The 72,089-nt window shown below is 34.0% G+C and overlaps 4 protein-coding genes and 2 pseudogenes across 4 annotated transcripts; 4 read left to right on the forward strand and 2 right to left on the reverse strand.

Annotated features, from left to right (window-relative positions):
* The first annotated feature begins 25,403 nt into the window (after nucleotides 1-25,403).
* On the forward strand, nucleotides 25,404-30,271 carry LOC105801213 (germin-like protein subfamily 1 member 19; annotated as a pseudogene).
* Nucleotides 30,272-30,444: 173 nt separating this feature from the next.
* LOC128034654 (uncharacterized) lies at nucleotides 30,445-31,566 on the forward strand. Its single transcript, XM_052623384.1, has 3 exons — nucleotides 30,445-31,003; nucleotides 31,083-31,184; nucleotides 31,306-31,566. The coding sequence occupies exons 1-3, from the start codon at nucleotides 30,482-30,484 to the stop codon at nucleotides 31,444-31,446; spliced, it is 765 nt and encodes a 254-aa protein (XP_052479344.1). The 5' UTR covers nucleotides 30,445-30,481; the 3' UTR covers nucleotides 31,447-31,566.
* An 8-nt stretch (nucleotides 31,567-31,574) lies between these two features.
* On the reverse strand, nucleotides 31,575-32,799 carry LOC128034655 (germin-like protein subfamily 1 member 11). The gene is made up of 2 exons (XM_052623385.1): nucleotides 32,551-32,799; nucleotides 31,575-32,429 (listed from the first exon to the last, which is right to left on the reverse strand). Exons 1-2 carry the CDS (start codon nucleotides 32,672-32,674, stop codon nucleotides 31,891-31,893), a joined length of 663 nt encoding a protein of 220 aa, XP_052479345.1. The 5' UTR covers nucleotides 32,675-32,799; the 3' UTR covers nucleotides 31,575-31,890.
* A 766-nt stretch (nucleotides 32,800-33,565) lies between these two features.
* LOC105804554 (hypothetical protein) lies at nucleotides 33,566-34,739 on the forward strand. The gene is given in 4 exon segments (XM_012637224.2): nucleotides 33,566-34,124; nucleotides 34,204-34,264; nucleotides 34,266-34,303; nucleotides 34,425-34,739. Coding segments are annotated over 4 exon segments (762 nt in total). The 5' UTR covers nucleotides 33,566-33,602; the 3' UTR covers nucleotides 34,566-34,739.
* Nucleotides 34,740-34,771: 32 nt separating this feature from the next.
* Nucleotides 34,772-35,790, reverse strand: LOC105804555 (germin-like protein subfamily 1 member 11; annotated as a pseudogene).
* Nucleotides 35,791-57,792: 22,002 nt separating this feature from the next.
* On the forward strand, nucleotides 57,793-58,804 carry LOC105804556 (germin-like protein subfamily 1 member 13). Its single transcript, XM_012637225.2, has 2 exons — nucleotides 57,793-57,963; nucleotides 58,098-58,804. The coding sequence occupies exons 1-2, from the start codon at nucleotides 57,834-57,836 to the stop codon at nucleotides 58,649-58,651; spliced, it is 684 nt and encodes a 227-aa protein (XP_012492679.1). The 5' UTR covers nucleotides 57,793-57,833; the 3' UTR covers nucleotides 58,652-58,804.
* Nucleotides 58,805-72,089: the final 13,285 nt, after the last annotated feature.

Raw genomic sequence — 72,089 nt, forward strand, 5'->3', positions numbered from 1 at the left:
AAGAGAGGGGACCAAAATGAAAAATACCCCAAATCCCCAAAACACAGTGTTAAAAAGGATCAAATTGAAGCAAAAACAAAATTATGGGGTTAAATCAAAAATAAAAGAAAATAACGAAAAGGGGCTAAATTGTAATGCGCTGAAAAATAGGAGGGATCAGCGTAAATACCCCTTTTAAGAAAACACGGATCCTCCCCTCGGTCGGGTCACCATGGTCGAGGCAAAAGCAGGCGTCGTTTGGCACGACCCTAAGGGTAAAACGGCGTCGTTTTGATCTGGGTATTTAAACCCCACTTTTCTGAAAAAATTCATTTTAACAGACCCTTTAGAAAAAAATTTCAAAAACCCTACATTTTCCTCTCAACAGCTCAGCTTTCAGGGTTCCAAAGCCCCAATCACGCCGTGAGTCGGCCTCTGCATACCACCGTCATGCCCGCCACCGCGTGATCCAAAAAGGTAAAATTTTTATTTTATTTTTTAATATTTTCGCAAATATAAACTGTTTATAATAAAAAAAGTATATGTATAAAAATAAAAACAGGTATAAAAAGAAAAGAGATGCGAAATGAAAAAAGAAAAAAAAAAAACCTTGGAGTAAATTTGTTTTTGTTTTTTTTATTTCTTTGCTAATGTTCTTTTTCTTTACAAAAAACGGAAGGGAGCCCCTGTTACAAGAATGAAGTTCGCCCCCATTTTGATTTTTTCAATCGGCCTTATATAGCCAAAATACAAAATAAAAAATCTCCTTTTGCTATCCGTATTTGCTGTTGCTTGTTGGTGTTTGTTGCAGGTACTGGCAGAGCAGTTGGAGCAAGTGAGTCGGTGGCAAGAGGGCGTGGTGACGGGACGTAAGCGGCGGCTAGCAGAGCTAGGGGGCAGAGGGCTGCGGCGCTAGGGTTTCTTTTCTGAAACCCTAGCTTGACTTTTAGGGAATTGGGCTCCGAATTTGGACCTCGGGTTTGGGTTAGACTAGTTGGGTTGGTATTTTGGGTATTGGGGTTTAATTGTTTTTGTTTAGTTTAGGGTTGATTGGGTTTTGGGCTAAAAATTGGGCTTGTACACACACCCAATTTTATAAGGTTTAGCAAATTATCTACACCTTCAAATACCAACAACTAATGAAAACCTTTAACTAAAAGATTCCAAAAATATACGTAAGTATATTAATAAGAGAAAACAAGTTTTTAGATGCTTTTGATAGAAAGCCCAAGGCCTTAATACATAGAGATGGAGAGCTAGCACAAAACTATCCCTTATTTTAAGGAGTCAAAAATTAACAGTGTACCAGACCATCAAACCAGCAGAAAGACCAATTCAAACTCCTAGAATCGACCCTCATATCATAGGCAAGAAGGGTAAACACAATAATTATTTGCTCCTATTAAATCCTACAATAATCAGCATTTGACTAAACTCGCATCCTATACAAGGTTCTTCGAGATTTCGCCAAAAGATAAACAAAAACCCCGAAAACATAACTAGAATATTTACTCATCCCTAGCAACCGGTGAAGAGAGCTTGGTTTGTCGTTTAGCTCATTATCATACACAATCTCAACGCCAAACTCCAGCACAGATAAATCTGAAACAACCCAAAGACTAATTGATCATCAGCTTCTAGTTCATCTCCCATAAAATTTCAACTTTTCATCCAGTACAAGGTGTTCTCCATTTCAGGAATTCCCATGAAATGTTTAGAATAGGTCCATTTTGTACCTTTGGTCACGTTCACAATTTCAAGGCATGGTAAATATTCAAATGTGGAATCATTTTTGGCAGAAAGAACGATAATCGAATTTAGCAAGCAGCTAATCCTTCGGCTCGAGTTTGGGAACACTATAATTGAAACCTCAAGACTTGCCAGCCTCAAGGCCAAAGCAATGGCCAAAATAATCAAATGGCACTGGATCAATCGTTGTAATTATGTCATTATCATATAACACCTGTAGCATTCAACGATAGAATAAGTAATTAGAAAATATACAGCACTTATTACATATAAATATTTCTAAAACATGGAAACTGAAAAGGGAACCTGTGGAGAAGCCACCACTTTTGATTCTTCTAAATAATTGCAGATTTCCACTTTAACATTTTCCGAAGAGCCCTGACTGAGTAGGCCTTTATTTATAAGATCCATATCCATTTTTGATGTTGCACCTTCATCCCTAGAAGAAGAAGAAGAAGGTGTTATTTATCAATTTTAATGATCATCAACATGAATTAGATCAATCAATACTGGCATTTACCTGAAAATTTGATCCAATTAATTTAAATCATAGTTCGATTCAATATAATTTTATTTAAAAAGTCATCAACTGAAATCTACTCAATACCAAAAATATCAAGACTCAAAACTACAAGAACTCAAAATAACTCGAATAAGTAATTCAAAATTACCCAAGTCTCAAATCCGAATATCAAAACTTAAAATGACCCAACTAAAAACCCAACTAAAAGAATCTTAATATGAAATCAACTCGAATCTAAATTAACTTGAACTAAAATGACTCAAACTTGAAATATATCTAAACCCAAAAATTAAAAAGTTATAACCTAAATTAATTAACCTATCAAAACCAATTTAACCTATCCAAGTGAAAATTCTAACACCTATCGTATATTATACACTCATATTAAAATATCATAGTACTAATATCATTATCACTAAAGTTTGTTATTAGACTAATTGTACTAAGAAATAATCAGATTATATCTTTATTTTCTTATTTTTATACAAAATGTGAATTTTCTTGTGAATAAAAATGTGAATCTTGTTTTCTGAAAAAAATTGTATACTTTAAAAATATTAAAATGATTAATAACACTTACATAATTTCATCAAAAAAATACTACTGACATAATTTTCATTAGTGATTTTAGTTTTACTATCATAAATATTATTGGATAAATCATTTATCAAACAATTAAGTTATTTTAATTAGACTCCAATTGGAACATAACATTTTAATTACCGTTTTATTATTTTACCATATTGAAGTTTAAGGATTATAATTGTGAGATTAATTGACCTAAGAAAATTGAAAAGAATTAACTTTTAAAAAGTTAAGGCATAATAACATATTGGGCCCTTCAAGTTTACAAAAAATTCATTTTAGTCCTTTATTTAAAATTTTTTTAATTTTTTCCATAAACTTGCACTATTTATCAATATCATCCCAAAATGGATGGAATAGTTAACGTCCATGTGGATGCCATGTCAGCAAATAAATATTTTAAAAAATTAAAAAGTATTAAAAATATAAAAATAATTTTAAATTTTTAAATTTTAATTAATTGCTGATGTGACATACACATGGACTGTCATGTGGTTCTGTATGTCACGTCAGCAAAGTTAACAAACATTAACATTTCCATCCATTTTGGATGATTTAACAAATAGTGCAAGTTCAATGGGTAAAAAGACAAAAAATTAAATGGATAACTAAAATAATTTTTTTTATAAAATTGGATGACCAAATAAATCATTGTGCCAAAAATAAATTATATAGTCTAACAAAATATGAAATGAACTATTAATTTTTAAATATATACATATGAAATGAAGTATTATTTTATTAAATTAGGATAAAAAAGATAGTTGTTATACATTAAAAGCCGTTGCTCTGCTAATCTTGTGGATTAAACCATTACTAGTGTATGGTATAATCGTCCATAAATATAATCAATTATAGCTATACTCGTACCTGGAAATGAGCGTGTAAAGTCGTATTGATATCTAATGTTGTCTTCGAATTTGTAAGTAATACCAAAATTTCTTATGGTAAGATGAACAGGCTCTACCATGCAACTCACAAGGGCACCACCTTCTAGCTGAAAATCCATTGCTGGCCAATGGATTAACCATAGCAATGTGTTATCCTTAGTCTTAGGAATTCCCATGAAACATGAGCGATGATTCCACATGATCCTTTTTGTCTCATTAAAAATCCTCGCACTTGGTGCAAATTCCATTATTTGATCACTAAGAATAGAAAAAACGATGCAGAAGTTGAAGTAATGGATCTTTTCTTCTGGATGAGATGGTGGTGGCAAAGAAAAAGATATCTGATGCTCGTTAATGCAATGCTTAAACCCAATTGGAACTTCACTTCCTACAACAAAGGTGCTAGTTATACGACATTCCTGCAACACCTGATCCGTAAAAATTGTTAGATAATTACGGATGTTTTGATTAAATAAAATAAGCGAAAAAATGGACATAAACTTTAACTTATATTGGACCTGTGGGGTATAAAGCATTGTTCTGTCTGTTAGAAAGTTATAAACTTGAGCTTGATTTCTGTCAATAGTGCCCACGTTGAATAATCGTTTAATCTCTTCAGCTTCAAAGTTTTCAATTGGTTCCAACTTGAATATACTTTGAACTTCAGTCAATCTTTCACATCCAAAAATAACACAACATTTGGAATTAAAAAAACAATGCAGAATATTTGAACGATGAACTATTGTGTTGCTCTTTGTTGACACAAACGTCTTAGCAAAATTTAACAACACTGGAAGCTTTGGAATCATTTGGAGTGAGTGCAAGAAGTCAGTAGAAGTTCATCAAGTTTTTCAAGGTCTTTTATACTTCTAGGCAAGCAATGTGTCGAAACCATATTTTTTTTTTTAAAGAAAGGGGTCGACTTTTATTTTGAAAACGAAAATGAAAAAATGGGAGTCGCCACCGATATTTTTTTTGAGGTGTGATCGGATCACCTTGCAATTTAATCGTTTTAATGAAACGTTTCGATTTTACTAAAACAATTATTTTGGTCTACGAAAATCAAGAAAAACGGGTTCGGGAGTCTATTACGTATGAGGAAGGATTAACACCCTCGTAACGCCCAAAAATTGGTACCTAGTTGATTAATAAGTGTCCTAATATCGAAAATTTACAAAGATTTTAAAATACGATCCTTTTATTTAAAAAAGACACTTGTATAAATCAAATTACATGCTAAGACCCTCTTATTTCGAAGAGATAAAGTGTCACCCCCAATGAGTTAGGATATGATGTTTCTCATACTCAAAAATGAGCTTGTCCTTTGATTTTTAAAACTCATGCAGTGAAGTTTAAAAAGGATATTCAATTGTTTAAGTCAGACGAAAAATCGAAGTCCAGTAAGTTAGTGCACAATTTCTCAAAATTCTAAACATAGAATATTGCCTTTATTTAAAAAAAATCCTGGTATCGAAAGAACAAAATATCATATCCAATAAGTTAGGACACAACGTATCGAATCCCCGAGAATGAGCTTTTTATTTATAGGTTTTGATTAAAAAAATACTTGATTACTTAGATTCAACTAGGAAAATTGAAACCCAGTAAGTTAGGGCACAATCTTCTCGAAGACCCTAAATACCGATAATTACGTTTATTATTATTTTTAAATTTAATGCAATATTTAAAAGGATATAAGTTTAGTTTATTTAATTATGGTAAAAACGGCTAAAACGTAAAAATGTCATGCTTAATGAATAAGGATAATAAGACGTAATTTGTAGTAATACAATAAAACATAACAAATAATAATAACGATAGATCATGATGCCAATATATATAATAGGGCAGTAATAACAATGAAAATAGTAACTGTGATTATAATAATGCTAATAATAATAATAACATCTAAATTCAGAAATATTAAAAGTAACAAATAAATAAAAGAATAGATAAGAGACAGAATAAAAGAAAATGAATAAAAAAGAAGCCGATTATAAAAATAAAATAAAAGAAATGTTAAGTAGATAAATGAATACGTGAACATCGATAAGACATTTGATTAAAAATTTGAAACTAAATAAATAAATAAATAAAATAAATGATACAGTTCTTAAGAAAAGAAAAAAAGGTTAAAGGAGCAATTTGTGAATAAATACATAATAATAATAATAATAATAATAATAATAATAATAATAATAATAATAAAAGAAGATAGAAAACGAAATAGATAAAATATGTTTACATAATGTTAAGTTTAAATATTTTAAGAGTAAAAATAAATAAATAGATAAAATAATACCTAATATTAAATTTAAATATTTTGAAAGTAAGAGAATGATAAATAAATAAATCAATTGATAAATCAAATAGAAATAATCAAATTAATCAAATAGGAATTAACTTGAAATCAAAACAGAATTTAAGGGGAAAAAACGAAATAAAATAAAGCAAAAGATCAAAACATAACGCGCGAATGATATGGGGACCAAATGGGAAATATTCCCTTCCATCCAAAATGCATCGTTCCAAAAGGACCAAGTTGAAGCAAAAATAAAATGCATGGCGAAATTAAAAAAGAATAAAAAGTGAATAGGACTGATTTGAAGTGCGCTGTAAAAGCGGAAGGGCTATTCGCGAAAATAACCCAATGGTAAAAAACGCGGATCCTCCCCCTAGGTCGGGTCGACGCGCGGGCTGAATGGGGATTAAGGGGACCAAAACGGCATCGTTTTAGGTGTTAGAATCCAAACACAAAACGACGTCGTTTTGGAGTGTTGATATAAGTTAAAAAAATCATTTGTAACCTCTTTTTTTTTTTAAAAAAACTTATCTTCTCTCTCAACTCTCTCTCAGCACTCCCTCTAAAATCCGGCCATGGCTCCGGCACCGGACCACCGTGGCAGCCGTCGGTCGCCGATCGCCGGTGATGACACCGCTATCAGCGGTGGCTAAAAAATCGAAAAAGCCAATTTTTTGGGGTTTTTTGACTCCACGACCCAAAAAATGTTGTTTTTCATCAGAAACGAAAAACCTCGGCCTCACGAGAAAAAGGTGAGTTTTTCATTTTTTATTGATACGAGCCAAGGAGGTGACACTCAAGGTGTTGTTTTTCCTAGTGGTCCAATCACTCGAAGCAAGGCACGACAATTAAAATCAAAGATGAATGCTTTTGTCCAAGACTTTGTTGCTACAAATTTAATTCATCATGTTCGTGACATTGACAAATACGGGAATGCAATTCACTGTACCAATCTTGGAATAGTGAAAGCCCATAAATTGGTGGATTAATCTTTTATGTATCTTATTATTATTTACTTAATTCTCATTGGTTGGGACACATCATTTATGAGTTAAGTAATTTTATTGGTTAGGTTATTTATTTATTTATTTTCTTAGATAATTTTAAAGAGTTTTATTAGTATTCAATTACTCTTTAAAGAGTTTTTATTAGGATTCAATTACTCTTGTAATTTGCCTATAAATAGGCTTGTTTTCTACACATTGGGGAGATATAAAAAGGAGTATTTATTTTCTTTCAAATTTGTGTGAGGCAAATTTTTGAGAGTAGAGTGATTCTTCTCTTGCTATTAGTTTGGAGTTTGTTATTTTCGAGGGTATTTCGGAGTTACAATTATTCAAATTTCTTTCCCGTTCATCGGTGTTTCTAGAGGTTCTTCTTCTAGGGGTTTAGTAGGGAGCCGCTCAATCATTGGCATTTTTGGGTACAAGTTAACCAAGGGTTCCATAGGGCAAATCTATCCTTTTTTTATTATTATTTAACTAATTTTATTTATTCTCATTTTTATTTCTAATTTGTGTTTCTCTTGTGTCTAGATTCGGGATTTCCGCATCAGTTGGTATCAGTTTCAGGCCAGTCAGTGTTATTTTTGAAGCTAAAATCAAATTTGAAACGAGTCAAAATACCAAAAACATTTTTCATCGGTTTCGTCGATTTTTTTTTTTGAAGTTTGTGTTTATTCTCCACTTATTCTTTAAAAAAATAGCAAAAAGAAAAAGAAAAAGAAAGAAGCAAAAACCGCAAAAAAAACCGCAAAAAAAATCCGCAAAAAAAAAGTTGCCTACCTTTCATACGTAGGTTTCTTCTTTTCCTATTATTGTTATTATTTTTTATTTTTGCCAAAATTGAATTTCTTTTCCTTCATCTTTTCTTGACTCAAGTATAATTAAAACTTCAATTTTTTCTTTTTGAAAATCTTAAGACACCGAACGTTTCTGATTTTTGTTTTTTTTTTAATTGGGTAGAGTTTTCTTAAGTTTTCTTCTTATTAAAGCTTTTCTTTGACTCTAGAGTTAGGGATCGTAGCAGGTCTACGTTTTTTGTTTCTCTTACGCTTTCTAACACTTTGTTTCTTCTTGTGTTAGCAGATATTAAAGGCACGCACAATTCCTTCATCCGTGTAGCCTCCATTACAAATTGCCTTGTCAAGTTTATTGGCCTCTTAAAGAAATTAGGATCTTCATTGTTTCTTTGAAGTTTGCACCTCCGTTATTTGATCTTGATTAGTAACCCTCTCCAAACATATTTACAAGTTTTGAATCATTCAGAGAGTTATTCTTTTGAGAGCTAACGAGTGAGGTTATTATTATTTTTTCTTTCTTGTTCCTGTTTGTGTGATTTTTTCACAGATACCATGCCGATCACTAGATCCCAAACTAGTAAAATTGAAGAGGATGAGCAAAAAAGAGATAATGATCCTTTGGTCGAGTTGTTACAAAAAGAGATGAAAAAGTTGCAAACTCAATTCGAACATCGCATGACCCAGATGTTACAAGAGCAAAGGGAGTATCTTGATACAAAACTTACAACTCAAGAGAGATACATTGCCGATAATTACAAGAAGTTGAACGAAGACTTTATAAGCCGATCAAATTCGCGAGATCGAACTTTTAAACGAAGGGAGGACCATGTTTTTGGTGATGACTTTGAGTACAAGTATGTACCTATAGAAAGATTGGAGCGAAACAATGACACCCCCAAACCAAAATTTCCTTCTTTTTCAGGGAAGAATGATCCTGATGCTTACCTTGATTAGGAGGAAAAGATGGAAGCAGTCTTTGCTTGTTACAATTACTCTGATGAGAAAAAGGTAACATACGCTGTCGCTAAGTTCATTAATTATGCACTAACATGGTGGAATCAATTATGTAAAAGCATGATTCTTTATAGAGAGCAACTTGTTACTACTTGGGTTGAAATAAAGCGCATCTTGCGAAAATGGTTTGTTCCACCATACTATTATCGAGAACTCCATCAAAGACTCCAACATCTTGTTCAAGGAGATAGATCTGTGGATGACTACTACAAAGAGATGGAGACTATTCAGATTAGAGCTAATCTTGTTGAAGAGGCTGAGGTGACTATGGCTAGATTCCTTGCCGGCCTAAAGCCTGAGATTGCAAATCGAGTTGAGTTACAACACTACATGGACGTTGAAGAGATGCTTCAAACCGCACTCACCATTGAAAAGCAATTACGAAAGAAAGGGACACCGAGGGGTGCTAGTTCAGTTTCTAATCCTGCTTGGAGAGGAAATTGGCAAAAATAAGATGATAGATTGTGGAATGGGAGAGATGCACGGTTCAAGCCAAATGAGCCTAGAACTTACTCCAAAGATAGAGGTATGCCTAATTCATTTAAAGGTTCTACTTCTACTAATCGAGCTCCTTCTTCTTTTTCTACTTCTCTTAGTGCCATTAAGCAACCAAAAGATATTACCTACTTCAAATGCTAAGGAAGGGGTCACTATGCTCGAGAATGCCCTAATAAAAAGTCATTGGTGATTCGAGAAGATGGCGAGGTTGATTGAGTCGATAACGAAGATGAGATGCCTCCTTTGGAATATGCTGATGATGTGTATACTCATGATGAGTATGAAGAATACTTGGAGTATGGTAAGAAAGCACTTATTGCTCGAAGGGCTTTAAATGTCCAGTTTAAAGAGTAAGGGCGCGAACAAAGAGATAACATTTTCCACACGAGATGTTTGATTGGTGGACAACCTAGTCCATTGATCATCGATAGTGGAAGTTGCACCAATGTGGTAAGTTCTTCCCTTGTTGAGAAACTTGGTCTACCTTGTGTGAAGCATCCAAGGCCATACCGCTTGCAATGGCTGAATGATAGTGGGGAGGTAAAAGTATCTAAACAATGCTTAGTTTCATTTTCCATTGGTAGATACCCTGATAAAGTTTTGTGTGATGTTGTTCCAATACAAGCTGGGCACATATTACTTGGACGGCCATGGCAGTTTGATCGATGGGTAAATCATGATGGTTTCCTTAACCAATATACCTTTGTGTTCCTTGGAAAGAATTTTACTTTGGCTCCACTTCCTCCTCAAGAAGTCTACAATGATCAACTCAAACTTGCTAGTGAGATGGGTAAGGGAAGTGAGGTCAAATCATTGAAAAAGGATGAGAGTAAAGAGACCCTTAGTGTTAAAAGCCAACTTAAAGGACCAACATTGGTGAGTGATTGCACACACAAGTCACGAGATGAGAGAGTGAGTTTATTCGCTAGGTTTCGAGATATCAAATTTGCTCTTTGTACAAAACAAACATTTGTATTTATTAGGTTTAGGGAAAACTTTGTTTTGACTAACCCTAATACACATTTGCCTAGTTGTTTTGTTGATCTTTTGCAGGATTTTGAGGATGTATTTCCTTCTGAAATGCCTAAGGGATTACCTCCTTTACGAGGGATTGAACATTAAATTGACTTTGTGCCTAGGTCCAATATTCCGAATAGACCAGTCTATCAAAGCAATCCTGAAGAAACTAAGGAGTTCCAAAGGCAAGTTAAAGATCTCTTAGAGAAAGGGTTGATCCGTGAGAGTCTAAGTCCTTGTGCGGTTCCTGTACTTCTCGTCCCAAAAAAAGATGGTTCTTGGAGAATGTGTGTTGATTGTCGTGCTGTCAACAAGATTATGGTAAAGTATCGATATCCAATTCCTCGATTAGATGATATGTTGGATGAGCTTAATGGTGCATGCATTTTCTCTAAAATTGACTTAAAAAGTGGTTACCATCAAATAAGAATGAAACAAGGTGATGAATGGAAAACTTCTTTTAAGACTAAGTATGGCCTGTATGAGTGGTTAGTCATGCCATTTGGCTTAACTAATGCTCCTAGCACATTCATGAGATTAATGAACCACATACTTAGACCTTTTTTAGGAAAATTTGTCGTTGTGTATTTTGATGACATCTTGATTTATAGCAAAACTTTGAATGATCATGTTGGGCATGTTAAATTAGTCTTGGATGTGTTAAGGCATGAACGACTCTTTGCTAATCTTGAAAAATGCACCTTTTGTATGGATAAGCTTGTTTTTTGGGTTTTGTGATAAGTTCTACAGAATCCATGTGGATGAGGAGAAGGTAAAGGCAATTAAAGAATGGCCTATCCTAAAAGCTGTTTACGAGGTAAGGTCTTTCCTTGGGTTAGCGGTTTCTACCGAGTTTGTTCGTAACTTTTCCACAATTGTTTCGCCTTTGATGCACTTATTAAAAGGATGTATCTTTTCATTGGACGGATAAGCAAGAATTAGCATTTAATGAACTTAAAGATAAATTGTGTACTGCTCCTATTCTTGTTTTACCTAATTTTGAAAAGGCCTTTGAGATTGAATGTGATGCTTCTGGTGTAGGTATAGGTGCCGTCCTCATGCAAGATAATAAACCACTAGCCTACTTTAGTGAGAAACTTGGTGGAGCACATTTGAACTATTCGACCTATGATAAAGAGTTGTATGCCTTGGTAAGGGCATTAGAAGTTTGGCAACATTACCTTTTACCAAAGGAGTTTGTGATTCACACAGACCAGGAATCACTTAAGCACTTAAAGGGACAAGGTAAGTTGAACAAGTGACATGCGAGGTGGGTTGAATTCATTGAATCTTTTCCTTATGTGATAAGGTATAAGAAAGGTAAAGATAATATTGTGGCTGATGCTCTATCAAGGAGGTACAATTTACTTAGTACTTTGCATACTAAGTTATTAGGTTTTGAGTATCTCAAAGATTTATATGCCACTGATTCTGATTTTGCAAGCATTTATGACGCATGTGAACATGGTGCATTTCACAAATTTTATAAGCATGATGGCTATCTTTTTCGAAATAATAGACTATGCTTACCAAAGTGTTCAATGCGAGAATTGTTGGTTCTAGAGGCTCATAGTGGTGGTCTTATGGGTCATTTTGGAGTCACTAAGACTTATGATGTTTTACATGAGCATTTTTATTGGCCTAACATGCGAAAACTTGTTGAGAAAATTTTCTCTACTTGCATTACTTGTAAACAAGCTAAATCCACTGTGATGCCTCATGGTCTATATACTCCTCTTCCTATTCCTAGTTCACCTTGGACTGACATTTTAATGGATTTTGTAATAGGTTTACCAAGGACAAAGCATGGAAGAGATAACATCTTTGTGGTTGTGGATCGATTTTCTAAAATGGCTCATTTCATTCCATTCCATAAGACTGATGATGCAACCCATGTTGCCGATCTATTTTTCCATGAAGTTGTGAGATTACATGGAATCCCAAGGACTATCATTTCCGATAGAGATGCAAAATTTCTTAGTCACTTTTGGAAGGTGTTATGGGGTAAGTTAGGTACTAAACTACTTTACTCTACTACATGCCACCCTCAAACTGATGGTCAAATCGAGGTGGTAAATCAAGTTTTGGGATCTTTGCTTAGAGCCATAATAGGTAAGAATGTTAAATCTTGGGAAGAATGGATACCCTATGTTGAGTTTGCTTATAATCGTTCTATTCATTCTTCCACAAGTTTTACTCCTTTTGAGATTGTATATAGCTTTAATCCACTTACTATTTTAGATTTGCTTCCTTTACCTTTGAATGACATGCTAATTTAGATGGTGAAAGGAAAGTTGATTTAGTGAAAGAGATCCATGAGAAGGCTCGTAAAGCCATTGAGAAAAAGAATGAGTCCAATGCACATCGAGCTAATAAAGGGCGAAAGCAAGTCTTGTTTGAACCTGGAGATTGGGTATGGGTGCATATGAATGATTTCCTTCTAAGAGAAAGAATAAACTTGATGCACAAGGAGATGGACCATTCTAAGTACTCGAGAAAATAAATGACAATGCTTATCGCATTGATCTTCCTAGTGAGTATAGTGTTAGTGCTACTTTCAATGTTTCTGATCTTTCTCCTTTTGAATTTGATGTAGGTTCAGATTCGAGGACGAGTCTTCTTGAAGAGGGGGAGAATGATACGAGCCAAGGAGGTGACACTCAAGGGGTTGTTTTTCCTAGTGGTCCAATCACTCGAAGCAAGGCACGACAATTAAAATCAAAGATGAATGCTTTTGTCCAAGACTTTGTTGCTACAAATTTAATTCATCATGTTCGTGACATTGACAAATACGAGAATGCAATTCACTGGACCAATATTGGAATAGTGAAAGCCCATGAATTGGTGGATTAATCTTTTATGTATCTTATTATTATTATTTACTTAATTCTCATTGGTTGGGACACATCATTTATGAGTTAAGTAATTTTATTGGTTAGGTTATTTATTTATTTATTTATTTATTTTCTTAGATAATTTTAAAGAGTTTTATTAGGAGTCAATTACTCTTTAAAGAGTTTTTATTAGGATTCAATTACTCTTGTAATTTGCCTATAAATAGGCTTGTTTTCTACACATTGGGGAGATATAAAAATGAGTATTTGTTTTATTCCAAATTTGTGTGAGGCAAATTTTTGAGAGTACAGTGATTCTTCTCTTACTATTAGTTTGGAGTTTGTTACTTTCGAGGGTATTTCGGAGTTACAATTATTCAAATTTCTTTCCCGTTCATCGGTGTTTCTAGAGGTTCTTCTTCTAGTGGTTTCGTAGGGAGCCACTCAATCATTGGCCTTTTTGGGTACAAGTTAACCAAGGGTTCCATAGGGAAAATCTATCCTTTTTATTATTATTATTTAACTAATTTTATTTATTCTCGTTTTTATTTATAATTTGTGTTTCTCTTGTGTCTAGATCCAGGATTTCCGCATCATTTATTTTCTTCTTTTTCTTTTAAAAAAATGAAATCAAACAAAAAAAATAAGCGAAATCAAAAAATACCTTTGAAAAGTTTACTGTTTTTTTATTTTCTTATTAATCCTATTTGTGAAAAAAGGGTTTCATTACATCGTTCTGTTCGAGCTCTTTATAGCCAAAAAAAATACACAATGCTCTCATCTTTTTCTCTGTCTGTTGTTTGTTTTCCAGGTACGGAAGCCGTACACTCCGTACCTCTGACGTGGCGGGCATGCTAACTTGGAGGAGCGACAGCGACTAGTTTGCTGGAGGCTAGGGTTTCTGCCTTTTTTTCTTTTGTTGAATGTGTTTAGTTTTTGGGCCATATTGGGCCACTAGGGATTTTGTATTTGGGCTAATTGGGTTTGGTAATTTGGGCTGTTTGTAAATGGACATTTGGACTTTTAATTGTTTTTATTTTGGTTTTAAAATTTGCATTTGGGCCGAGGAAAAATAGGCCCGTTACACAATGAATTGGGTTTATACTTAAATTTAATGACTTCAAGGAAGCTAAGTTCCAAAGATCATCGGGAATGACATCTTTAGATAATATGCAACTTTCAAGACTTAATTTTACCAAAGAGCCCGGTAAAAATGCCCAAGAGAAACCCAATTCTTTGCTTCTTTTTGATAAAGCCAAGGAAGCCACAATCTAGCTTGATATATGGCAGTTTCATCTAAATTAAGCACCTTCAATGATTTCATATTACGCAGCTCCTGGGAACATCATCAAGTCTTGAACAACCAGATAAATTAAGCTCTTCAATTGATATTAATGAACCATTTGTCCTAGGAAGTTTCCTAAGACTTTTACAATCTTTAAGTTTCAAGAAAGTAAGCATCTTTAGCTCACCAATGAACTAGTCAACCTTCACCAATTTTATGCTGTCTTTGAGCATCAACTTCTCAAGACTAAGGAGTCCTGAAAAGTTTGGGGTTTTGATAAGGCTATGTGAATGGTTGAGATTAAGTATCTTTAAATTTGGGAGACACTGCAAAAAAGAGGAAAAGTTCTTTTACAAAATGTATTATGGTTTCAAACCCAAAAAAAAGGGGAAATTAGTAGGTAACATACCTCTTTATCCTTCCAAACCTGTTTACAGTTATTGTTCCGTATATCGAGAACAACTAGTCTTTTGATATCAAAATTTACTGGAAGAGATTGCTTAAAAAATCCATGCCAACATATCCATATTAAGCTTTTCGGAAAGTCTCTTCAAAATCCAACTGAAGGAATTTAAGTCTCTTCATCTTTGCAAATGATTGAATTTCCATACCATCATCGAGAAACTGATTTTTAGAATGCTTTGGAAAATGTAGACTTGTAGTTGTCCTTTTAGACTTGCCTTCTAGCGATCCTCGTAAGTTGAGGGTAAGGCACTTGATTATTTTTGAACCCTGCATTAGAAACAGTAACAGTTTAATAAAATTTAGATACATATAAACAAGAAAAAAATAAAGTAAACGAAGTTTCTTATTGTTTTTTCTCTTATTACATCAAATGCGTCCTTATGCCACAACCTAATTCATTTTCCAATATCAGGAGATTCTTGACGAATAATTTCTCATCCTATATCTCTAATCATTTGATGCATCATTAGCTTGTTTTTTTCATTAATAGTTAGGAGAGGCCTACCTATTAGATTTTCAATCCCGATTGTTGTATAAAAATCATAACCATCTAGAATTGTAGTCGTGTAATTTCTATCATTCCTAATGAATAAACAAGCTATGTCAAGGAATAAATTTTTGTCATGATCGTCTTCCAAAGAATCATAAAATCTTTTGAATTTTGCTATTAGGCATTACTTTTAATTTCTCCAATGCACTTTTCCATAAGCTCATACTTGTGTTGTACAGTGAAGAGCCCAAAACTTGAAGAGCTAATGGAAGCCCACCATAGTGTTTCACTAAATTTATTGCATACTCTATAAAACTTTCAGGTATAGAGTAGCAACCAAAGGCATGCCAATTAAAAAGTTGAAGTGATTCACTTGAAGCTAATTCTTTCACTTCAAATAACTCGATTAAGTCTCCATAACTGAATGATGCTTCCAAATGAAACACTTGGCTTATGAAATGTGCATTCAGTAAACATCGGTGCCTGCTAGTTATGATTATTTTACTTCTGGGATGAAAAGGAATTTGGGTCCCTATCAGTTTTCTTATTTTTTCCACATCATCAACATCGTCAAGAACAAGAAAAACCGTATTGTATATTTTGTGTATTTTACCTTTAAGGATATCTGAAATAAATTGTCATTGCAAACGAACTAAACCGTCACACTCTTGACCCGCTTCTCTAACATCAGTAAGGAAACTATAACCTTCAAACCTTTGGATGTTTTGATTGTAAACGACTTCGGCAATGGCCGTCTTCCCCATCCCTCCAATTCCACAAATTGTTGCAGTACCAACTTTGTTTGCTCCCTCTTGTTTTAACCACCAATTAATGCGTATCACCAAAGAATCTATTCCAACTAAATAAGGAGGGACATATATGTAACAGGTCAATTTTGACCTGGGTCTAAAGACCCAAAACCAATAAAAATAAAGTCTATTACAATGCCAGCCCAAACCACATGGCCCAAATCAAACCTAAACTGACCCAAATTGAAACCTAGCCTAACAAGCCCAAAAACACCTAAAACATTTCAACAAAAAATCCTAATCCTCAACCCTAGGGCGTCGCATCCTTTGCTGCTCCCATGTGCTGTCGTCGCCTCCTCTGCCATCGCTTGTCAGTCTTGCACCAAAACAGCAAGTTGACCTCGCCCCATAACCTACAAGAAGGAAAAAAATAGCAGCCAAAAACAGTAGACGCAGCGTAATAACAATGAAAAATAAAAGAAAAACATTTTGTATTTCAGCTTTATAAGCCCAAAAATCAAACAATGTAAGCGAGGACGGATATTCAAAAATTAATAGAAAATTTTTAAGGTTTATATCTATTTCTGCTTTACTCTTTTACGTCCTTTTTAGTCTACTGTTATTCTTTATTTCTTACCCTATTTACATATACAAAAATAAAACAAAAAGGAAAAGGGATCTTGCCTAGTACATTGCCGGTGCCGTCGTCGTCAGCCTTTTCCACCGAAACAGGGGCCTTATTGGTGAAGGGTGAAAACTTTCGGTTTCCTTTCCATCGGTCAAGCGTCGGCCAGTTTTTCAAAGATTTAAATCCTAGATCTGGGTTTAATTTGAAGAGGGGGCTGAAATGGGTTCTTTTGGGCTTTCCGGCCACCCTGGACGACAGTGCCTTCTCTGGCGACCGGTGGCCGTCACAGTGGACCGACGACCGAACCCACAGCTGGGGATTGGGCCGAATGAGAGAGGGAATTTGTGGAGAATCCTCTCTATTTTTTTTGAAACAAGAAGAAAATGAGCTTATTTTGGAAAATTTTGGCTTTTATACTGTTATTAAAACGGCACCGTTTCGTTCAAAGGCAACTAAACCCAAAACGGTGCCGTTTTGAGTGACCGTGTACGACCCGACCCATTTACCTGGAGGATCCGCGTGTTTTGTGACTAGGGTATAATTGCTACCCTAGTCCTTCTACTTTTCTTTGTGTTTTCAATTAGGTACCCTTTACTTTTTTCAATTTTATCCCACAACTCTTCGCGCTTGCAGTTTAGTCCCTATTTGAAGGGCGCCATTTTGGAGGGGAAGGGAAAATTTCCCTTTTAATCCCTCTATGTTATGTGCACGTTCAGAAAGATTCCCCCCTTTATTTTATTTGCGGATTCCCCCCAAAGTTCTGTTTTAAGTTCAAATTAGTTCATTTTGTTATTTTTGCTATTAAATTAATTAATTTTAATAGTGTTATCATTATTTTTACTATTATTATTATTTTTAATATTATTATTGTATTTATTATTATTACTTACCTTATTATTATAAATATTTACTCATTCATACCTTTTTTATTTCAAATTTAGTCATATATATACATACATATATATATTTTTACATTTTTATAATTTTATTCATCTGCTTTATTTATTTATTTATTTATTTACATTATCATAATTTTTATTCCGTCATATATAATTTTTATTCAAATTCGTAAAAAAGAGGAAACTTTGAAAATAAAGGCAATACTCGGTATTTGGGATCTTCGAGAGGATTGAGCCCTAACGTATTAGGTTCCAATTTTCTTCGTTGAATCTAAATAGTCGAGAATGCTCTTTAATTAAAAAAACATAAATAAAAGGCTCATTATCAGGAATTCAATATGTTGTGTCCTAACGCATTGGATATAACACGTTGTTTTCTCGAGATGAGAATTTTTCTAAAAAATATTAAAGGCAATATTCAATGTTTAGAATTTTGAGAAATTGTGCCCTAACGTATTGGGCTGCGATTTTTTCATCTGACTTAAACAATTGAACATCCTTTTAAATTTTATTGCACGAGTTTTTGGACAAGCTCATTTTTGAGGAAGTGAAGTATCATGCCCTAACTCATTGGGTATGACATTTTCTCTCTCCGAAATAAGAGGGTCTTAACGGCTAATTTTATTTATACAAGTTTTTTTTACACAAGGATCGTATTTTAAAATCTTTGCACATTCTTGACACTAAGACATTAATTAATCACCTAGGTACCAATTTTTAGGCGTTACGAGGGTGCTAATCCTTCCTCGTATGTAACCGACTCCCGAACTGATTTTTCTAAATTCGTAGACTAAAAGTATTATTTTAATAAATCTAAACCGTTAATTAAAAAAATAGTTTTATGAGGTGCTCCGATCACACCTCATTAAAAAAAGATTGGTGGCGACTCCACATTCGTATTCATTTTTAAAATCCAAGTCGACCCCGTTTTCACAAAAAAAAATGGTGTTAACAACTTGGCATCTCCACTGGGGAATTAAAATAAGAGAATCAAGCCATGAGTTGATAGATTGGTTTAAATTTACGATCCTTTCGTTGTATTTCATTTTTATAGTTTGCGTCATTTTGCTATTTTGCTTTATTTGTTCAAGTCTCTCGACATATTTTTGCATATTGCATTTGCATAACCATTCTATTATACTCTTTTAAGTGGAAGTGAGAAGCTATTCCTTCGTGAGGTTTTCACCTCCGTGCGGGATAGTGGATCACTTTCGGGATACATCCATACCTATGTCTTCGTGAGATTTTCATCTCCGTGCAGCCATAGGGAAATGTATTCCCCTGAACTGAACTCAGTCCATATGAGCCTATAATGGGTGAGGATCAAGGAATCTGCTGGTTCAAGTACCTTTACTTTAGAACCGAACTGCATATAGTAAGCCCTAGGAGCCTACCCTAGGTAGAACCACGTCAAACCCCTAGTGGTCACCCGAATAAGTGCTTTATTTATTTATTTCTTGCTTGCTTTTGTTTTGTACTAACCTATTTTCTTTTATTTTGGTTATAATTGCTTTGCATTCTCATCATAGAAAAGAGGTGTTGATTCAAATTTGATTGCTAAACAGAAAAGTTTGTCATGGAAAACGAATTTCCTAATAAAATGGAATATAATGCGACTACCCGAATATGGTCTGATTAAACACAACAAGAGAAGGCTGAAAGTTTGTGGAGGAATATACGACTATGCTTCGCTGCCTAAGGATTCAAACCGACAAAGATTATTCGAGAGTTGTCACGTCTCAACGAAACTAAAGAGCATCGCGGGGTGATCAATGGGTCGTGGCTCGGATCAAACAAAAAGGAGATAGTAGAGATAGATTTTGGAAAATTCACAAGATTTGATCCTAGCATCTGTATATGAAGAAAAAGATCGATGTCTTCGCCTGGAATATGTGGGCAAAGCCGTATATGTAATATGTTTTATGTAAATAAATTTTTTTTAGAAAAGTTGTTCTAATAGAATTGAATTCAGAATCGATGCCTCTCTTTCTTTTTGCATTCATTCCATGCATTTGCATTACATTGCATCATATGCATTAGATTTTCACAAAAGGAACCTAATAGTAAAATTATTTTAGTTAACCTGGAAACCAACAAGAGTCAACCAATTGAACATCGCTACAGTACCCGTCTTAAGACGAAAGCAATGGATCAGAGATTAGAAAGATTAGAACAATTGCAAAAAGAGATGCATGATTAGATGTAGGAACAACTGGATAAAATTCAACAAGACATGAAAGAATCCCAAAGGAGTTTCATGAGCCAGTTAGTGCACTATTGGCTAGAGGGAATGATAAAGGGAAGAGCCCCGTAGTCAATTCTGGTGATGATAATGAAGACTCTGCCTATCCCCCAGGTTTTACCCTAATAAGCGTCCAGGCCCAACACGACATGCATGTACAAAGGGTGCCTACTACTAACGGACCCCAACGATATCAAGCCGGTACCTCGGCACCAATGAACTACCCGACAGGCTCAGGTTCCAATCCAGGGGACAATCTAGACAATCCCGTAGTTCCTGACCTATACGAAATGACAGAAATAGAAAAAGTAAAGATGGAACTACCAAAACAACTCGAAGATCGATACAAGTGGTTGGAGGAAAAACTCAGGGCCATGGAAAAGGCTGATTACCATTGCGGGGTTGACACCAAGGATCTAAATTTGGTCCCAGATCTAATACTCCCACCAAGTATAATGGGACCAGTTGTCCCGAAGCTCACATCACGATGTTTTGCCGAAGAATGACAGGATACATTGATAACGATCAACTGTTAATTCATTGCTTCTAAGATAGTTTGATTGGTTCGGCCGCCAAATGGTACAACCAACTAAGCCATGCCAAAATCCACTCATGGAAGGACTTGGCACAGGCTTTCGTAAAGCATTACAACTATGTAACAAACATGACACCCGATAGAATCACATTGCAGAACATGGAGAAGAATCAAAGTGAAAGCTTCAGGCAATATGCCCAAAGATGGAGAAAGGTAACAACATAAGTTCAGCCACCTCTTCTGGAGAAAGAAACCACGATACCTTTCATCAATACTCTGAAAGCCCCATTCAATAACTACATGTTGGGAATAGCTACCATAAGCTTCTCAGTTATGGTAATGTCTACCGAGATGATTGAAAACGCCATAAGAAGTGGGAGATAGAAGTAGGGGAAGTTGTCAAAAGATCAACCCCAAAGATCAAAGAAAATGAAGTGAGCAACCTGAGCTTGTATAATAAAGGGTATTCAAAATTGGCCACTGTAGGCCAGCCAAGGACGATAGCTGCTAACTATCAAAGCCCCTCAAAGCAAGAATCCAACTCGAGGCCAAACATAAAAGGGCTCCAGTTCACACCCATCCCTATGACGTATACAGAGTTATATCAGAGTCTGTTTGATGCGTGTGTAGTAGCTCCGTTCTACTCAGATTCCATGCAACCTCTGTTCCTAAAATGGTATGATGCGAATGCCCAATGTGAATATCACGCAGGAATAACAGGGCACTCAATTGAAAACTGCACTACATTTAAAAAGTTAGTTGAAAGGTTCATCAAGATGAGCATCGTGAAGTTTGACAATCCATCAGGACCTAATGTGGCAGGAAATCCGTTACCCAGTCATCCAGACCCAAGGGTAAACGCGATACTTGAGAATAGAGGAAAGAGAACCAAAACTAATTTGCAGAAGTAAAAACCCCATTGAAATGGGTTTTGAAACAAATGATAGACATGGGATTAATCATTCAAGATTTAGGGAAGAGACCAAAAGGGATGAGGAGTTACTGTGAGTTCCACGCTGAAGAAGGCCATGAAGTCCAAGAGTGCGCTGAATTCAAAGCATTGGTGCAAAGCCTAATGGATGATAAAGAGTTGGAATTCTTTTAAGAGGTCAAAGGCCCGAAAAGAATATTGGGGGAGTCTGAATGTTGACGCCATATCCAAAGAGAGATCCGGGAAGGAGAATTTATCATGTAATCGCCCTTACACCTGAGAGCGTTTTGAACAATGGGACTGTGGAAGAGATCCCTGAACTTTTTAGACCCAATTCAGAGTAATGTCCAAAACGCACTTATTGCTCTAAGCCTGGGAGCAATAAGAATCCTTATGTGAGATAGGCTTATGCCCAACATCTTTATGTTAATAAAATGCATCTTTTTTTCTCACTTCGAGCAAATATTATTTTATTATTTCCATTTCATTCATAATCATACTATACAGATAAATATTCTTAGATTCTTTTATTCTTTCGATCTATTTTCGTCCCTATAACAGGTCTTCAAGTATCAATGATATGAGCGACACTGCTATTAACTCAAAACCTCCTTTTGAGCAAGATATGTGTCCAGAAGAACCTCAAGACTTTAAAGACAACCAAGATTGTAGTTTATCCCCTAATTTTTTATTGATGGTAGAACAAGTCGAGAAACAGATCCTACCTTACCAAAAAAATCAGTGGAAATTATGAGCTTAGGAAAAGAGAAAGAGGTGAAGATCGGAGTCTGTATCACCGCAGAGATAAAATGAGACGTCATTGAGTTACTCCAACAATTCAAAGATGTTTTCGCATGATCAAGATATGCCTAAACTACTAAGACGTGTGGATGTTGTTGAGGCTAAGAAAATCTTGGAAGAGGTTCATAAGGGTGTCTGAGGAACACATGCTAATGATTTTGCAATGACCAAGTAAATCATGAGATTTGGGTACTGCTGGTCCACCATGGAAAGGGATTGCATTAGTTATACCAAGAAAAGCCATAAGTGCCAAATTTATGGAGACAAGATTTATGTACCTCATTTATCTCTTCATGTTATGACTTTTCCATGACTCTTCTCTATGTGGGGCATGGAAGCTGCTTCATATGCCAATATCACAAAGCTGACAGTCAGCAAATTCTTGAAAAAGAGAAATCATAAGTCTGAATGGAATGCCCAAAAAGGATCATATCTGACAATGCACTAAATTTGAACAACAGCACAATATCAAAAGTTCGTAGTCTGTTTAAGATTAACACCATGTCACCCCAAAATGAACAGTACAGTAAAAAAATACAAAAAACACAAAAAAAAGAAAATAAAAAACAAAAAATAAAAAAAACCCTCTACCGGGGAAACTCATTTCTCATTGGTATAGAGGTAGTTTTACCCATCGAAGTTGATATTGCTTCCATTCGAGTCTTGTCAGAGTTGAAGTTGGATGAAGCAGAATGGATCTAGGCCCGATATGATCAGTTAAATTTGATTGAAGAGAAAATGTTGAAAGCTATCCGTCATGGCCAAATGTACCAAAAGCGAATGATGCGAGCTCACCAAAAAAGGTTCACCCCAGAGAATTTCATGAGGGGGACCTAATATCGAAGAAGATCCTTCCTATACAAAAGGACTTCAGAAGAAATTAGATGTCAAACAGGAAAGAACCTTATGTGGAAGGCCTTATCTGAAAAAGTGTCGATATTGACCAAGATGGATGGCAAGAACCTGCCTAATCTTGAGAATTCTGATTCAAGTAATAAATACTTCACTTGAAAAAAAAATGAACAGAAAAAATAAGAGAAAAGAAGAACGAAAAAAGAAAAAGGAGAGGCTAAGGTGAAAACCCGCAAAGGGCACCTTGAGACCAAAGGGGTTCTGAATTGAAAACCCAGGAATGGGCAGTTCAAATTTTGATCGAAAGTGGGGTATACAGTAGTCTTGTCCTCTCCAAATTAATAAGAAGGAGAGATGCTACATCTTGGGGCATCAAAAAAGTCTTTTAGGACTTCTAATTTGCACTAAAGCGATGATAATTTTGATTAGACATATTGGCAAGTGATTAGACAGAAACTAGCCAATGAAAAAGAAAGTTATATGAATCTAGTCACTAGATTAAAGTCAAGTTGTCATATTTTATTATTATTTTCAGCTTATTTAAGCATATTTTTTTCATGTAAACTATGTATCAATTTTTTATTGAAACAGTTCACCAAAAATTAACTTCTCCATTTTTCATCTTTTTGCTTCTATTTCAACCTCCCCTTCATAAAAAATCCAACAATTGGTATCGAGAGCCATTTATTTTTTAGGCCTGTTTTTATAAAAAAATGTCTTCAGCAAACTTTACAACACCACCACCCCCTGTTTTTATAGGTGAAAACTACCACATCTGGGTAGTAAAAATGAAAACCTATCTGCAAGCCTTTGATCTTTGGGAAGTTGTAAATTTTAAAATAAAACCATCAATGTTGAGGCCAAATCCCATAGTTGCTCAAATAAAACAACACAGTGAGGAATGTGCAAAAAAACACAAGGCAATGTCATGCCTACAAAATGGTGTTTCAAACATGATCTTTACAAGAATCATGGCATGTGAAACTCCCAAACAAGCTTAGGATAAGTGTAAGGAGGAGTTCTAGGGATCATAGAAGACAAGGCTGCAATAGATGATCAATCTCAGACAAGATTTCAAAAACCTAAAGATGAAAGAAGCTGAGACTGTGAAGTAATATTTAGACAGAATCATGGAAGTGGTGAACCAGATAAGACTGCTAGGTGATCAATTCTTTGATAGTCGAGTAGTTGAGAAGGTGATTACGACACTTCCTGGGAGATACGAAGAAAAGATATCCTTACTAGAAGATTCAAGGGATCTATCAACCATATCGCCCTTAGAGCTAATCAATGCTCTATATGCTCTAGAATAGAGAAGGGCAAGTAGAAAAGAAGGACATGCTGAAGGAACTTTTCAAGCCAGAAATAGAGATGCTGCGAGCTTTTTAAGTCAGAAAGAAAAGAAGAAATGGTCAGATAAGAAGGAAAAGTCAAAGAAGGAAGGTGGAAAGAAAAAATATCCATGGTGCTCACACTGTAAAAAGTTAGAGCATCATGTGAAGTTCTGTTGGTTTAGGCCTAACGCTCAATGGAAAAATTACAAGTAGTTTGGCCACGTAGAAAAAACATGAAAAAACAAAGGACATACATAACAACAAGGTGTTGAGGCACAAATAACAGAAGTAGAAGAACTGATGTTCACAGTTTCCTACGAAGCCCAGCTCACAACACCATGTGAACTCTCCAACAGAGTAAGAAAGAATTAGCTCGTAGATAGTGGGTGTGCGAGTCATATAACAGCAAATGCGAGTATCTTCAAGAATGTTGAAAAAATGTTTCATTCCAAGGTGAAATTTGAAAATGGCCAGTATATTGAAGCAGTTGGAAAGGGAGATGTTTTAATCAAAACTCTATCAGGTACTAAACTTGTCACAGATGTATTTTTAATTCCTGACATAGATCAAAACCTGCTAACTGTAGGACAACTACTCGAGAAAAATTAATTTGTGGTATTCAAAGAAAACAAATGTATAATTCTTGATCCAAGTGGATGCGAGCTGATATCAATAAAAATAACAGACAGAAGTTTTACTGTCAACTAGAACTTAGCAACTTTAGTAGCATATACTAGCTCGCTGGATGAAACAAAACTGTGGAATAAAAGAATGAGACATGTTGATTACAAATCCTTAAGTCTAATGCCCAAGAATAACCTGGTTGAAAATTTATCAAATACAGCTGAACATGAAGATGTATGCAAGGTGTGTCAGCTTGGAAAACAGGCGAGGTCTCCATTTCTTGCAAACACAACATCGCAAGCCACTGAAAACAAGTTTGCTAAATGGAAGTAGGTACTTTATGCTGTTCATAGATGGCAGTACAAGGTTCTATTAGATGTACTTCATGAAGAACAAGTCTGAGGTGGCTGAAATCTTCTTCAAGTTTAAATCCATGGTTGAAAAACAAAGTAACTGCAAGCTCAAAATGATAAGATCAGACAATGGGGTAGAATACACCTCAGAAAGGTTTGAAAAATTCTGCGAAGAAGCTGGTGTCCATCATCAACTATGCAATGTGTACACTCTACAACAGAATGGTGTAAGTGAAAGAAAAAATAGAACTGTGATGAACATGGCTCGTTGTTTGAAGGTAAATTGTCAAATGATTTTTAGGCAGAGGAAGTAAACACTACTGTTTACCTGCTGAACAAACTACCTACTGAAGCAGTTGAAGGGAAGACACTATTTGAAGCCTGGTATGGTTTTAAACCTTCTGTGTCACATTTAAAAGTATTTGGTTGCACATGTTTTGTTCACGTTCCAGAAGAGAAAAGAAGTAAGCTGGACAATAGATCACAGCCAGGGATATTTGTTGGATATTTATTGCGTGTAAATAACCAATACAATTGTACAAGTGTACACGTCATTCAAGTAATAAAGTGATAAGTAAGTATCATCTCAATAGGGATCGAAAATTTGTAAGAGATTGGTTAAGTTATTATAATATTGTTAACTATACTAAATAGAAAGAAATATTTTTAAATTGAATAAGATGTTGGTATAATGAACTAACATAATTTAATGCTAAAAACAGAGGATTGATATGGCAAATAAAATGTAGTGGCAAATTACAGAGAAAAGCAAGAGTAATTCTGTTATTGAATGAATAGGGCTGGAATTATTTAGGTGAAATGCTCATATCAAAATAATATCATGGCCAAATATTGTCTAATCAACTACTCGGGGAGTTACTATTGTAACCTGCCTCTTTCCATAGTTAGATTTTAAGCTAAAAATTTAAGTTACTGTATGTCTACAGAACTCTAGATTAATAACTACAATGAATGTTCATCTCTGCACAACTCGGAACATCTATATCTAGAGTACTACGAATATCCTATCAAATATTCGCTTGAATCAAATGATTCTAGATCCAGTATATTTAGCCTTTTCAGAATTAAAAATACATTTATGAACACAACATACAATCAGCTATATTTAGAGCTTGCATACATGTATTTAAAATAGGCATAAATCAAATGAAGTAGTGATATATACAATTTCAAATCATGAGCATTAGAGATGATAAACATCCACCCAAATAACTCCAACCCAAAAAAGATTTAGTTCATGGGTGGAAAAGTAAACACCAAATTTAAATCATTCATCAACATTAAAGAAGTTTGAATCACAGAAGTCAGGAAAACTGAAGGGAGAACTGCAAGATTTCTCGCCACACTCCGGCTTCTCTTTTATCTTCTAATCGTACGTGAATCCAGGATAGATGTCTTTTCCCCTTTTTCACGCCTGTATTCTGCTCTCTGTAGTTTCTATCCTTTCTTTCTCTGAAATTCTCTAATGGAGTTTTTCTCTGTGCAGAGAGAGGATTGTTGTCACTAGTCTCTTTCTCACACAAATTCTCAACCTCTTTTCTTTTCTTCTTCTCTCTCCTTCTTTTATTAGGTAGATCCGTCCCACCTCAGCACACTTTTTTCATTCCTCTTTTCAGGTTGGATTTTCTAATACACGCACAGCTGGCTGAGAATGACGTGGATAAAGTACTGAGTCATATTCTCGAAATTACCATAGCAAATTTGTTGGCAATCAATTTCACCATTTCCCACGGCAATATATCACTTCCTTTATTTTTCCCTCTTCATCTTCTTGCTTCTCCCCAAATAATATAATGACCATTATATCACAACCCAAGCTTTGTTATGTAATGTTCTAAAAATATCCTAAAATTGAAAATGTATTCACTTAATTACAACCAATTAATTCTATTTAGAGGCCTTAAATATAACTCTTTTCAAGAGTTATCAATATTCATGTGTTAAGAAAGGATGCAGAATCTATAATCCTTTCACCAAAAAGGTGATCATAAGCAGAGATGTGAAGTTCGATGAAACAAAAATATGGAATTGGATTGCAACAGTTGAAGAGATGTGTGAACAAGGGAGTCCAAGACCAGATCTACGAAACACTGTAAATAAAACTGAAAATGATGTAGTTGATGAACAACCCGTGCGAGGACATCACTGAAATCTATCAATAGTGTAACCTGGAAAGGCAAGAACCAATCACTTTTGAAGAAGCTAAAAGGCGAACAATTATGAAAGATGAGATCACCATGATTAACAAAAATGAAACATGAGACTTTGTGGATAGACCAGTTCATAAGAAAGTAATTGGTGTTAAATGGGTGTTTAGAACCAAGATCAATACTAATGGATCAGTCAACAGATATAAAGTAAGGTTGGTTATGAAGGGGTTTAACCAGCAATATGGAGTGGACTTCACTGAAACCTTTGCCCCTATTGCTAGGTTAGACACCATAAGGCTGTTTTTGACTCTTGCTGCTCAAAAAGGTTAGAGAATACATCAGGTGGATGTCAAGTCAACCTTCCTAAATGGTTATTTGAAGGAAGAGATTTATGTCGAACAACCGCAAGGGTTCACAGTTCTTGGGTGCGAGGCCAAGGTGTATAGACTGCACAAAGTGTTGTATAGTTTGAAGCAAGCACCAAGTGCGTGGTATAAAAGAATTGACAATCACCTGATAGAAATGGGTTTTGAAAGAAGCATCAGCGAGCCCACTTTATATGTGAAGAAAAATGTTAATGAAATACTCCTTATTATTGCATTATATGTTAATTATTTACTTATGATTGGCAGCAACAACAAACTAATGATTGTATTCAAGGATCAGATGCAAGACAAGTTTGAAATGGTAGGCCTAGGTGAAATGACATACTTCCTTGGTCTAGAGATGAACCAAACTCACAATGCAATCTTTATAAACCAGAAGGGGTTTGCAATAAAAATCCTGTGAAGATATAGCATGGAGAAGTGTAAACCTGTGAGCACCCCTATTGCTCAAGGTGAAAAGCTCACTAGCAATGAAGATGTCGAAAAGTTATGCTACAGAAGCTTGGTAGGATGTCTGCTTTACTTGACAACATTCAGACCTGACATCATGTTTGTTGTAAGCTTGTAGTCAAGGTTCAAGAATTGTTTTAATGTGAACCACTACAAAGCAGCAAAAAGAGTTTTACGATACATAAGAGGAACTTTTGATCATGGAGTGAAATTTATGACTGAAAAGGTCAAGCTACTTGGGTATTCATATAGTGATTGGACTGGATCCACTGAAGACATGAAGAGTACCTTAAGTTATTTCTTTACTTTAGGATCAAGTATGTTATGTTAGAGCTCGAAGAAGCAAGAACTAGTGGTACAGTCAACTATAGAAGCTGAGTATAGTGCAGCTGCAGCTACTATAAATCAAGCCATTTGGTTGAGGAAATTGCTGAATGATTTAAATTTGAAGCAAGAAGAAGCAACATAGGTTAAGTGTGATAATCAATCTGCTGTCGCAATTACAAAAAATCCAGTGTTCAATGGTAGAACAAAACATTTCAAAATCAAGTATCACTTTGTGAGAGAAGTGGAGCAAGCCAAGGAAGTCACACTAGTTCACTGTAGTTTACAAGGTCAATTATCTGACATCTTAACAAAACCTCTTGGGAAAATGAGGTTTGAAAAGCTACATTATGATATTGGAGTTTAAAGCATGGAGGTTAAGGAGGAGTGTTGTGAAATGACCATCCATGCGAACTGCGAGCTCACTAGACGAGCTCACCAAGAACTATGAGCTCACCAAATTGTGCGAGCTCACCAAGACTGCGAGCTTACCAAACTTGAGAGCTTACCTAGAAGCTTTTCACTCTACAAGTTGCCAACTTACCAACTTGCACTGAAGCAATGATAATTTTGATTAGACATATTGGCTTGTGATTAGACAAAAACCAACCAATGAAAAAGAGAGTTATATGAATCTAGTCACTAGATTAAAGTCAAGTTGTAATATTTTATAATTATTTTCAGCTTATTTAAGCATATTTTTTCATGTAAACTAAGTATCAGTTTTTTAATAAAACAGTTCACCAAAAATTAACCTCTCCATTTTTCATCATTTTGCTTCTATTTCAACCCCTCCTTCATAAAAAAATCCAACATTTGGTAAGTGTGAAAGTAGTGAAGTAATTTTCTTTTCTTTCCATTGATGCAGTTTTTGTTAATGGCAAGTTCTGCAAAGACCCAAAGCTTGCAACCCTAGAAGACTTCTTCCTTTCAGGGCTCAACATTCGAGGAAATACATCAAACCGAGTAAGATCAGTGGTCACTCCAGCCAATGATGAACAAATACCAGGACTTAACACTCTTGGCATTTCTATAACTTGAGTTGACTATTCATCTTATGGGTGACTAAGCCCTCCTCACGCTCACACTCGTGCCAACGAAATCCTAGTCGTTTTGGAGGGCACACTCCGCTTTGGCTTCACTACATCGAACCCGGATAACCATCTCTTCACCAAAGTCTTAAACCCTGGAGATGCTTTTGTTTTCCCAATCGGTTTGATTCACATCCAGCAGAACATAGGGCAGACTCATGTTGTTGCCTTTTCTGCTTTCAGTAGCCAAAACCCAGGGACTATTACCATTCCAAGTGTACTGTTTGGTTCAGACCCTGCCATCTATTCTGATGTTCTTGCCAAGGCCTTCCAGATGGATAATAATATCGTTAACCAAATTCGATCCAATTATGGTGGGATAACCAAAAACTTGTCTAATTGATAATCGTCTTGTCTGGATAACGTTTCATTTGTTGCTTTGAATTTTGGTATTTCGTGGATTGAAATATAAAAATAAAAAATAAAGAGGTTTTGCTTATGTATTTTGGCTTAACAAAACCTTTCTGCATGTTATTACGATCATATGATATGGAATGTACTTGTACAATTACTGTCACACAAATCAAGATTCAAGAGTCATCCGTACAGCCCCATCAAAAGTTTTTATATAAACCTTCAATAGCTTCACTGCCTCTCCCCCATGCGTTTCAAACACGAAACAGTGTTTCTCAAATTAATAAAGATTGAAAGCTTTGAAGAATCAACAAAGGCAGAAGCAATGGGTGAAATGACCCAAGAACCAGGCTTTGAAATTCCAAACCAGGAAGAAGATGACCTTAAACTCCAAGAACCCATCAACCTATCCCTCCTCCACCTTGATAACTTCAAGAACAACCAGCAAAACCGCCATTCGTGCACAACCTGTGCCTGCAATGTCACCGCTTCCAACCCAATGAAACGTCCTTCTCCTGAATCAATCGCTGAACACAAGTCCAAAAAGCCTTTGCTCGAGAATCAGTACTCCCTTTCTGGCTTCTCCAAGATCCCTCTTCCACTGCTTCAACGCTCTACTTCTGACCCTTATACACCTACAAAACCTAACCTTTCGGACACTGCAAAGACCTTAGAAGATACCCCACTGTCAAAAGGAAGTGCTTCTTCTTCATTGCCTCCAAGAGCCCCTGTCTTAAGCAGGTCTATATCTGATCCCATTTTTTCTCCTGCCAAGTCCTTGTCAAGGTCTTCAAGCTCCTACGAGATGGGGGTGGAATTGATCAAGGAAGAGAGTCCCAGTGCCAAGGTTGGTTTTCTCTTTCATTTCAAACTGCTTTTGTTATTTTCTTGATCCATGACTGATTTATTATACATGCGAATGGCAGAGATTGAAGAGAATGAAGGAGCGGATGAAAGAAATGAGCAATTGGTGGGGTGAGGCTATGCGAGAAGTTGAAGATGTACTGTGCACCACTGAGGCAATCAAGGTTTGCTTTTCTAATTTCTGTGGGGTCTTTGCTTATTGGTTGGTGTTTGATTTCCAAGAAAATGGTGGAACTAAAAGGATCTTTGATTCTTGGTATTAATATGTGGAGCTTGTTGTTATAGGATAATGGTGAGCCAGATTGTGAAGAAGCTGTGAGAGTGGAGAAAATTGGGGAATGTTTGGACCTTCATTTCAAGTGCCCTTGCGGAAAAGGCTATAAAATTCTTCTATCTGGAAAGAACTGCTATTACAAGCTCATCTAGATTTGGTTCTTACCATCAACGGTTGAGTGCTCATCAATCATTATATGTCAACTTCATTTCTTTTGTTAGAATTTATTCTTCTGGTACCTGCACCAGTTTGAGGAATTGTAGCTTTTATTTTCTTTTGGCACATCTTTGAACCGAGTAACCCGTTTCGGACTTCAACTTGCTTACTCTGATTCTTTAGATCACATCAATCATTCTTTTAGGTGAATTCAGATATACTTGTGGCTTCAATCCTGCAAATAATTAGTGTATGAATGAATGTAAGGTCTTGCATTTATTCTGGAGATCTGTAATGGAATAGATTTCTTTTGTCCATTGAACAACTTGCAACTTCATCATATGCTATAATTCAAACAGACAGGCTTACATAAGTAGAGAGAGTCTATAAGGAATGTTTGCATTAACAAGGGATGTCAATCATTCAACATTGCAGTATCATCAGAATTTGGATTGGAGACTTTTCACCATACTTTTGTCCAATTTAAAGGCCTTGGAAAGAACATCGGGATTAATAGATGGATCTGATCCAAACACTGCATTTGCTATTGTAATAACACCAGGATCTTGGCTGCTCAAAGCAGCAATAGCAACAGCTTTACTCTTTCCTGGATTGAATTGGAAGTGAACGAGACCAACTGGGAACACAAAAACGTCCCCCTTGTTTAAGACTTCTGCAATTAGACGATTATCTGGGTTGGATGTAACAAAACCAACATAGAGCGTGCCTTCCAAGACCACAAGAATCTCCGTGGCACGAGGGTGAGTGTGAGGAGGGTTTAGACCACCATTAGCTGCATAGTCAATTCGAGCCAAAGATATCCCGAGAGTGTTAAGTCCTGAGATTTGCGCAACATTAACAGGAGTGACAGATGACCCAACTGAATTTGATGTGATTTTTCCGATATTGAGTCCAGAAAAGAAGAAGTCATCTGCTGTGGCAAGCTTTGCGTCTTTGCATACTTTCCCATTTACAAACACTGCATGAAAGTAAGAAATGTCAGTAATATCATACCATCCATAAGAAAAGGGGTTCCATTAAGGTAGAAAGCAGCAATATTCTAGGTCCATAGACTGAAAGCTAAGGAAGATGGAACGTACCAGCATCATTGGGGTCATTTATGGCTACACAAAAGTCCTGAAGAGGGCTAGGATCAGAGGCATAGGCCAAAGAGGATGCCAGAGTTAAGATGAAAAGGGCTTGGAGGAAATGAAAGCCTTCCATGGAGGTAAGGTAGCTTTTTCTAGTTTAGATGCTTACAAGCTTTATTGATCGATGAGATATGAGAAGCCTTGCATGGAAGGACTAGGCATTTATAGGTTGAATACGATTGAACTAGTCTATGATGTTGGCTGGTTTTCTCTTAGTTTTATAATTTATGTATTTTCAAATCACTCTGTGAACCATTCTTCAGCAGGCTAATTTAACTCTTCCATCGCATACACCAGTACATCTTGAAACAGACGATATCCTTTTCAGCTATCCCATGTTCCCGTCTTTTTTTTAGTTATGCTTCCGTCTTTTCTTTCATAACTTTTTCTGTTGAACTATAGGTGTTGGTCGGTTGGATTTTGACATCTGGTTTTCTATTTTTATTTTCGAATGGTGGAAATAGTCCACTTAAAACTCAATCAAGATAACTATAGAAATTTTTATATATACAAGTAAACAATCACCTTATAATGGAGAAGGAGAAAAGGTTTACAAAACAGGGTTAAACCTTATATCTTATATCAATCAATCACATATATTTGCCGCTGAGCCATCGGCAAAAATAAACCAACTTGTCAACTACCACTGCACTTCTCCACATAATAATTATAGAAGTCTTGTCTGGATAACGTTTCATTTGTTGCTTTGAATTTTGGTATTTCGTGGATTGAAATATAAAATAAAAATAAAGAGGTTTTGCTTATGTATTTTGGCTTAACAAAACCTTTCTGCATGTTATTACGATCATATGATATGGAATGTACTTGTACAATTACTGTCACACAAATCAAGATTCAAGAGTCATCCGTACAGCCCCATCAAAAGTTTTATATAAACCTTCAATAGCTTCACTGCCTCTCCCATGCGTTTCAAACACGAAACAGTGTTTCTCAAATTAATAAAGATTGAAAGCTTTGAAGAATCAACAAAGGCAGAAGCAATGGGTGAAATGACCCAAGAACCAGGCTTTGAAATTCCAAACCAGGAAGAAGATGACCTTAAACTCCAAGAACCCATCAACCTATCCCTCCTCCACCTTGATAACTTCAAGAACAACCAGCAAAACCGCCATTCGTGCACAACCTGTGCCTGCAATGTCACCGCTTCCAACCCAATGAAACGTCCTTCTCCTGAATCAATCGCTGAACACAAGTCCAAAAAGCCTTTGCTCGAGAATCAGTACTCCCTTTCTGGCTTCTCCAAGATCCCTCTTCCACTGCTTCAACGCTCTACTTCTGACCCTTATACACCTACAAAACCTAACCTTTCGGACACTGCAAAGACCTTAGAAGATACCCCACTGTCAAAAGGAAGTGCTTCTTCTTCATTGCCTCCAAGAGCCCCTGTCTTAAGCAGGTCTATATCTGATCCCATTTTTTCTCCTGCCAAGTCCTTGTCAAGGTCTTCAAGCTCCTACGAGATGGGGGTGGAATTGATCAAGGAAGAGAGTCCCAGTGCCAAGGTTGGTTTTCTCTTTCATTTCAAACTGCTTTTGTTATTTTCTTGATCCATGACTGATTTATTATACATGCGAATGGCAGAGATTGAAGAGAATGAAGGAGCGGATGAAAGAAATGAGCAATTGGTGGGGTGAGGCTATGCGAAGTTGAAGATGTACTGTGCACCACTGAGGCAATCAAGGTTTGCTTTTCTAATTTCTGTGGGGTCTTTGCTTATTGGTTGGTGTTTGATTTCCAAGAAAATGGTGGAACTAAAAGGATCTTTGATTCTTGGTATTAATATGTGGAGCTTGTTGTTATAGGATAATGGTGAGCCAGATTGTGAAGAAGCTGTGAGAGTGGAGAAAATTGGGGAATGTTTGGACCTTCATTTCAAGTGCCCTTGCGGAAAAGGCTATAAAATTCTTCTATCTGGAAAGAACTGCTATTACAAGCTCATCTAGATTTGGTTCTTACCATCAACGGTTGAGTGCTCATCAATCATTATATGTCAACTTCATTTCTTTTGTTAGAATTTATTCTTCTGGTACCTGCACCAGTTTGAGGAATTGTAGCTTTTATTTTCTTTTTGGCACATCTTTGAACCGAGTAACCCGTTTCGGACTTCAACTTGCTTACTCTGATTCTTTAGATCACATCAATCATTCTTTTAGGTGAATTCAGATATACTTGTGGCTTCAATCCTGCAAATAATTAGTGTATGAATGAATGTAAGGTCTTGCATTTATTCTGGAGATCTGTAATGGAATAGATTTCTTTTGTCCATTGAACAACTTGCAACTTCATCATATGCTATAATTCAAACAGACAGGCTTACATAAGTAGAGAGAGTCTATAAGGAATGTTTGCATTAACAAGGGATGTCAATCATTCAACATTGCAGTATCATCAGAATTTGGATTGGAGACTTTTCACCATACTTTTGTCCAATTTAAAGGCCTTGGAAAGAACATCGGGATTAATAGATGGATCTGATCCAAACACTGCATTTGCTATTGTAATAACACCAGGATCTTGGCTGCTCAAAGCAGCAATAGCAACAGCTTTACTCTTTCCTGGATTGAATTGGAAGTGAACGAGACCAACTGGGAACACAAAAACGTCCCCCTTGTTTAAGACTTCTGCAATTAGACGATTATCTGGGTTGGATGTAACAAAACCAACATAGAGCGTGCCTTCCAAGACCACAAGAATCTCCGTGGCACGAGGGTGAGTGTGAGGAGGTTTAGACCACCATTAGCTGCATAGTCAATTCGAGCCAAAGATATCCGAGAGTGTTAAGTCCTGAGATTTGCGCAACATTAACAGGAGTGACAGATGACCCAACTGAATTTGATGTGATTTTTCCGATATTGAGTCCAGAAAGAAGAAGTCATCTGCTGTGGCAAGCTTTGCGTCTTTGCATACTTTCCCATTTACAAACACTGCATGAAAGTAAGAAATGTCAGTAATATCATACCATCCATAAGAAAAGGGGTTCCATTAAGGTGAAAGCAGCAATATTCTAGGTCCATAGACTGAAAGCTAAGGAAGATGGAACGTACCAGCATCATTGGGGTCATTTATGGCTACACAAAAGTCCTGAAGAGGGCTAGGATCAGAGGCATAGGCCAAAGAGGATGCCAGAGTTAAGATGAAAAGGGCTTGGAGGAAATGAAAGCCTTCCATGGAGGTAAGGTAGCTTTTTCTAGTTTAGATGCTTACAAGCTTTATTGATCGATGAGATATGAGAAGCCTTGCATGGAAGGACTAGGCATTTATAGGTTGAATACGATTGAACTAGTCTATGATGTTGGCTGGTTTTCTCTTAGTTTTATAATTTATGTATTTTCAAATCACTCTGTGAACCATTCTTCAGCAGGCTAATTTAACTCTTCCATCGCATACACCAGTACATCTTGAAACAGACGATATCCTTTTCAGCTATCCCATGTTCCCGTCTTTTTTTTAGTTATGCTTCCGTCTTTTCTTTCATAACTTTTTCTGTTGAACTATAGGTGTTGGTCGGTTGGATTTTGACATCTGGTTTTCTATTTTTATTTTCGAATGGTGGAAATAGTCCACTTAAAACTCAATCAAGATAACTATAGAAATTTTTTATATATACAAGTAAACAATCACCTTATAATGGAGAAGGAGAAAAGGTTTACAAAAACAGGGTTAAACCTTATATCTTATATCAATCAATCACATATATTTGCCGCTGAGCCATCGGCAAAAATAAACCAACTTGTCAACTACCACTGCACTTCTCCACATAATAATTATAGAAATTTTGCTTCAAGCAAGTTACGCACTTAGATGATACCAATTCAAATTATATCATTCTCTTTCACCTCTTGCAATATTTTAATCTCAATATTATAATGATAAAAAATTATAATTAAATCTTTCACCGTACTATAAATGAATATTAATTTTTTACTAAAACTTGTTACTATACATTAATTGACATTTTTAGGGTATATTTTAATTGACATTTATCTATACTTGAAGAATATAGGTAACTTTATCACTTAACATTTATATGATTGAACTTTGTCATTAAACTTTAAATCTTATTAAATTCTCTCACCAACTTTAAATTTTAACTAAAATTTAACATTTGATATCGATTTTGATAGTTTAAAAACAAAAATATAATGAAAAATATCATTCAAATAATTTACTTTAATAGTTAATAATAAAATCAATAATTTAAAGACAACTAAAATTTAATCAATTAACTTCTAATTTGATTTAATAAAAGAAAGGCTTGAAAAACTTAAAATATAAAAGAGGAAAATTATTTTTTATTATTATTATAAAATAAGAGGCTTTTTAGAAATATAAATAAGAGTTTAGTTTAATATTTAACATTATATTAATTTATTAATATTTTATTAAATTGTCCTCAAGTTATTTAAAACTTAACTTTGGATAGTAAAATTCAATCAAGTAAACTGGTAAATTTTAATATAGAGTTAAAAGTAGAGTGGTAAATTTACCTTTAGTTCAAAAGTATAAGGGCAAATTTTAAAAATAAATTAAAATATAGAGACAAATTTCAAATTTTACCTAAAGTATAATGGTAAATTTGTGCATTAACCCCCAAAAGATATTTTATAGTATTTTTCTGACATTAATATTACTTACTAGTTTTGGTAATAATAAATAAAGTAAACTACCCTATTAGTCCCTCTAAATATGAGTCGTTCCTATTTTAGTCATTCTATTTTTTTTTGTTAATTTGATCACTCCACCGTTGAATGATAACGAAAACTAAAGGTGCATTTTCACATTAGTCACTATAAAATTAGGGTAAGCTACTCGTCAGTCACTCTAAATAAGAATTATTCCTATTTTTGTCACCCCAATTTTTTTTCCTATCAATGCATTGTTAGTCTTCCGTTACTATTTAACAATGGGATGACTGATTTGATCAATTTTTTTTGGGTGTCCAAATTAACCAAAAAAATATTTTTGAGGTCACCAAATAATAACGACCCCTCTTTAGGGTGACTAACGATGTAGTTTACCCTAAAATATAATATAATTTCTCCAATGAAACCTTGGTGTGTTGGTTAAGATGGTTTTTGAGTATCTAGGTTCAAGCCCCACCATGTGTAGATTTGGTCTATTTTTTTTCGATTCTTCGTCTACTGTGCTTTTGTATTGGTTTGATATTCTACATTGTAGTTGGTTGGACATTATATTTGTAATTTTATTATACCTCTAACTGTACTATATTTGTGATAGTGAAACTTAAAAAAAATTATAATTTTATTTTATAAAATTTATTTTTACATTTTATATAAATTCTTGATTAAGTAGCTTTAAAATGGTATGTAATTAAGAAGAGTTCAGTCACAATACTATATATAGTAGAATGACTCCATGACTAAATAAGGTTATAATTAATAGACAAAAAGCTAGAACTTAATTATAAATTATTTGAGCCCAATTACATGTGTCTAATCGGTCCATCCACTAACTCGTTCAAACAAAAAATGAATTGCACGTAGAACTAAATGAATAGAAATGATGAAGTTAGAGAAATATGCCACATTCACAAATGAATATGTTTTCTCACTGAGTATAGAAATGACTTGAGAGTAAATTTAACGTTTCCAAATTTTATTTAATTAATTATATTTAAATAATCGAAGTTTGAAAATGGACGTAAATTAATTAGTCATTATGAATTCATTGAATATGAAAATTAAATGTATTTTCTCGTACATTATTTTACATAAAGTTGTCATTGAGCGAAATTAGAATTAGTTTGGGAAAATTATTCAATTAGAAAATTAATTAATTAAATTAATTAAATTAATAATATCTATTTTATAAATAAAAAACAAATTTATGCTAGATTAAATTATAAAGTGCTAGGTCAAAAGTTTTTGAAGCACATATAATTGGATTCAATACATAAGAGGCCCTTCCCCTCATTTTACATGTGAGGGACGGTAACCCTAATGTTTTTTTATCTAGGGTGTGCCTCATATATTGTTATTATGTCAAAAAAAATAGTAGAAATTTATTTCATAGAACAAAATTTTATTTTCTGGAAATAAAAATTTCTACTAGTTTCTATGGAGAGAATTACTTTCCTACTAAAAAGTAATAAATTTCTTTTGATTTTGTGTTTGGTTGTTATTGTTCGATCCCAGACTCGATGCAATTTGGGTAAGAGGAGAGTCGAGAAAGTCGTTCAGTTGAAAGTCAGGAATGTTTCAAATTTGTCTTGCACAAAACACAGGTATTTTTCAGTTTTCAATAGAATGTTTATTACTATAAATATCACAAACTGGCTCGGTTTTGAAAATTTTTAAACTTTCACTATAACAACAAACCATTTTCAGAACTGGACTTTTCCAACACATATTACTTTGTTCACATGAGTTGAGATTTTCAACTAAGGTCTTTAGACCATATAGATTCATACCATGTTTATTTACATTACCATAGTCACTTATATTAAGATCATACTATGTTTTACATAACATGTTCATAACACTTTGTTTGATATTCAAATCTTAGCAATTCATCACTTGGTCATTTAACATATTGCTTAACATAGTTTACCAAAGTTTATTGAGCATGATCCTTAATTACAATCCATTCCATTAATAGTCTTAGCTTATCAAATTCATTAAGTATCAATTTTTTATACTATTGACATAAAGTAAGCAAGTATGATAAGTCCCAAACTGAACTTACCTATCAACATGACTAAAATAATTGAAAGCTCATCCAATAAACATCACTTTAATCTTTACATTTTCCTTTGCTTGAGTGTCCTACGATTAGCTCTTTTTCTACTCAAAATATAAACTACACATAGAAACATTGAATTAATAATTTGAAGTCAACATTAGATAGTCATGTAATGACCATTACACCTGTTGAAAACCCATAAATGCTTAGCTTTTATCAATTAGGATTTCATGTCCGAAATTGACAATTCATAATCCTTAGAATTTCACTCTAAAGACTTCAATCTCATAAAAAATCTATACAATCTAAAGTTCCTTTCAATTCTCACACTAAGGTTCCTTAAACCCATCCATGGCCATATATAAAACTTAACCAAACTTTGTTTTCAACACAATCCACTTACATATAAACTTAAAGTCACAGAATTCATGCTTAAAATAACTTAATATTCATGATCAAACCTCATCTCTCTATGTTTCCGAGCATAAATCAATAACCATCTTAAGCTAACACCTCAATAATACTCATATCTAATCAATGGGTCTCATCTATCTATCAATTTACACTAAACATCCATAAAAAATTTAAAGGAAAAACCATCCTTACTATGGCAATTGATATACGGCAATGGTGAAGAGAGCTTGAATAATTTCCCTTTCTTTCTCCTTTGGAGGGTCTAAGAGAAGAAGATAACATGAATGTTTCTAACTCTCTCTCCCGCTATCTCATATTGATATATACTTAACTAATTTTATTTAATTTTAATTATAATTTTGTAAGGTTATGATTTCTTCTCAAGATAAATTAGTGGCCGTCAATGGCATGAATCAAGAGCGCACCCACTAAGCTTATAATAAATTCGGTTTAATTGCTTTCAATAGCTCCGTTTAATTATTCCTTACGTTCCTAAAATTTTGCTACTTTCTCAATTTAATCCTTTCACAATAATTGCTAATTATTCAATTTAAATTTCTTAATAATTCTCCTCACTATTTTCATTTTCTTTTTGTAACCCCTTGATTGTATAACAAAATTTTTTCTAACGATTCTATTTGACAAATTACGGTCCAAAACCAAATTATTAGATAATGATGAATAGTGGGTCGTTATAATTCTTGTTTTCTTACGATTCCATCCGTAAATTATTTTACTATTAGCACATCATGTAATTCCCGATATCTTTCCTTTGTCATATTTAATTAAAAATGTTTTACATTTAACCGACACTCACATTCGAAATTTCATTTACGTGATCACCACTATTGTATGGCTTTCGACATAGTAAATTTTTGGCATTACGCAAAATTAATTACAAATTATTAGAAACCTTAATTATATAGGTTTAATTAGTCACTCTCTCAACTCAACACAACTTTAAACGGAGTGCATATGAATTTATACCTTGATTGAATAAAATCGACAAATAGAGAAATGGATTGCATGTATGACTATTCACATGAAATGCATTAGAACAAGAGATGACTTAATGATGAATTTAATTTCTTTGAATTATTATTTAATTGGAGTTTGAAGTAAAAATTAAATTAAGTAGACATCACAGTTTCTGAAAGGAGACAATTATATTTATTTACTTATAGATTTTGATATCGTCTGATTTAACAAAATTAGAATTGCATTGAGAATATAATTTAATTGGGTTAATTAATTAAATTTATTTTAAATAAATAATATTTTAGAAATGAAAAACTAGTTATTGGGTTGAATAAATTATATAAGTTGATTTAAAAACTAGATAATACACATAATTATACCCAACACATGAAAAGGTTAAACATGCCCATTTAACACATGATGAGTGGCATTGCTAGTGTCCTAGAAGGGATGGATGCCGCCACCATATGTAGTCCTAGTAGAACTTAGAGCTTTCCATTAAAATATTAGTATTTTGTCCTTTCATGTTCTAATAGAACTCTTGTGTTTTCTCCCTATAAATAGGGGCTTTGGGCTAAACCAAAAACATATCATCTTGAGCATTATTCTATCGAATTATAGTGAAATGTATTTTTCAAGTAAAATTCTATTTTTCGTTAGAACTCGAGTTAGGTTTTTATCTTATAGAGAGATTTAATTTTCAGTGGTGATTGGCTTGTAAGATTAGAGTCCACTCTTTGAGCAAATCGAGGATTCAAGAGCAACAAAGAAAATTTTATTGGTTGAAAGTTAGGAAACTGACGAGACCACTTAGTTGAAAACACACATATTAATTTGGTAAAATTTAATGTTATAAATAACTCAAAAGAACGGTTTTAGAAAAAAAATTTAAATCCTACTGTGCAACAAAGTTAATTTCAAAATTAAAATTTTCCAACATCAAATTTTGACACAATTGACAAAATATTAAATAAATTTAATATTTTTCCTATTCTTTTTCTCTCTCCTTTATCCAGTTATTTTTCTTTCCTCTTCTTCATCCTCCTCTCCCCGCCCTTTTCTCTCCCATTAAAACTCTCCAAAAACGCAATCAGATTTATTGATACAATGATCGAATATTGAATTGTCATCACCAATGCACCCCTCCAAAGAGAAATCTTTGCTGCAGCTATTACCTTCATCCATTAGTTTCCCCAAGGGAACTAACACAACTAGATTTACAGGCTCTTTTCCATTGGCAACAATTAAAGTAGCAATGATCAATGAGACTTGTCTTGAATTTCTGATGAGACAATATAGCTTCAACTTTATATGTAAACCACCCATTTTAGATGGAACAAACATCTTTACCTTTTTCCATTATTTAGATTTATTTATTTTAATTATTTTTGAAATTCTTTTAATTATATGGAAACCATTCATTTATTATGCTAAACCAATAGTTTGTAAACCACTAATATTTTTAAATAACTTTAGATGAAGAAGTATTGACCTCTACTCTCCTAAATTCGTAGCAATTTGTCAGTGGATCAATACCATCACTACACAAACACTTGTTAATGGTAACCACCTTTAGTTTTTAGCAACATATTTGCTGTCAATGCATGTTGTTTTATCCTTGATTTCTTGAGTTTAAAAGCTTCTCATTGCTTTTCTCATCATCCTTAAACCACTTTAAAGCTATAAGATTGTTGATCTTAATCTTTTAAATGTCCCGTTGGTGGAGTAGGAGCTTCAATTTTAGTGGTGCTTTGCTCCCCGCCCCCGCGCATATTCAACATAACTATTTTTCTAGTAACTACGAATGTTAGATAGTATTGTAATGAGCTCAACTCTAAACTCACTCAAATAAAACTGTAATTTTGAGTTGCCTAAGCCTGAAGTAGAACCATCTAGGAAATTCCTAAAATACCAAAAATAAGTGAGGCTTTAATATAATATTTAATTTAAACAAAATTAATGATAATACTCTAAAAAGACATACTTTTATGTGTTAATTGCATATATATTTTGAGTATGATCCTACTAATTTGGACTTTTTATGATTTTTTAACTTGTAGGGACTAAATTGAAGGCAAATGGAAGTCTGGGGGTAAAAACGTGAATTTAAAGAAAAAATGGGTCAGCGTGCGAAATAGGAAAGAAATGGTGCTGAAAATACAAAGTGCAAAAGACTTGAGGCAAAAATTCAAAGAATAGATTTATGAACAGAAGACTTTATTTAAATTTGAATTCTATTTTTAGGATTATTGGTAGAATTATTATGATATTATTTAGATTTAATTTCAGATTGTATTTTTGTTTACCTTTTAAGAGTTTAAATAGGATTAAGCTAGGTTTTCTATGTACTATAAATAGGGGATGGAGTGACATGAATATTCACTCATCATTTTCTGTAAACAAAACTCATTCCCCCTAAAGCTCATAGCCATTTGTTCATTTTATTTTTCAATAAAATTTCGTTCCATTAAACTTATTTCTTTTCTCTCGAAAAACATGCGCCACTAAACTCATCTAGCCAAAGGTTATCGAGATTCCTCAAAAAAGGTTCATGAGGTTTAGAACCCGTACTTAGCCTTCTCAACGAGTATTCATCGTTTCTCCACATACGGGACTGACGCTTCCGTCCATGTCTTTCCAAAAGTGATCTTTTCATCTTGTGCAAGGAACGACCGCTTTGTATGTTTTAGGAAGGTTGCACAGTCGGTTCGTTAACTTATTGTGTCAGAAGTTATCCAGCCCGAGAGACAAAATGGCATGGAATTCACCATTAAGAAATGAGGATGTAGTGTAAGACGGTCCCACAAAAGTGATGATTGGCTAGAGTCAGGTTCCTTTAAATCGTCAAGCTAAAATCTAAGTGGAGCTGGTGGTCGTAGGCATCATCTTCAATTATAACTGGTTTATTCTTTCATGAGAAGGATCACCTAAAAGCCTAGGATTGAACCCAAGGAGGATCGAGATAACTGGTGGCTAGAATCCCTCAAAGCAAAGAATCCCTTTCCTTAATTCTATTTCTTTTTACAATTACAATTTTCAATTTCTATAATTTTCAACTCGTCCATAGTTTTAATTCTATATTTTTTTATTTTTCCCATGTATGTCATTTTTCTTGGGCACGACTGTGCCCAAGATTCCGAGGAACAAGAAGTTGTATCAATCTAGTCCCTGAGGATTTGACCCTACTTCCCTTACTATTCTTTTCGTTATTTCATAGGGATAAGCTATTTTTTGTTCTTTCAATGACACATCAAATTTTAGTGTCCTTGCTAGGGACTAGCAACATACTAACCTTGTTTCTTTTCTTATGACCAAATCTGCCCCAAAAAATCTTGCATTCAATTCAAAGATAGAAAAGACTACGAGAGCTAATTGCAAGGAAATGAAGCTACGAAAAAAGCAGTCAGAGGTTTAGAGGAACCCACCGCCGGAAATAGAAGCAGGCGATGAAGTTGAGTCTAGGGTTAACGAAAACCTTACTCAAACACTAGAGAATGAAAGAATAGGAGTCCATCCACCAAAAGAAGTGTCTAACGCTAGGGTTAACGTACAATTGAATCTAGCATAAAAACCTATGACTCAAACGATTCGGCAATTGACCGAAGCTCCTGCAGAACAGTAGCAGTTATGCATTGCATATCCTACTGTGAATACTAATTTTGAACTGAAGTCAAGATTAATCCAATTGCTACTGACTTTTTGTGGATTACAAAATGAAAATCCACACAAACATCTAAAAGAGCTTCTTATGGTTTGTCTTAGTATGAAACCTCAAGACGTAACTAATGATCAAATCAAATTACGTGCTTTCCCTTTTCCCTTAACAGATTCTGCTAAGGAATGGTTATTTTATCTACCTTCTGGATCTATCACAACTTGGACTAATCTTTCCTATTTGTTTCTCAATAGATTTTTCCCAAGATCACATGCATCTGAGTTAAGGAGGGAGATTGTTGGGATAAGGCAAAGAGATGTGGAGTCTCTTTACGACTATTGGCAGCGATTTAAGAAGTTGTGTGCAAGTTTCCCACAATATGGGATAACAGAACAGTCTCTACTCCAATACTTTTATAAGGACTTGAAGCCCATAAAAATGAATATGATAGATGCCGCCAGTGGAGGGGTATTAGTTAACATGACCCCCCAATAGGCAAGGGACTTGATATCCACGATGGTTGCAAATACTCAACAATTCTGAGCCAATCTTGAACCCACTAGAAGGGTTTACCAGCTAAATAATTCAACTTTAGAAGATAAATTTGATAGACTTACTAATATCATGAATTCTCTTTTTACAGTAAAAATAGGACCGACCCGGCTAGGCGGAATTTGTGCAACACCTGAACATACAAGAGATGCATGACGTAGTTTGTGTGATGATACTATGGCCCATTTGAATGCTGTGGAAAACTTTCCTAAACCACCCCAAAAGCGATATGACCCTTATGCTAATACATATAACCCAGGATGGAAAGACCATCCTAACTTGAGTTATGGGGCTAACCTACGATATAACCAGCCATTCCAAAACCAGTTTCCACAACAAACGCGAGATTCAGGTACCTCTCTAGAAACCATGGTTAATAAATTAGCAGCTAATATGCTTGATTTTCAACAGAAAACTGAGGCATCTATAAGAGAGTTTACCACATAAATTGAGAAAATAAACTCACAAGGAAAGTTATTGTCACAAACGGAACCTAACCCAAGACAAAACGCAAATGTAGTGACGTTGCGAAGTGGAAAAGAATTGGAACCAAACCCTAGTAGAAATCTTAATCAAGATTTCGCCCAGAAAAACCAAGAGAACAATGAAAAGGTCCAAACGAAACCTCTATTGCCTAAAATTCAACCTCTGTTTCCAAGACGGTTGAACCAACATCGAAAAGGTAAAGAGGACAAAGAGATCCTCAAAGCATTTAGAAACATTGAGATTAACATACCGTTGTTGGATGCCATCAAACAAATTCCACAATATGCCAAGCTCCTTAAGAAACTTTACACCAACAACCGAAAGTTAATTGGAAATGAAAGAGTAAGTGTTGGTGAAAATATATTTGAGGTGTTGCAATGGAGGATACCAGTAAAATGTAAATATAAAGGCATGTTTGCAATACCATGCAAAATAGGCCACTTAGGAATCAAAAAAGTTATGTCTGATTTAAGGGCCTCCATAAATGTAATGCCTTTTTTTCATTTATGAATCACTTAACGTGGGGTTTTTGATGAAAACAAGTATTATCATTCAATTGGCAGGCAGGTCTATTGTACATCCCAAACGAGTCCTTAAAGATGTATTAGTGAAAGTCAACGAACTTATATTTCCTATAGACTTTTATGTAGAGAAAATGGAAGAGGCTAACACTTCTGGGTCTTCGGACATCTTGCTAGAGTGACCTTTCCTTAGTATCGCTAGCACCAAGATTGACGTGCATAGCGGAACACTCACGATGGAATTTGACAAGGAGATTGTAAAGTTTAACATTTACGACGCTATTAGTCACTCAAGTGAAATCTTAAACGTAAATTGTGTCGACATAATTGACTCATTAGTGGGAGAAACTTTTGAGTCACCTTATGAAGATAAACTTGAAACATTGTTTGATGATTTTGATTTAGGATTTATTTGTGAATCTATTAATGAATTCTTGCCTCCTATGAACACTAAACTTCTACATTCTGTTTTGCAAGCACCAGATTGAAAATTGAAACCACTTCTCGAGGATCTCAAATATGCATTTTTGGGGGAAGATAATTCCTTGCCGATCATAGTTTCAAATAGAATCTCCAAGCTCAAAGAGGAAATTTTGATACAAGTACCAAAAAAGCATAATAAAGAAATTAGCTGGACCATCACTGACTTAAAAGGGATAAGACCCTTGACATGTACATACAAGATTTACTTGGAGGAAAACACGAAACCAAAAGTGAAAGGCACAAACACGGTTGAACCTGAATATGATGGATGTGGTAAAAAAGAAATAATTAAGCTGTTGGATGCTGACATAATTTACCCCATTTCTGACAGCAGATTGGTAAGTCCGGTGCAAGTCGTGCCCAAGAAAATAAGTGTGATAGTAAAGAAAAATGTTAAGGGCGATTTGGTACCAACCCGCGTGCAAAATGGGTGGCATGTCTCCATTGATTACAAGAAGTTAAATTCTTATACTAGAAAAGACCATTTCCTGCTTCCTTTAATAGATCAAATGCTTGAATTTTTAGCTGGAAAATTTTATTTTTGCTATCTTGATGGATACTCAGGTTTTTTTTCCAAATCCCAGTTACACCAGAGGACCAAGAAAATACCACTTTTACATGCTCATTCAACACATTTGCGTATATAAGGATGCCATTCGGGCTTTATAACGTGTCAGCCACCTTCCAAAAATGCATGATGAGTATATTTTCTAAATATGTAGAAAACATTATCGAAGTTTTTATGGATGATCTTACTGTGCATAGAATTTAATCTTGTCTTGAATTACGAAAAGTTTCATTTTATGGTAGACAAAGGTTTAATTCTAGAACATATAGTTTCAGCTAAAGGGATTGAGGTCAATAGGCCCAAAACTGACATTATAAATCCTTTGTCATATCCCTCAACTGTAAGGGAAATCCGTTCTTTCCTTGGCCATACAGGGTTGTACAGGAGCTTTATAAAGAACTTCTCAAAAGTAGCTGAACCACTATGCGAATTGTTGCAAAAAATATAAGAAATTTGAGTTCAGCCCTAAATGCAAGGAGGCTTTTGACACACTCAAACAGAAGTTTGTTTCTGCTCTTATAGTACAAGCACCAAATTGGAACTATCACTTTGAAATCATGTGTGATGCAAGCAAACGAACTGTGGGGGCCGTGTTGGGGCAAAAGATGACATGAGCTCCATGTCATTTGTTATGCCTCAAAACCCCTAGATGCTGCACAAAGCAAGTACACCACTACAGAAAAAGAACTTTTGGCTATTGTATTTACTTTGGATAAATTTTAGTCTTATCTATTGGGATATAAAGTGATTATTTTTTCTGACCATGCAGCTCTTAGGTATTTGATCACGAAGAAGGAAGCAAAATCAAGGCTCATTAGATGGATTCTACTGCTCCAAGAATTCGACATTGAGATTCGAGACAAGAAGGGATGCGAAAACTTGGTGGCTGACCACTTGAGTAGGTTAAAAACACCTTATGACGACACTCTTATAAAGGATAGGTTAAAAACACCCTATGACGACACTCTTATAAAGGATGAGTTTCCTAATGAGGGCCAATTTTCGGTTAAAGCATATTTCCCATGGTATGTAGATATGGTAAACCTCTTTGCTACAGGTTCATTACCCACTAGGTTAGCTCGTCCCATAAGAGACAAGTTTAGAAGAAAAGCTCGATATTATATTTGGGATGACCCGTACCTATGGAAACATTACTCGAGTCAGATAATAAGACGATGTGTTTCGAAAATCGAGATAGCTTCTATACTCACTTTTTGTCATATCAAAGCTTGTGGAGGACATTTTGGCCTTAAACGGACTGCTAATAAGGTATTAGAGTGTGGACTATACTGGCCCATAATTTTTCGATATGCATATGATATTTGTAAATTTTGCGATAGATGCCAACATACAGGTAACATAACTAAACGAAATCAAATCCCCCTATCTCTAATTCATGTATGTGATATTTTTGACGTGTGAGGCATCAACTTCATGGGTCCGTTTATTTCCTCATTTAGAAATGTTTATATAATTCTTGCAGTAGACTATGTTTCTAAGTGGATAGAAGCAAAGCCTACTCGCAATGACAATGCTAAAATTGTCGTGGAGTTTCTAAAACGAACTATTTTTTCTAGTTTTGGTACACCTCGAGCCTTGATCAGCGATCACGGAACCCATTTTTGCAATAGATGTAACACCCTTAACCCCTCTCCGTCGTCAGATTAGGGTCACGGGCATTACTAACATGTCATACAATTAATCAATCATAATTACACATATATATATACTAGCCATTAACAATATAATATATAGGGGTAGGACACAAACAATCAAATTATATCATACTAGAATATTATAAATTCGAATAATGATTCATGCTATGCAATGTTAAACTTGGTCTTCCACTGTCTACACTTTTATCACTATTTATACATTGCTAAACGTAGTTTTCCACTGTCTACACTCTTATCACTATTTATCCCTTCTTAAATGTCAAAATTCGGATACATACAAGACTATTCCAATTATTAGCATCAGAATATTGGTTCATACTCCATCTACGATTATCTATTTAATTTATCTTCGATGATGTTAGTGGAATGCACTTAATTTAGGTTTCTTAATCCACCCTAATTCAAAGTAAAAGTTACTCTTACAACTCCTATTACAAGTCTACGAGACCCTAAAAGTAGTTTAAAAATAGGCAGGGACTAATTTGAAACAATTCTGAAAGTTTAGGAAATAATTACAAAAATTCTGATTTCAGGGGTCACACACTTGTGTGGCTAGGTTGTGTGCCTCATACGGCTAAGACACACGCCTATGTGGCCAGGCTGTGTAGCTCCCTAACTTGGGTGACATACCTATATGTGTTGCTCATGTGTGACACACGCTTGTGTGGCTAGGCCGTGTGCACCCAAAAGTACCTTAAAACTCAAGTTTACCATTTTCTATTTACTTGGGCACTAAGCAACTCAATTACCAATCATTTAACCTATTCAAAACATGATTAAACATGCCCAAAATACACCAAATTCATCACCTAATATGCCTAACCAATGTACCCTCATTGGTACCATATTTTATATGTTCAAATACATCAACAACACATCAAACATTCAAGACTTTCATTCATATCACATTTACGATATTTTAACTAAATTTCAACTTCTAAAGTTACCAAATATGAAGCTAAGCACATACCAAGCATTATGCTAAGCTACCAAACTTTAAACTATGACATACCAAACTATAAACTAGGGTAACAACCAACATAGCCTCAACCACAACCATATACACATTTAACAATCATTTCACTAGCAACTAAGTTAACAACATCTTATAAACAATATCAACAAAAGACTCCCCAGGTACATGCCATTACAAAATGAAATATCACCACACTTGAGCTCAGGATTTGTGATTTGATGCTGAGTCGGTGACATATTGAACAGTACCTAGCTTGCACATGGAAAACAAAACCTCACGCTGAGTAAAACTCAGTGGTATTTCTATAATTCAAATAATATAAACTTGATATAAGTATTTGAAATGAAAAATGCAACAAGTAAGCTATGTTCATGTGTTTCAATTCAATAGTATAATTTTTGCTCATTCCTTATTCACATCTACTAAGATTTTCACATGTTCAAATATATAAGTATATATCAATGGCATTTCATTTAACATTTGAATACATCATCTCATGCAATGGCATGATTCATATCTTTGATCAATACATGAATTCATTCAAGTTTCACATCTTAATTCATCATTTCATATTTCTATTCTCATCTCATAATCATTTCTCATATTTTCCGTTTCAATATTTTCTCATCTCATACTCATTTCTCATCTTTTCCATTTCAATATCAATCACATAAATTATTATTTTACTTTCCCCTATTAACATGACACGGACTCGGACGGATACACAAATCCAACAAATACACCAGTTTGGCACCTAGTGCCGCATCGGATAAATTCGAAGTAATAACTACGCCCAACACTATATAAATTGACACCTAGTGTTTCATTGGTTAAACCAAAGCAAATTGGCACCCAGTGCCTCATCGACTCGAGGTCGAAGTAATCCCTAAACTCTTCCTATCCTATGGCATGCCATCTATATCTGACTCAGTCTGATACTGTTAATAGGGATTCATTTCACTTTTCAATACAACCAATGTCTCAATTTCATGAATGTATATAATCACATATAAGCATATATTCAATTTGATAATAATCACATTTTTCTCAATACACATATTCATAATCAATATATTTCATAATATACAAAATCAATCCATTTCATTTCAATTATGAATTTAATTCAATCCCAAAGTACCAAAGTACCAAAGTACTCACCTCAAATGCTTACCATATGCAAACAATTACATATGCAATAATTTACTATTTAATTCGGATTATATAAAGACAAACCATGATTTCCGAGCTATTCAACGTCGATTTTATCCTTCCCCTTTTTACTCAAGGATCTTGGTACAACATTAGCTATAGAAATAAACAATTAAATTACATTAATATTACACATTTCAACTTCACATTAAATTTTAATTTTCACACTATATTTTGCTTATTCTTCAATTTAGTCTCTAAACCGAGACTAATTTTAACCTTCACAATTAACTTCATATTTTTATACTAATTTCACTCTAGACCACATTTAGTTTCCTCTTTTCTAGTTCGACCCTTAATTTCAAAATTTTCACAATTTAGTCTCGATTGATCAAAATCGGCAATTAATTCCACAATTTAGTCCTTTTCTATTTTTAACTTAAAATATATCTATTTAATCCCTAATTCTAAAACTATTAAACATTAACAACATTTAAAATCTTAACCAATGCTAAAATTATAATATGGGTTAGGTAGTACTTAACAAGTGATTTCAAAAATATAAAATTATAAGAAAATGGGCTAAATTGACTAACCAATTGAAGTTGAAACTTAGTAACTCTTATGGTCGATGCGTTCTTCCTTCTTTTCTTCTTTCTTTTCTTTCTTTTATTTTCTATTTTATTTGTATGTCTTCTTTCACATTTCTTCACTTTCTATCTAATATAATTTCATTTATTATATATTATTTATTATATAATACATATACATACTTTTAACTTTTAATTTATTATAATATATATAATAAGTTTACTTCATTAATATAGTCTACTAAACAAGGTAATTGGGTAATTACTATTTTAATCCCTCTATTAATTTTAATCTTATAATTTAACTTTTACTTTATACGCGATTTAATCCTTATACTATAATAATTTTTAATTCATGCAATTTCACTTAATCAAAGTCTAATTAGCTACACAACTAATTTTGTAAATATTTATTAAAAATATTTACGAGTTTGATTTACGGGAATGAAATCCCAGGAATACACTTTTCAACACCCCTGATTATAGGGTCGTTACAATAGAGTTATGGAGGCACTTATGAAAAAATATAGAATTCACTACCGTATAACTACAGCCTATCACCCCCAAACGAATGACTAAGCTAAAATCTCGAGCCAAGATATCAAGACCATTTTAGAGAAAATGGTTCGGCCTAACCGAAAGGATTGGAGTCTTCAACTAAATGACGCACTTTGGGCTTATCAGACGACATATAAAGGATCAATTGGTATGACCCCATATCGGTTTGTTTTTGGCAAGGGTTGCCACCTTCCGGTAGAATTGGAACATAAGGCCTACTGAGCTGTACGACAATGTAACATGGAATTGGAACCTGAGGGAAGAGCAAGGAAATTAGACATCCAAGAATTGGAGGAAATTCGTAATAATGCCTATGAGAATGCTCGTATCTATAGGGACAAAACAAAATTGTTCCATGACAAAAATATCCCGAAAGCATTTCTCAATAGGACAAAAAGTGTTACTTTACAACTCTATGCTAAAATTGTTCCCCGGTAAGCTTCGGTCTTGGTGGCAAGGACCCTTTTACTGTAAATAAATTATTCACACATGGTGTAGTTGAAATAGAAAGTGAAGAGTCGAGAAAACGATTCACAGTCAATGGTTAAAGGTTGGAGCCCTTTTATGAGAATTTTCAAACCCATACGGTTGAAAAAATTCAGGTGGAACCTCCATAATACTAATCGGGATGCCAAGCTAACGAAATAAAACAAACACTTGAAGGGAGGCAACCCAAGTTTTATTTATTTATTTATTTTTATTTTCTTTATTTTATTATTTATTTTCTTTATTTTTACTTTTTTATTTTTACTTTCATGTTAATAAATTTCTCTTCTTATGTCTAGGAGAACCGACGAGAAAAAAAAATAAAATTGGAACGGCATCTTGAAGGAATGGACATGCTTTCGCAAAACCCCATATTCTACCCTAATCCAGGTTTTCTATGTACTATAAATAGGAACAAACTAGGCTTTCTATGTACTATAAATAGGGGATGGAGTGACATGAATATTCACTTATCATTTTCTATAAAAAAAACTCCTTCTCCCTAAAGCTCTTAGCCTTTTGCTTAATTTATTTTTCAATAAAATTTTGTTCCATTAAACTTATTTCTTTTTTCTCGAGAAGCATGAGCCACTAAACTCATCTAACCAAAGGTTATCGAGATTTCTCAAAAAAGGTTCATGAGGCTTAGAACCCGCACTTAGCCTTCTCAACGAGTATTTCGTTTCTCCGCATTACGAGAATGACGTTTTCGTCCATGTCCTTCCAAAAGTGATCTTTTAATCTTGTGCAAGGAACGGCCGCTTTATATGTTTTGAGAAGGTTGCACAGTCAGTTTGTTAACTTACTGCGTCAGAAGTTATGGAGCCCAAGAGACGAAATGGCGTGGCATTCACCATTGAGAAAATGATGATCTAGTGTAAGATGGTCCCACAAAAGTGACGGTTGGCTAGAGTCAGGTTCCTCTAAATTGTAAGGCTAAAATCTAAGTGGAGTTGGTGGTCGTAGGAGTCCTCTTCTACTATAACTAGCTTATTTTGTCATGACAAGGATCACCTAAAAGCCTAGGACTGAACCCAAGGAGGATCGAGATAACCGGTGGCTGGAATCCCTCAAATTGAAGAATCCCTTTCCTCAATTTTGTTTCTTTTTACAATTACAATTTTTAATTTATACAATTTTCAACTCATCCATATTTTTAATTCTGTTTTTTTTCCCAGGTACGTCGTTTTTCTTAGGCACGACTGTGCCTAGAATTTCGAGGAACAATAAGTTGTAGCAATCTAGTCCTTGAGGATTTGACCCTACTTCCTTTATACTATTCTTTTTGTTAATTTATAGAGATAAGTTATTTTTGATACTTTCAATGACACGCCAATTAAATATTAAATAAACTATTCAAATAAAGGGATGTAAAACATTAATAAAATAAAGCAAACCTACTTTAAGATTTTCATCATTTTCTCTTCAACTAAATTGCTCATATCTACTGACCTCCCTTTTAACTTCAACCTCCTGCATTTTCATCTTCCAGAAATATTTTTTCCTATTGGTCAAGAATACTTCTTGTATTTGCTTCAAAATCATTATCGAACTTTTTGAAAGAAAATCTTATAAATTTCAACGTGAAATGTGATAAACAATAACGCAAAAGCCAAAACCATATAATATTTATTCCATTACTTATAGTGGTCGAATAATTAGAATTAGTTTTATGCAGATTTACTTCCAACTAGGATATGGGCTTTACAAAGTCCTAATTCAAGTTAACTTAGGTAAGGGTTTATATTTAATTTTGAAATTTCGTGTTTATCTATTGAAAGTTCAAATTGTATCTTGTAAAATTCTCTTTAATGGTGAAAAGCACAGTGCGATCGTAGACATAAAAGGTTTTTCTTCGAACCACACAAATTCGGTGTCCTTGTGTGTTGATTAGCAGCAACCTTCTCTCTCTCCACCCCCATAACAAGCTAGCTTGAAATAGAGCTAGTGGCACTTTAATTCGTTAGAGATTTTTGGTCCACTTCTTGGTAATCTTTAGACGTACTACAAGCACATTTGCAGAACTGTTTTAAATTTGTCTTGATATTTCTGGTGAGCCATTGAAGATGTTTCTTCCCCTCCACCAATCTATTAATAAAATAAAGTGGAATTCTTTGCGCCATATATGTAGCGAGTTGTGATTGAGGTAGAGTTCTTATGTCAATCTAAAACTTAAATGGGTCTTTTTTATTTATCAATTATAAAATATTTTTTATTTTTCCTTAAAAATATAGTTTAAAGTTCAAATTAAAAATAAAACTTAATAAAATATTTATCGTAAATAATATTTATCTTAATATTAAATTTATTTTAATATTTTCATAAAGATAAATATTATTATAATAAATAAATATCATTTAATTATCATAAAAATAATTATTATTTATTTTAATATTTAAATTTATTTATCCTTTCATAAAATTCAGAACACAATTGAAATCTCATTGACAATATGACTAAATTTCAAGTTAAAAGAACATGAATATACTATATATATTTGAAACTATATGAAAACAAAATAAGAAAAAAAAGATAATTGGTATGATAAACTTGATTTGATAATTTATTTGTTTAAGGCCTCAAATTTATCATTTAGGAATTTTAAAATACTTTTCAATAATTTTTAATAAATTTTAAATTTTTGAATTTATATATATTTATAAAATTTGGAAAAATATTTTACAAATATTTTGAATTTTTAAGATTACTTTGAATTTTTGTAATTTTTGTTAAGAGTGACCAAATTGCACATACTCGAAATTGTCAAGGAATCAATGGGTATTTACATCAATTTGCTATTCGAGTTTTTAAACTATTCAAATTGTAAAATTCAACTCGATTTAAACTTGAAAAATCGAATTATTTATTTCAATTGATTCAAAAACCAAATAACTTAAGTAACTCAATTAAGTTAACTTAAAATTAAAAAAACAATTTTTTAATCAAATTGAATTTTTCACCTCTATTCATAATATAACTTATAAAATCAATTGCAAGAAATTCTCAATCCAAAACTTGCGCCGATGGGGACTTTATAAGTTAATAAATAAAATAATAATTGCTATAAACCTCGGTGTTTCTTTTCTGGATAAATTTAGGTTCAGTTTAGTGTTAATCTAAGAAATAATTTTAGGTAAGAAACATTTCTGGGGAGATGTTCAAATTTTCTGCTTTCGTGAAAAGTACTTTTCTCTTAAAATAAATTTGTTTAGTAATATTTTATTTCAATAATGTTTTTGTCCCAAATTTAAAAAAAACAATACTAAACTGCCCATATTTAATTTTCTCAAATCTCAAATAGAGCACGTAAAAAATACTAAACCCCATGTATATGTATAAGAAGGATGGATGTAATGGTAAAACATGAATCAAGACTGCAACACTATGGGGTGAATGTTTAAATTTTCATAAAATCAGGAATGAATCTCAAATCTAGCACACTTGATGACCTTTGAAACTGATTACTTCATCATAAGTTTTATACAAGTAATTTGTTGGTGCACTACAATTGCATTATACTACTGCAAAATAGCATATAGAAGGACAATAAATAAAGAACAAAGCGAATTGTAAAACATCAGTTTGTAATACATACATGTCCATTTGAAGAATAATAAGCACAATATCATATTGAAGTTAAAACAACAAATAAACACAATCTGAGTTCAAAATAAGCATACTCTCCATAACAATAAAAGGGGTAGAGAGGGAGGAGAAACAGAAGAGTCGATTACCATTGGAAGTTGCCACCAAAGAACCTCCAGTGACCTCACTGCCAACCGACGAGGGGGAAGGGGCAAAAAGAAGGCAGAGAGAGAACAAGGCAAAGGGGAGGAAGGAGGAAGAAAGGGGCCAAAACCGAGTTCAAGAGGGATATTAATTATCTTTAATTGTTTACCATTAAAATTGATTGCGATTAAATTATTCCTTTTTTTTAGAGAACTTAATTCATTAAATATCGAAATTGAAATAAATTAAAAAACTTTTTTTCACCAAATGTAGTCCACTCAGCTTTTGCTTTTTAAATATCTCCTACTCATTTTCAATTATAATAACGATGTTAATTGCAGGTAACTTGAATAGAGATGGGAGAAACAAAGATTCCATTCAAAGCTAAATAAAGCTGTTGAGTACTTGAGAGCCAACAATTTGAGAATGATAGTTTACCACAATGTTCCCTAACCAAGGAGGATTTATTGCGAAAAGAAAATTCCTGAATCTCATCGTATTCATGTATATTATCATATCATAATAAATTTGTTTGTAGGTTGGAGTCCAACTCATACAAAATATCTATATTCATTTTCTTTACATCAAACTGATACAATCCAAAATATAGGTTAAAGCCAGCCAGCAATAGCAAAACATATTAGGTACCGCGTAGCATTTGCATCCAAAAACACAAATTATTTTAGCATTTAAAGTCTAGTAAAGCAAACGCGCCGTACATATCGGTAATTCATCAAATTCCAAAATATAGGCATGGCAAATACATCATCTTCATGCATTTCATCAGTTTCTTAAAGATTGTATCTATCATTTATGAATATCCATTTTGTTCCCTGGATCCTGAAGTATGATTATAATAACAACTTTGCCATGACCAGCTCTCTACAGTCTACACGACAGCCGCCTCAAGAATTAGAAACCGAATACGATGATTTGTAATCCTTATATTTAGTAATAATAAATCACTTCCACTCTCATAGTGCGTGGCTCTGGTGGATTCTGCATCATCACCTTCCCTTCTAAGACTTCTTCGCTCATCAGACTGCCCACCATCTTTTTCGCTTGTATGTAAATAATATATAGCTAGTTACATAAGATTATGATAACAAAAAATAATATCAATACCACATGATACAGAGACTTCTGTTTTTAGTTATGGACATGAAAGACACAAAATTCGGATGAGAACTTCCTGAGATATCCATGTACATTCAGAATTTTCACTAGAAACGAAAGCTGAAATTTTGAAGAGGAAGACCAGTGTTAAGTGTGTCAACATTTCACTCGGGATTCTAGATAAGGCTGCTTTTTAGGTCAATTTTGTTTTAAATTATTATAATAGGCATTTCATATTGTACTTACCACTTATCTGTGAGGTCTTTTATTATTTATCACCAAAAAAAACACAGCTCTGGATTAGCAACAAGGCACCCAAATGAAATGCATCCAATTGATGTCAAAGCTAACGGAAAAAAAAGGCAATTAATAAATGTACCTCGGTTGGAGTAGGAAAGAGATATGAGATAACCTTTGAAGAATTGGCAAACCCCACATTTTCCTTGTGTGTGTGTGTGCGTGTGTATGTTTTTTAAGGTGCTGGTTTCAGTGACTCCTATCTATAAATAAGCCTGTAAGCCATGAAGAATTTGTATCTCATCTAGAAGGATTTAAGATTAGCTTAAGTCAAAATGAAAGGTCATTGTAGTTTCCTAGCAGTTTTTGCCTTATTGGCGTTGGCTTCCATTTTGGTCACCTCAGCTTATGACCCAAGCCCTCTCCAGGATACCTGTGTAGCCATCAATGACCCCAAGACTGGAAGTATGCTCTCTTCTTTTTTTTTTTTTGTAATCTTTGAATTAATGTCTCAAAGGAAAGTTAAGTCAACGTTTGAACTAACGCTCTCGTTGGCTTGCTATAAGCTTTTAACCAGCACTTTTTTTTTTTTACTGCAGTATTTGTCAATGGAAAGTTCTGCAAGGACCCGAAGTTTGTTACAGCAGATGATTTCTTCTACTCAGGGCTTAACATCCCAAGAGACACATCAAATCCTGTTGGATCAGTTGTGACTCCGGTGAATGTTGACCAAATACCAGGCCTTAACACTATGGGCATATCCTTGGTTCGTATCGACTATGCACCCTATGGAGGGCTCAATGCACCTCACACTCACCCTCGTGCAACCGAGATCTTAGTTGTCTTGGAAGGCACACTCTATGTTGGTTTCGTTACCTCCAACCCCGATAATCGCCTCATATCCAAAGTCCTTTATCCGGGAGACGTTTTCGTCTTTCCTATCGGCCTCATTCACTTCCAGCAAAATGTGGGAAAGACTAATGCCGTTGCCTTTGCTGGTTTGAGTAGCCAGAATCCTGGGGTGATTACCATAGCAAATGCTGTTTTTGGATCGAATCCACCTATCAATCCTGATGTTCTTGCAAGAGCTTTCCAGCTTGACAACAATGTGGTGAAGTATCTCCAGTCTCGTTTCGGGTGGAAAAACAATTGAGGGGATAGGCTTTGACATAGTAGCCATGAACCGGTAGCTTGTTTGCAATCGCCTCATCATACTAAGCAAGAATAAAGGCATGATTATATCTTAAATTAACCACAACATCAATCAAATAACATGTATCTTTCCTGTTGGAGATTGACTGATTAAGCAACGAGCAAGTAAAAATAGCAAAATAAATGAAGAAATTGAACACACAAATTTAATGTGAAAAAACCCTTCCAAAGAGGATAAAAAACCATGGGCAAAGATAATTTTATTATAATGGCAAAAGAACGAAGAGTACAAAAGATGAAGATAAAAACTAAACCCCGAAAACCCGAAAACAAAGAACCCTCAAAATGTAAACACAAAATTCTCTAAATGTGTTATGAGTTCTAATATCTTATGGGTATATATTTTCTAAGGTTGTAAAAGTGCCTATTTATAGGCTAAATTCATAGGTCAAATAATAATAAAACAATCTAGACTAATCAAAGTTTGATTGAAACAAATAAACAGAGTTTAACTCGAAGATTATTTCTCAAATTTGACTAAATAGGATTCATACTTAACAAATATCCACCTTGACTCATATTTCCACAACGCCATCTTTTCCAAAGCCCGCAATTGGCCTATCCTGAACTATACAGGGAATTCACTAAGTCAAATCTGTGCTTAGAAACTGGAAGACTTCTATCTTTCAACTTGTACACTGCCAAATCAAAACTAATCTAGGTCTGATTTTCACAAACACAGTGCCTTAACTATTCAAAACCTGCATCCAAAAGAGAACCTCTCTTCAACAAAATAGTCATACTTTTTTCCCTCATAAGACCAAGTTGCCTCTACTCCAAACGAGTTGATTTTGACTCCGTAACGGATGAGGGACGTCCGATTTCACCGGTCACTGTAGAACCTTCTAGAATAAAAAGACTGTCGATCCTTTTACCTTTTAAAAAAATGAGAGTTCCACGAGATACCTTAATGCCGCTTGACTCGATGTTGATCTACATCCTTTCAAGTCTAAAATACTCAAGGAGATGAGATTTTTTTGTAATTCAGGTACATACTTTACATCGAAGAGTGTCCTAATCGTCCCATCATGCAGCCTAATTTTAACAGTCCAATGATAGTTACCTTACTGGATGAATTGTTTCTCATGCGCACAACTCCACCTTCAACCAAACTGTATATGAAGATCTATTCTCTATTGGGACATGTATAGAAAGAACATCTCGAATCTAGGATCCACTCGGACGTAAGCTTGGAGTTATCGCTCGTTGACACTAACAAGAAATCATCACCGCTTTCATCAGCCAAATTAGCACCAATTACATCTTTCTTGTTACTTTCAGTAGCTCTTTATTTCGTAGTTTATCACAATCTACTTTGATGTGACCTAACTTTTTAAAATAACAACACATTTTGTCTCGCTTCTTTGATGCTACCAAAACGGAAGGTTGCCTATCTACCTTGCTATCCGAACCAAACTCATTGTCGAGTTTGTCTATACTCAACAAATGACCCTTCACATCTTCGAACAAGAGTTTGCCTTTGTCATAAATCAGGGTCTCCCTGAAAGACTTGTATGAAAGGGGTAAAGAGTATAATAATAGCATAGCCTGATCTTCATCGTCAATTTGAACCTCAAAATTCTATAAATCATTTAAAAGAGTAATGAATTGACTCATACGATCTCTAAGAAGCTCACATTCATTCACGCGAAACGTAAATAGACATTGTTTAAACACTAAACGGTTAGCCGGATACTTAGTAGCATAAAGGGTTTCTAACCTTTTCCACAATGCGGATGAGGTCTTCTCTATCAATACCTCCTGCAATACCGTATTCACGAGGCACAATTAGATTGTAGACAAGACCTTTTTATCAAGCTCTTCCCATTCTGTTTGATTTAGATTCTCAGGCTTTTTCTCGGTAACAACCTTTTTCAGGCCTGTTTGAACTAGAATTACCATCATCCGAACTTGCCACAGATTGAAATTTGTGACACCATCGAACTTCTCAATTTCAAACCTTGTTGCTGCCATTTCTGAACAGGCTGATCTATGAAAATTGAACTAGCTCTGATACCACTTGTTGGGGATTGACCCGATTAAGTAACAAACAAGTAAAAATAGCGAAAGAAATTAAGAAATTGAACACACAAATTTAATGTGGAAAAATCCCTTCAAGGAGGATAAAAAATCACAGACAAAGATAATTTTACTATAATGGAAAAAATGAAGAGTATAAAAGATGCAGATAAAAACTAAACCCCAAAAACCCAAAAATAAAGTACCCTCAAAACGTAAATACAAAATTCCCTAAATGTGTTATGAGTTCTAATCTCTAATGGGTATATATTTTCTAAGGTTGTAAAAGAGCCTATTTATAGGCTAAATTCATAGTTCAAATAATAATAAAATAATCTAGGCTAATCAGAATTTGATTGAAACAAATAAACAAAGTTTAACTCGAAGATTATTTCTCAAATTTGACTGAAATAGGAGTCATACTTAACACTTCCAAAGAAACACTCACATGCATGTTAGACTAATTTCTTGTGTATGAAAAAAGAGATAATAAATGAAATAATCTCATTTAATATAATATTCCATGTCTCCTCCTAATTAACATGGCATAACCTTCATAGAAGTTATTCTTGATTACATCGAGAAAGTAATTTGTTCTTTTAGGAGGAAGGTGCAAAGCTATAAATTTCAATCGATTGGAATTAAGGACGTTCCTTCCATTTTTTTAACTACTTCTCAGTAATTAATTTTATTGTTAATTATTGACCCAAGTTTTGAAGTGGTGGTCTATATGCCAATGGAAATGTCCACTTGCATTATCAATTGCTATACACATATTTGTCTTATTTGTTGTTATGTTCAATCAAAATATTTGATGATTAGTTTTTATCTTTTTAATGATCTTCTGCAGTTAATCTTGTGTATATCATTGGACAAAAGATTAATCAAGCAATATTATTTTTCAAGCATTTTTATGTGGCCTAGTTACCATATATATTGAGATACGCAATCAATTAAGATATAACTTGATTTTATTAAGGGTAATTGATTTGATGAGGTTTGGTAGATCAAGATGGATTAAAGGTTACCTTGCTCCAAATAGGGAGGCTTGTTTTATTGTCAAGGGAAGTGGCCACTTCCGCTAGCAACTCGACAAGCAATATAACTTACTTTATTTGTAGTTAGAAATCTTTTCAACTAAATTAGTTCAGCAATGACTTAAGGTAGTGTTTGGAAAGCCGCCCAGTAATTGGATTTGGGTGTAATTGCTTGTAATTACACAAGAGTGACATGTTTGGATAACCATTATAATTGGTAGATCCCACTGGATTAGGTGTATTTGAAGCACCCAAATTACATTTTCCAATTCGTAGGAGTGTGAGAATTTGAGCAATCATGTTGTAATTAAACCTAAATTCAATTTAAAAAATTACTTTTATACAAGTTATAATTTTTCATATTTTAAGCATGAACATGTATGAATGTTTGGGATGGTTATGACTAAAGATTTATTATATTATAAATCCTAAAAAATATATTATAAAAATAATTTATCGTATTTTATAAATTTATAAAAAAATTATATTATTTAAATTTAATTTTTTGCCAAAAGTTTATTTTAAATATAATTTACATGTGATAAAAGTGTTATAGTATATTTATTTATTGTTAGAATTAAGTGACCCAAATCCTTATTTAAATTAAATACGAGGTAAAATAAAATAAAAGTAAAATCCCTATAGAATTATACTTCTTTTATTTTATTTTAGAATAAGGTTTTTAAACCTTATTAAAATCCATCTATTTGATATTATTAGAATAAGGAGTTTCACTCCTATTAGAATAAGGTTTACAAGCCTATAAATAGGCATAGTCTACTCCTCTTGTAATTAATTCGAATTCGACATAGTGAATTTTCTTCTCCTCTGCCCGTGGTTTTTTCCCGAAAGGGTTTCCACGTAAAATTTGTGTTTTCTTTATTTTTCTATTTCTATTTTCTTTGCTATATATTGTCTTTACCGACATTATATTTTTAACAAATTGGTATAAGAGCTTCCGTGTTGTTCATCTCAATCACGGTAATTACATCTTTGAAGTACGAAATTTTGTTGTTGGATCATAACACCAGATTTACGTTGTGGCAGATAAAGATGCAAGTAGTTCTTGCACAGATGGACTAAGAGGAAGCTCTACTAGGGGTAGATAAGATGCTTTCAACATTGACGGAAGAAGAAAAGAAGCACAAGGCTCGAAAGGCATTAACACAGTTACATCTGCATTTGTCTAATGAAATTTTGCAGGATGTGATGAAGGAACGCTGGATTATGGAAGAGGTTGGAACAGATATGTATGTTGAAAACTCTAACTAGCAAGCTACATATGAAGCAGCATCTTTATGCTCATCGTTTGGAGGAAGGTGCATCTATGCACGAACACTTAACAGTGTTCAAAGAAATTCTCTCAAACTTGGAGGCCAAAGAGGTTCAGTATGATAAGGAAGATATAAGGTTGATTCTACTTTATTCGTTGCCCCCGTCTTATTCATTCTTTAGAGATACAATTTTATATAGCCGCGAGTCTCTCACAATTGATGAGGTTTATGATTCTTTAACCTCGTATGATAAGATGAAGCATCTTGTGCTTAAAATCGACTCTCAGTGAGAGGGTCTTATTGTTCGTGGGAGACAAGATCAGAATACTGATGATGATCGTGGAAGCACACAGGAGCAGAATCCTCGCAGTAAATCTAAGGGTAGATCGAAGTCTTCAAACAAAGGTAAAACTTGTAACTTTTGCAAGAAGAAAGGGCACATTAAATCTGAGTGCTATAAGCTACAGAACAAAATCAAAAGGGAAGCTGTGAATCAAAATGGAAACAACTAGAAAATTCTGGTAAAGCTGATGTTGTAGAAGATTACAGCGATGGTGAACTACTAGTCGCTTCTGTCGACAATTCCAAAGTGAGCGAGGAGTGGATCCTTGATTCGGGTTGCACCTTCCACATGAGTCCTAATCGAGATTGGTTTACAACTTACGAAACAGTGTCAGAAGATATTGTGTTGATGGGAAATAATGCTTCATGTAGAATTGCAGGTGTTGCAACAATTAGAGTTAAGATGTTTAATGGAGTTGTCAAAACACTCAGTGACGTACGACATGTTCCAGAATTAAAAAGAAATTTAATTTCGTTGAGTACTCTTGATTCAAAAGGGTACAAATACACAGCTGAAAGTGGGGTTTTGAAGATTTCCAAAGGTTCCCTCATTATGATGAAAGGGCAGAGAAAGACTGCCAAGTTATATATTTTGCAGGGTTCTACTGTTACTGATGATGCAGTTGTCTCATCCTCTTCCTTGTCAGATGATGATATTACTAAACTTTGGCATGTGCGCCTAGGGCATATGAGTGAGAATGACATGGCAGAATTGAGCGAAAAAGGACTTCTTAATGGGCAAGGAATTTGCAAACTGAAGTTCTGTGAGCACTGCATTTTTGGGAAGCAAAAGAGAGTTCGATTCACCAGAGGAATCCATAACACGAAAGGAACATTAGACTATATTCATTCTGATCTGTGGGGGCCATCCAGAGTGCCTTCAAGAGGTGGAGCTAGTTATATGCCAACTTTTATTGATGATTTTTCCAGAAAAGTGTGACCGTTCTTCCTGAAGCAGAAAACTGATGTGTTTTCCTAATTTAAGTCTTGGAAAACCATGATTGAAAAACAGATGGGAAAGCAAATAAAATACCTCCGCACAGACAATGGCTTAGAGTTCTGTTCTAATGAATTTAATAAACTGTGCAAGTCAGAAGGGGTCGTGAGACACTTGACAATTCGTCATACTCCACAGCAAAACGGCGTTGCAGAACAATGAACAGAACGATAATGGAGAAGGTTCGATGTATGTTGTCAAATGCCAACTTATCAATGTCATTTTGGGCAGAAGCAGCCTCTACTGCATGTTTTTTGATCAACCGATCTCCATCCGTTGCCATTGAGAAAAAGACTCTACAAGAGATATGGTCTGGTAATCATGTTGACTATTCTGATTTAAAGATCTGTGGTTGTCCTGCGTATGCTCATGTTGATAATGGAAAATTGGAACCGAGCTCTATTAAATGTGTTTTTCTTGGTTATAAAGCTGGTGTAAAAGGGTATAAGTTATGGTGTCTTGAAAATAGAAAAGTTGTGATTAGTAGAGATGTTGTTTTTGATGAAACTGCTATGCTACCTAACTTATCTTTTAAAGACTCTTCCAATAAAGAAAATAAAAAGCAGGTGGAGCATCAGATTAATCTAGAATCTACAATAGACTCGACTACTAAAGCCAGTACAAAAATTTAAAATAGAGTTGCTTCTTCACCACAATACTATATCGCCAAAAACAGAACTAGAAAAGAAATTAAACCTCCAAAGAAGTATGCCGAGGCTGATCTAGTTGTTTATGCTTTAAATGTGGCTGAAGATATAGATGCAAACCAAGAGCCATTTAATTATTCTGAGGTGGTTACTTGTGAAGATTCAGAAAAGTGGATGTTTGCTATGCAAGAGGAGATGGAATCACTCCACAAAAACAAAACATGGAATCTTGTGAAACTTCCCAAAGGTAAAAAGGTTGTTCGTTGTAAATGAGTGTTTAAAAAGAAAGAGGGGACTCCAAGAGTTGAAGAACCCAGATATAAAGCAAGGCTTGTTGCAAAGGGTTACAGTCAAATTCCAAGAGTGGACTTCACAGATGTCTTCTTTCCAGTTGTGAAGTATAGTTCGATTCGAGCTTTGCTTGGTATTGTGGCCATGCATGATTTGGAGCATGAGCAGTTAGATGTAAAAACTGCATTTTTGTATGGAGAACTTGAGGAGGATATTTACATGCAGCAACCAGAGGGTTTTACTGTCTCAAAAAAAGAGGACTATGTTTGCTTGCTGAAAAAGTCTCTTTACAGTTTGAAACAGTTACCAAGACAGTGGTATAAGAGGTTTGATTCCTTTATGACTTCTCATGATTTTAAAAGAAGTAGCTTTGACAGTTGTGTTTACTTTAAGAAAAACAATGACATGTTGATGACATGTTGATGACATGTTGTGTATCTACTCCTTTATGTTGATGACATGTTGATAGCAGCGAAAGGTAAATGAGAGATAAGAAAGGTCAAAGCCCAACTAAGTGAAGAATTTGAGATGAAAGACTTTGGACTAGCAAAGAAGATACTTGGTATGGAGATTCTCAGGGATAGAAAAGCAAGTAAATTGTACCTAAGTCAAAAAGGGTACATTGAGAAAGTTCTTTCCAGATTCCATATGCAGAATGCTAAGCCTGTTAGTACTCCTTTAGCAGCCCATTTTAGACTTTCATCGGCTCTGTCTCCACAATCAGATGATGAGATTGAGTACATGTCACATGTTCCATACTCTAGTGCAGTAGGATCTCTCATGTATGCCATGGTTTGGTCACGTCCAGATTTATCATATGCAGTTAATGCAGTTAGCAGATACATGGCGAATCTCGGTAAAGAACATTGGAAAGCAGTTCAGTGGGTTTTAATATATTTACGAGATACTACTGATGTTTGCTTACAGTTTGGAAGAACTAGAGATGGAGTCATTGGGTATGTTGATGCTAATTTTGCTGGAGACCTCGATAGAAGAAGATCTCTCACAGGTTATGTCTTTACAATCGGAGGTTGTGGAATCAGTTGGAAAGCCACTTTGCAAACTACAGTCGCTTTGTCTACCACTGAAGCTGAGTACATGGCGATTACTGAGGCTTTTAAAGAAGCTATTTGGTTGAAGGAAATATTTAGTGAACTCAATGAAGACCTTCAAATCAATACAGTATTTTGTGACAGTCAGAGTGCCATCTTCCTTACAAAAGATCAAATGTTTCATGAGAGAACAAAACACATTGATATTCGGTATCATTTTGTTCGTGATATTATTGCTCGTGGTGATATTGTTGTGAGCAAAATTAGTACTCATGAAAATCCTGCAGATATGGTGACTAAGTCACTTCCTATAACCAAGTTTGAGCACTGCTTAGACTTGGTTGGTGTTCATTGTTGAAAATAAACCCTTAAGGGGTTTTATGGAAGAGGTGGAGAAACTTGTTCGTTGAGAGTTCACGATGAAGAACTTGTTCATTAAGAATTCGTGTCAAGGTGGAGATTGTTAGAATTAAATGATCCAAATCCTTATTTAAATTAAATACTGAGGTAAAATAAAATAAAAGTAGAATCCTTATAGAATTATAGTTCTTTTATTTTATTTTAGAATAAGGTTTTTAAACCTTATTAAACTCCATCTATTTGATATTATTAAAATAAGGAGTTTCACTCTTATTAGAATAATGTTTACAAGCCTATAAATAGGCATAGTCTACTCCTCTTGTAATTAATTCGAATTCGACATAGTGAATTTTCTTCTCTTCTGCCCGTGGTTTTTCCCCGAAAGGGATTCCACGTAAAATCTGTGTGTTCTTTATTTTTCTATTTCTATTTTCTTTGCTATATATTGTCATTACTGACATTATATTTTTAACATTTATAAAAAGTTATGGACAAAAAGTATAGATATAATTTATTTATGTGTCATGCTAGATATTATAAAAATAATACGCTTATTTGTAAAAGAAATAGGCGTGTTATAGTTTTTTGTCATAATTTATTTGTAAAAATAACTTTCTAAAATTATGAAAAATATATTATTTATAAAATTTTTATGAAATTTATTGGACAATTATTTTCTATTGGAGTTTTATATTATAAATTATATATTATCTTTTACTTAATTTACATAAGTTATAACCTAGCATAATTCTTTCTCCAAATTAAGCTTATATAAGTTATTTTGATTAAAGCTACAACTATTTGCATCGTGAACTGAAATATTATGTGGTTGGCAAGATATTTGTTGTTCTAAAAAAATATTTTATATATTCACAACATCACCTTAGTATAGCATAAAAAAACAGGTAGGATCGTACTAGCATGTTGCATACTTCATAACTTAACCATAGGTGGATTTGGGATGATTCATACTTCGAAGAGTACATGAAAGAAAGAGATCTTCATAATCTTAATAATACAGGTTAAGATTCAAATGATGATGAACTCGGTCAAGGACCAACATTTAAGGAAAAGGAGCTTATGTTAGATATTAAAGAGGCAAAAATCCAACAAATATGGAACACTAGAACAATTAGATTAAATTACATATGATGTTTATTTTTCTATTATTTTATTAGTTACCATATTACTAAATACTTTTTAGACTAGCATAATACATATGATGATTTTATTTTCATTTTTGTTACTTGTTTAGAAAAAAATTATCGTGCTAATAATTTTATAGTAAATCATATTTTTAAAATATAAATTATGGAACTGTGTAATTATAATTTGTACTACCAAACATGACATAAGGAATAATAATGTAATTACTCTCTATCAACCAAACACATCTAGGAATTAAAATTCTTTGTAATTATAAGAGAGTGAAATTACTATTCAATTACTTATTGTTGTCTAAATAGACCCTAAATAATTTTGTGGACGTGTTTTGGCCCATATTTGAAGATACATCTTATGGAGTAACAAATCTTTGAAGATTCAATTAGATCAAATCAACCAATTGAATATTGTGAAATATGGAAATTGAATCAGGGCTGGTTAGAAGACTTATCTTAAATATCTTTTATTTATTCTACATTCTATTAGGATATTTGTAAACCCTTTTTATGAGGCTATTTTAGTAGGATCTTGATTGTCATTTATCTTATCTAACCAAGCCATTAACTCTTATATATTAGAGGCTTGTGTAAGTTAGAATTATGTGAAAAGAGCACTTATCAATTCATAGAGGAATTTTGTTGTTGTGAGAGACTGTAAAATCTTTTGTTGTTGGTTTCACAAACTAAGGTCTTAAGGGGAGAATGTACTGGTGAAAGATCTAGTATTCGAAGTACAATAGTGAGGATTCTTCACTGTGGTGTGTTTGAACTAGGACTAGTGGTTGTATTGATTGAAAGATAATTGATTCATCTAACTAAGCTAGGCTCCACAGATGTAGGAAAATTGAACTGCATAATTAATTCATTGTCCTTGGTTTTTTATTTTGTTTTTCATAGTACTTGAAAAAGTGTCCACTTTCGCAGTCACTTCTGCTCATACTCTATTTTTTTGCGATTATCATATAGTTTAGGTCCAATTGGTACCAAATCCTCCAACTTAACATAGCTAGTGGGGTTCCTAGTGTCAATACTCGCTTGAAATGGTAACTTCTTCATTATTTCAACTCCCGTGTTGGATGGAACAAATTATGCTTACTGGAACGCAATAATGAAAGCTTTCATAAATTCTGTTGATGAAAAGTCATAGAGATCAATTTTCAATGGTTGGGAGCCCCCTACTATTGATGTTCTTAGTGTCAAACTCCCAAATCTGAAACTACTTGGACAACATAACAAGAGAGACCTGTAAATGCGAACTTAAAGACTATTAATAAAATCTTTTGTGTTGTTGGTAATCAAAAGTTTAAAAGGATTTCTAAATGCACTACTAGAAAGGAAGCTTGGTTAATCCTTGAGACTTCTCATGAAGGAACCAACACGATGAAACAATTAAAACTACAGATTTTGACCACCAAATTTAAGACCTATAGAATATTGGGAAATGAAACTATTAGTGACTTCTATGCAAGAATGTGTGATATGTCTAATCAATCTTTTGATCTTGAAAATGAATATTTGAACTCGAAGTTGGTGAGGAAAGTTTTTTAATATCTACCTAAGAGATTTGCAATCAAGGTGACAACTATCGAGGAGGCTAAAGACATCGATTAATTGCAGATTGAGGAACTCATATGTTCACTTCAAACTTTCGAGATGAACCTTTTTGAATTTAGAAAGCTCAGATCCAAAGGTGAAAAAATATTGTTGTCCAAATGACAGATGTAACAGCTTGTTTTTTAGTGGTGTCAGAAATAGTGGTTTCGAGGCCACCAAATCTGACGAGTAAGTTCATAAATATTATTATTTAATATTTACGAGTCAAATGTGATTTTAAAAATGTTTTTAATTTGATAATTTATGTTATATAATTGATTTATAAAGTTCAAGTGGTAAGACCCTAAGGTCAAGTGGTTTTAGAAAATGAGGTATCGGGACCTAGTTTCTATAAACTGAGCGGGCCTATTTTATAAATATTTAAAGAATATCATTAAGGTGGTATTAAAGTTTCGTTGAAAAATTTTAATGTTTTGATAGTTAATTAAGTAAAAAGGACTAAATCGTAAAAGTTGAAAAATTCAATCACTATTAGTTTAAAGGTGTTAATTGATTAAAGAATCATAATTGGATTGCCTTAATGGGTAAATTACTCATTCTTCATATGGTGGACGGTTTAATTTTTAATTTCCTTTAATTTTATATATGTTTTATACATTATTCTTAATATCCAAATAATATAATAATGTTAAAATCAGAAAACATAAACTTTTCTTCTTCATTTTGGTTGTTCATCATCGAATTCACCACGAGAAAAGATTCAAGCTTCGGTTCTTCTTTGGATGATGCATGGTAAACCATTTTTCATCCATTTCTTTTAAATTTTATGTTTTTGAGATCGTTGCAATTAGGTCCAGCTAGCTCGTACCTTCAATTTTGAAACTGTTAAAGATTTTGAATGTTTCCATTGATGAAACTTGTGATTTTAGGTGTTAAATGATGAATTTGAGATATTAGTTGTTATTGAAAAGTATTTTATTAAGTGATTTTTGATGAATTTTCTAATTAGGGACTAAATTGTTAAAATAGTAAAAATACAAGGACTTCATGTGAAATTATTGCATGAATGGGCTTTTTTGAATACCATGAGTATTCGTGTAGGCTCAATTTTGAGAAAAAAATGGTTAATTTGCATGTTTTGGGCTCAAGGACTAAATTGAATAGAAGGAAAATTTTAGGAGTAATTTTGTAAAAATTCCAAATGAATAAATTGCATAAAATATATTATTTTACTGTATAAATTAATAAATTGAATGAAATTATTACTTTAGATCAAGATCAAGTGGAAAATCGAGGAAAATAAAAAAAATATCAAAATGCCCCTAAACTTTGGTATTTCTGCAATTTAGTGAGGTAAGTTTGTATGAACTGTACTATGTATATTTTTGATTAAATTGAATGTTATTATATGAATTTTATTGAAAATGAATAGATATATATGTTATTATACAATTTATCTTGTAATGAAACGAGAGATTCAATGATGTACGATGACTATAGAGTCTTGTTTGAACCTTAGGTTTACTGTATTTTGAGTGCTGGTCCTGAACGTCCTACCGGTGGCTAAGTTTTTGGCATGTGTTGCAGTTACTTGACAGCTTGTGTGGGCAGCACCGTGTAACTACGTTTCGACTAACAGCTTCTGTGAGCAGCCTAGGTTACCATGTCTTGAGTGCTGGTCTTGAATGTCCTACCGATGGTTGAGATCCAGCATTAGTTGCAGATACTCGATAGCTTGTGTGAGCAGCATCATGTAGCTTACATTTCGACCGACAGCTTGTGTGAGCAGACCCATTTTACAGCTCGTGTGAGCTACGACTATATGTTTAGCACATTTTGTGTGAGCTTTCCTGCATATCCAATATTATTCTAAGTGATCTAACAAGCATGAAAAGGGATGAACCCGTAAGGGTTCCGATAGATTTCACTGCGATAATTATGGAAAGGTATGATGTATCGATGATTCAAGTAAGAACATTCATGATTATGAAAAGTGTGATTTAAGTGATGCTATGTTTATGTCTTATGTGTTATGCAAATGAAATGGTAAAGAAAACGATATGAATTAAGACATGAAACTATATGAATATCCTTGATATGGCGATACATGGAAATTATGTAAGTTAAGATGAGTAATAGATTCAAGTGATACATGTTGAGATTAAATGGCTATCCATGTTAATATGCTTATGATTTGTATCCTGTATGCTAACATGTTTGGTGTGAATGCTTAGACTTTGGCCAAGCTTTGGTTCGATCATGCCATGTTAATTTATAGGTTATGCATTGTAATGGTAAGTGTCCAAATGGAAATATGATTGTGTTCATGAAAGAGTGGTAAGGTTTAAATTACGTAATTTCTTATGAAATGGTTTATCATGTGGTTAATTCCAAAATAGCTATATTTAAATGCACTAGTTTGTGGCTATGGTTGATGATATGCTTATGACTTGTGTGTTATGCATAAGGAATGGGTGTGGAAAGGTAATGAAATAGAAAGTTCATACTTGATTTGTTAAATGATGAAAAAGGGAATGATAAGTTGAACTGATGTTGTTATTTAAGTTAAATAAAGTAAATGCAATGGAAAGTAATGAAAGGCAAATGAAAATAAGAAAATCTGAAAGGGTTTAAAGTTTTATA

Source organism: Gossypium raimondii, chromosome 11, assembly GCF_025698545.1.
Source record: "Gossypium raimondii isolate GPD5lz chromosome 11, ASM2569854v1, whole genome shotgun sequence".
Lineage (NCBI taxonomy): Eukaryota > Viridiplantae > Streptophyta > Magnoliopsida > Malvales > Malvaceae > Gossypium > Gossypium raimondii.

What these genes read in the sequence shown, in the direction of transcription:
- LOC128034654 (XM_052623384.1), top strand. Translation starts at nt 30,482, where the DNA reads ATGGGTGAAATGACCCAAGAACCAGGCTTTGAAATTCCAAACCAGGAA. An exon ending in AAGAGAGTCCCAGTGCCAAG is followed by an intron (nt 31,004 to 31,082) that starts GTTGGTTTTCTC and finishes TGCGAATGGCAG; the next exon opens with AGATTGAAGAGAATGAAGGA. An exon ending in GCACCACTGAGGCAATCAAG is followed by an intron (nt 31,185 to 31,305) that starts GTTTGCTTTTCT and finishes TTGTTGTTATAG; the next exon opens with GATAATGGTGAGCCAGATTG.
- LOC105804556 (XM_012637225.2), top strand. Translation starts at nt 57,834, where the DNA reads ATGAAAGGTCATTGTAGTTTCCTAGCAGTTTTTGCCTTATTGGCGTTG. An exon ending in CAATGACCCCAAGACTGGAA is followed by an intron (nt 57,964 to 58,097) that starts GTATGCTCTCTT and finishes TTTTTACTGCAG; the next exon opens with TATTTGTCAATGGAAAGTTC.
- LOC128034655 (XM_052623385.1), bottom strand. Translation starts at nt 32,674, where the DNA reads ATGGAAGGCTTTCATTTCCTCCAAGCCCTTTTCATCTTAACTCTGGCA. An exon ending in AAATGACCCCAATGATGCTG is followed by an intron (nt 32,430 to 32,550) that starts GTACGTTCCATC and finishes ACTTTCATGCAG; the next exon opens with TGTTTGTAAATGGGAAAGTA.